Raw genomic sequence first — 62,380 nt, forward strand, 5'->3', positions numbered from 1 at the left:
TTTGAGTTATCTATAAGCTGCAAAATACACTTTCTAGCTAGATATAAGTTTATATATTTTTAATATTTTTGCAGAAAGTAGAATTAAAAAGAATGAAGAAACAATCTGATCTTTGAAATATGTTCAAAAGAATGAAATCTCATGATAGTTCAAGTTCTTCGGCTCCAAATGATAATACGTCTCCTTCAAATGCTAGTGCGTCTCTGGCTCCTCCCAATGTTACCGTGACTCCTGTAAATGTTAGTGTGTCTCCGACTCCTTCAAATGTTACCGTGACTCCTTCAAATGCTAGTGTATCTCCGACTCGAAGTGTCCCGTTAGAGGAAAAAGAATTGATTTGCGATGTTGAAAAACTTAATCATGATCCTGCAAAAAGAGATAGTATAATGAAATATCCTCCAAATGAGCGAGATGCAGTTAGGAGAACATATATTCTTAAAAAGCCTTGTCAACCAAGATCTCACAACTTTCCTAGAAAAAAAATTGGAGGACGTCGATTTATGCATTATTGGTTCGATACATGGGATTGGCTTGAATATAGCATAACAGAAGATGCTGCATTTTGTTTTGTTTGCTACTTCTTTAAGAATGAAGTTGGACTTACTGCGGGGGGAGATGCATTTGTGAACAAAGGATTTAAGTCGTGGAATAAGCCGGACAGATTTACGAAGTATATTGGTGGAGTAAAAAGTGCTCACAATCTTGCTTATGAGAAATATGTGAACTTAAGAGATGGCAAAAAAAAGTCTATTCTTGTTTCTCTTGATAATGCCACTGAGGTGACCATAAAAGAATATGACATTTGCTTGAAGGCTTCAATTTCATGTTTGTGTTATCTACTGCGGCAAGGTTTGGGCTTTCTTAGACATAGAGAAAATAGTGAATCCCTTAACAGAGGAAATTTTCTTGAACTTTTGAAATGGTTAAGGACACATAATGAAGTTGTTTCAAAAGTGACTTTGGAAAATGCTCCTAGAAATTGTCAATTGATATCTCCAACTATTCAAAAGGATATTATCAATTGTTGTGCTAAAGAAACAACTAAGCGAATTGTGGAAGAACTTGGTGTTGACTATTTTGCTATATTAGCTGACGAATCAAGTGATGTGTCCCAAAAGGAACAATTATCTCTTTGCCTACGCTATGTTCAAAGAAAAACGGGACAGGTAGTGGAAAGATTCATTGGTCTTTCTCATGTTGGTGATACCACAGCTTTATCTCTTAGAAGTGCAATCATATCATTGCTTATTGAACATTCATTGAGTCCATCTAAGATTCGAGGACAAGGATATGATGGGGCTAGTAACATGAAGGGTGGAATACATGGATTGAAGACTTTGATTATGGAAGATACTCCAAGTGCTTACTACGTCCACTGCTTCGCCCACCAACTTCAACTGACTCTTGTAGCCATTGCAAAAAAGAACGGTGAATGTGCTTGGCTTTTTGATACGATTGCAAATTTATTAGATGTTGTAGGAGTTTCTTGCAAGAGATGAGAATTGATTCGTGAGATTCAAGCACAAAAACTTGCTCAAGCCTTGGAAATTGAAGAACTTGAAACAAGGTCTGGGTTAAATCAAGAACTTGGTTTGAAGAGGCCCGGGGACACTCGTTGGAGTTCTCACTACAAGACTCTTTTAAATGGCATGGACCTATTTTCTACAATTGTTAAGGTTCTTATGATTATTGGAAAGAATGGCTCTAAATCGAATGATAAGTGCAAAGCTCAAGGCATATTGTACTCAATGGAGTCATTTGACTTTGTTTTTATGGCACAACTAATGACTACTATATTTGGGTACACTAACAATTTGTGTCTTGCTTTGCAAAGAAGGGATCAAGATATAATTAATGTTATGAGGCTTGTCTCTTTAACCAAAAGTCAACTACAAAAAATGAGGGAGGATGGATGGGAGATTCACTTGAACAAGGTAATCTCATTTTGCAATAATCATGGCATTGTTGTTCCAGATTTGGAAGCTTGTTATGTCCCTCGTGGAAGATCAAAGCGTTTTGTTCAACAAGTTTCCTATCGTCATCATTTTCGCGTTGATGTGTTTATAGAGGTAATTGATTTATTACTTCAATAATTTGACAATCGATTTGATGAAGTCAATATGGAGTTGATCAGATGCGTGGCTTGCTTCAGTCCTAGAGATGGATTCTCTTCTTTTAACAAAGAAAGTGTACTCAAACTTGCAACATTTTATCCTTCTGATTTTTCAAGCATTGATTTGAGGTCTCTTGATTGTCAACTTGATATATTTATGGAGGATATGAGAAGAGATAATGACTTTCAGAATTTGCAAGATCTTGGTTCTCTTTCAATGAAGCTTGTTGAAACAAAGAGGGATGTGGCTTACCCCTTTGTCTTTTTGCTTATCAAGTTGATTTTGATTCTTTCGGTTGCTACTGCAACTGTAGAGAGAGTATTTTCTGGAATGGCATTTGTGAAGAATAAGTTGCGAAATAGAATTGGTGATAAACCTTTGAATGATTGTTTGGTGACTTTCATTGAGAAAGAAATGTTTCTAAAAGTCTCTGATGATGATATAGCCCATCGCTTTGAGGAAATGAAGACTCGTAGAAAAATAAATTAGATGTTATGTTTAGTTTTTGGTTTATTTTGTTTTAAAATACATGAGTTCAAAATTGAATAATATTTCAAATATTATTTTACCGTTATTTTCTATTTTTTTAAGTGTTATGTAATTATTTATCATACGACTCGTACCCCCAATTGACAAATCCTGGATCCGCCACTGCGGTAAGTGTATGCGTTTTTTCCTCAAAAAAAGAAGGCAAGATAACTTTAGGCCATGTTTGGTTGACGGGAAAGTAAAGTTGGCAAGGAAAATGATTCATTGGAAAATGAATCCGGGGAATATGATTCCTAATGACTTTATTTTCCTGTGTTTGGAAAATATCAAGATTTTAAATTGTATATTTGATTTAAACACCAAACTAAAATTATACTCTTACTTATTTTTATTTATAAAAAAGAATAATAATATAAATTTTTTAATATATTATTAATTACAAAAAATAATAATTATATTATTATATTTATTAGTTTAAATATAGATTATCCATCATAATATATAATAATATAATTGCAATTATAGTTACATGGAGTATTATAATCATAAATGATTATAATAATAAATATGATTATTATATTAATAATTATACATATTTACGGATATTATAATTGAATAAATTTTATAATTTGAAATTTCACTATGAATTTATTGATTAATTAGTAATTTATAAAATTATAATTATACTTTATTATTATATAATTTATATTATATAATTATATTTCAATTATTTAATAAATTATTAATTATTATTATGATAATAAAAAATATATATAAATATTACAATAATATAGTTATACTTATGATAATTTTTAATTATAGTTATTTATTATAGCATAATTAAGTATGGTTTATAATTTTAAAATATTTTTTATACATTATAATTAATAATAATAATAATAATAATACTTATATTGCATTAAATATGTAAGAATCCTAAGACTTGGAAAAAGAATACCTAAAAAAGGTTAGGATTCAAAATCCTGGAAAGTTGTACTAACTTTCCTTGTCTCGGGATTCTGATTACTTTCCCAATTTGATTAAAAACCGAAACAAACACATGATTTTAAAATTTAAGGAATTAGATTATTTTCCCAGATAAAATCTTGGCAACCAAACATGGCCTTAGAGATACATGTTCTACTTAGCGATTATGTAAATTTTCTAAATCCAATGACTATTTTACCACCTAATTAGATACGATTATAATTATTTAAGTATTGATCGAGCTCCATAACGAAATAATTATATAATCATCATGTCTTATCTATATACTACGTATTTATCTATTCAAAAACTAGTAGTACTAGTAGTTTTTAGTAGCACAGACTAAGAAAATCAATTTTTTTCTTAATATTAGAATCCTGTATAATGAGAATTTTTGCTGGTTAATTTTTTTGGGGAATAATTATTATTCTTTATATTTTATAGTTACTTCTTACCAATTTTTAAAGTGGCATGCTACAAATGATATTCGCTTCTCAGATCAGATGTACATTTCAAACATTAATGTTCTTTCCCCACATTTACAAAGAAAATCAATATGTAACCAGTGTATCCAACAGAAATCTACTTTATAATAAATGTAGTATTCATTATAATATAAAATTTCTGGTTTAGACAATCACTCCAATTTAATCCATATGTCTCTAAAATTAATATCTTCACATAGAATTTCGAACCAATAGCTACTAATACTAGTACTCATTCTCATCTATAATGCATTAATAACTGCTTGTGCTCATGTGGCTATAAATATACTTTTATTTTGCATTTTTTCAGATTATCTTGAATTTATTTTGGTGGTCCCTAATTCTTTTTCAACATTAATATGAATCATCATCTAAAATATATATACTCTTAAATTAGTTTCGTATAAAATTACGAAATTCTAAAGGGTGGCATTCCAATTTATAATAAGAAAATTATTGAACTAGTTTGTTCCCATAATAGGGTCAGTTGGCAATACTTAAAGTGATAAACAAAATTAGATATTTATATCATTTAAGCTCTCCATTTCATTAATCTTCCTATCTTTTATCCAGTCTCTCCACTCAACTGTATATATTATACTGTAATCATATTTTACAATTTCACAACAAAAGTTCAATGACAGTCAGAATTAGTGATGATAGATGCCTAGCATATTCATGTTTTCATAAAATTGACCCCAATTTCTTTTATTGATTTTGAACGTGGCAACCATGCACGTTTCTGAAATGATTCCAACACATTGTAATTGCATAATTGTAAATTTATATTGGAAATAAAGAATGCTATATAAATCATATTATTTGCTCTAGGCACACGTGTAACTCATTTAATCTCTACATTATCTCATAATTGATATTTATATCAAAAAAATATAACTTAAAAATGATTATGTCGATTAATTATTAGTATCAAATTGTTAAAGTTTCAATTTTTTTGTTAATCATAAGTATTAAGTATGTAGTACTAATTATATTTAAATTTTTAGCATAATAAATTGAGGATTAGAATAGAGAAATTATTAGTGGGAACACAAAAGATTAAATAACTTGAGTCATGTTGGGTCGTGATACCGCCGATCTCACACACGCACGAACGAGGAAATAAAGCACGCAAACGATATAACGTGGTTCGGTGATAATCCACCTACGTCCACGGAGAAGATGACCGGAATCTTATTGATGGAACTCTCAATACAAGAACTTCACACTCACAATCTATCACTCTAAGCAAACGCTAGCTAGTGCAAGAATTCTCTTCTAATTGTGTGTGTAATCTGTGTTCTGCGTCTCTCACTACTGAGCTCTATCGAGCTATTTATACAAGATGCAATCAAGAAATAAAATCCAACTAACTCTATTTCCCAAAGTTAGTTATAACCGCTGCTCGGCTAAAACCGAACTGCCATTCTTGGTTAGCAACCGAACTGCATTTCTCGGCTATCAACCGAACTGCCTTTCTCGGTTATCAACCGAACTGCCTTTCTCGGCTAGCTCAAAGCCGAGCTTTATTTCTTGATCTCTTCTCGGAGCTGCCGAGGCTCCACCACTCGATCACAACCGGACTCAAAACCGAGCTTCATTTCCGAGCTCAGAAGCCGAGCTCCAGTAGTTTGCATGGACACACTTTCACAAATCTCCACCTTGTCCTTGCAAAACTCCATCAATATCTGGATTCCCTTCTCAATCCTTGTTACAAGCTTCAACACTCCACAATCTCAACCAACTTCAAACAATGTTTGAATTTCGAAGTTGGCAGAGATTTTGTCAACATGTCTGATGCATTTTCTTCGGTAGGAACTTTCACCACATTGATCTTTCCACTTTGAATCTCATCTCTGATGAAGTGTCTCCTCACATCTATATGCTTCGACCTCTCATGGAACATTTGATGTTTTGCTAAACATATAGCCGAGTTGCTGTCACAGTTAATCTTCACTGCTCCCAGCTTCATTCCTAAATCTTCCAAGATTCCTTGCAACCATTTTCCTTCCTTTGCAGCCTCAGTCAGAGAAATATACTCAGCTTCGGTTGTGGACAGTGCAACCACAGACTGCAAATTTGATTTCCAGCTGATTGCTGTGCCATATAGTGTGAAGATGTAACCACTCTGAGACTTTCTGTTGTCTAAGTTAGCCGCATAATCCGAGTCACAGAATCCTTCTAGGACTTCCCTCTCCTCAGACCAAACTCCACCACCAAACTTCAAGCCAACCATGACAGACCCTTTCAGATATTTCAGAATCCACTTTAGTGCTGCCCAGTGATCCCTACCTGGATCAGCCATATATCTGCTTGCAACGCTTATGGCATGAGCCACATCCGGCCTTGTACATATCATCAAGTACATCACACTTCCCACTATATTTGCATAGGGTATCCTGCTCATCTCTTCTCTATCTTCAGCTGTCTTTGGCATCTGTTCTTTACTGAGTTTGAAGCAGCTAGCCAATGGAGTGGATACTGACTTTTCACTCCTTACCTGGTATTTTTCTACCACCTTTCTGATATAATCAGCCTGAACCAATTTCAGTTCTTTCTTCTTTCTGTTCCTGACAATATCCATACCCAAGATTCTCTTGGCTTCCCCAAGATCTTTCATATCAAATCTCTGCTTCAACTCCTCCTTGACAGACAGCAGCTCACTCTTGCTTGATCCTGCCAGCAGAATATCATCCACATACAGCAGTAGATAGGCCAGTATTAGATTTCCACTTCTCTTGACATACACGCAGCTATCAAAACTGGATCTCTCAAATGCCATCAATTCCATCTGCTCATGAAACTTCTTGTTCCACTGCCGGCTGCTTTGCTTGAGCCCATATAGGCTTTTCTTTAACAAGCAAACTTTCTTTTCTTCTCCCGGCTTCTCAAAACCCTTAGGCTGCATCATATAGATCGTTTCCTCTAGATCTCCATGCAAAAATGCTGTCTTCACATCAAGTTGATGCAGCTCCCAGTTGAAATGAGCAGTCATGGCCAATAAGATCCGAATGGAAGTGTGCTTCACCACTGGAGAGAACACCTCTGTGTAGTCAATACCCTCTACTTGTGTGAATCCTCTAGCAACCAGCCTTGCCTTAAACCGTATGCTTTCAACTTCCCCCACCTCTACTTTCTTCTTAAACAGCCATTTGCAACTGATCAGCTTCTGAGTCCCTGGATCAGTCACCAAAATCCAAGTCCCATTTTTCAGCAAGGACTCTATTTCTTCTTCCATGGCCTTGATCCATTTCTGACTTTCCTTGCAACTCATGGCTTCTTCATAGGTTGAGGGTTCTGAAAACATGAGTACTTCTGCTACACATAGAGCAAAGAAGCTCATGTCATAATCTGAGAATCTGCTAGGTAGGCCTGCATTTCTTCTTGGATTTCTTCTGGCCCCTTGAGCTGCAGCAGCTTGCTGCACTGGTGACTCCTGCTCACCTGTGTTCTGAGTATGTTGAGAGCTAGTTGCTCCACCTTCTTCTTGATTTCCTGTGATCACAACATCCTCATCAGTGTCTGTTCCAGCAGATTCTCCACCAAACTCAAGGTTTTGCATTTCAGAGCTACTGCCACCACCAGAGGGCTTCCCATCATCTTTAAATGGCATCTCCTCTTCATTGAATGTCACATCTCTGCTCACAATGATATTTCTGCCTTCTCTATCCAAATTCCACAATCTGTATCCTTTTACCCCATCTTGGTATCCCAACAACACACATTTCTTTGCCCTTGGCTCCAATTTACTCTGCTTAATGTGTGCATAAGCAGCACACCCAAACACCTTCAAGGCTGAGTAATCACCTAGGCTTCCATACCATCTTTGATCTGGGGTCTCATTGGATATAGCAGATGATGGACACTTATTGATCAGATTAGCTGCAGTAGAGACAGCCTCTGCCCAGAATCTCTTTGGCATTCCAGAGTAGAATAGCATGCACCTCACCCTTTCTAGCAATGTCCTATTCATTCTTTCTGCCAGCCCGTTCTGTTGAGGATTTCTTGGCACGGTCCTATGCCTTCTTATCCCTTTCACCTTACAGAAACTATCAAACTCCGCAGACAGAAACTCCATGCCATTATCAGTCCTTAGATATTTAAGCACTGAGCCCTTTTCATTCTCATATCTAGCATGCCATTCTCTAAATTTTTCAAAAGCTTGGGACTTCTCTCTTAGAATGTAAATCCACACTTTTCTTGAGTAATCATCTATGATGGAGATGAAATACTTACCTCCACCTATGGATTCAGTTTGGGATGGCCCCCACAAGTCACTGTGGGCATACACAAATGGGGCTGATGAAGTGTGTTTCCCACCAGAAAATGGCAGCTTCTTTGCCTTTCCTAGAATGCAAGATTCACATTTCTTTAGGCTGTCTGATGCACTTAACTTCATCACTCCTTGTTTAGCCAGCTCTCTTATGCCTTTCTCACCCACATGTCCAAGCCTGGCATGCCATAGATGCAGGTCTTCTGTCTGGGCAAGATTCACAGCATCAACCACGGTTTCACCCAGCAAATAGTATAGGCTGTTCTTTCTCTGGGCCTCCATCACAATTCTGGTGCCTTTTGTTACTGTGAGGATCCCATCACCAGAGTTGAATCTGCACCCTTTTGACTCTAGCATTCCAAGAGATATTAAATTTCTCTTGATTTGAGGAATGAATCTGACTTCTGTGAGAGTCTTCATACTCCCATCCTTCATCCTCAATCTGATGTTCCCAATGCCCTTGACATTGCACACTTGATCATTTCCTAGCATCACTGATCCTTCCCAAGCTGATAATTCTTGGAACCAAGATTTGTGTGAGCAAATGTGGAAGGAGCACCCTGAATCCATGATCCAGCATTCTTCAATCTTGGCCCCTGAGTGGATATTCAAAGCTTCATTATCTTCAACATCCTGAGCCAGATCAGCAGTCTCTATGTTCCCAGCCTTTTCTTGCTCTTGTTTCCTCTTCCAAGCAAAACAATGCTTCTTTAAATGGCCCGGTTTCTTACAGTAGTGACAGCTTCTCTTCTCCTTCCATACTCCACCTTCTTCCTTCTTCTGGAACTTCTTCTTGGAACCCCTTTTATTCTGATTATTTTTCACATGCAGACTCTCAGCTACTGGATCAGTTTGTTTGTTATTAGCCTTCTGCGATTCCTTCATCTTCAATGCAGAATGAATCTCTTCATAGGTGACCTTGGTTTCTCTTCCAAGAAGCACTGCATCCTTGAAGTGCTCATAACTTTTAGGCAGGGAATTGAGCAACATCAATGCCTTATCCTCATCTTTAATGACCTCATCGATATTCTCAAGATCATCTATGCATTTCCCAAACTCCTCGAGCTGTTCAGAAATGCTCTTCCCATCTGAAAACTTGAAAGCAAGAAGCCTTTGCTTCAAATGTAACCGGTTCGCCAGAGACTTGGTCATGTACAATGACTCAAGTTTCCCCCATACTCCTGCAGCCGTCTCCTCCTTGGAAACTTCCCTTAGCACCCTGTCCGTGAGGTTCAAGATCAGGGTGCTATAAGCCTTATACTGCATATCTTGAAGCCTTTGCTTCTCCTTTTCATCAGCATCAGGTTTGCCTTCTTTAGCGTCACCTTCATTCTTCAAGATATCCCATAGGCCTTGCTGCATCAAGATGGCCTTCATCTTCAGCCTCCACAGCCCAAAATCGTTTCTCCCGGTGAACTTTTCCACCTCGAACTTGGCTGTAGACATTTCTCAAAACGAGCGGTGGGCAATCGCCAAGATCAGCTTATACAACGGAACCTCTAGACACGAACTCACCCAGAAACCAATCAATCGGCAAATCGTGGAAGTCTTCCCACAGACGGCGCCACTTGTTGGGTCGTGATACCGCCGATCTCACACACGCACGAACGAGGAAATAAAGCACGCAAACGATATAACGTGGTTCGGTGATAATCCACCTACGTCCACGGAGAAGATGACCGGAATCTTATTGATGGAACTCTCAATACAAGAACTTCACACTCACAATCTATCACTCTAAGCAAACGCTAGCTAGTGCAAGAATTCTCTTCTAATTGTGTGTGTAATCTGTGTTCTGCGTCTCTCACTACTGAGCTCTATCGAGCTATTTATACAAGATGCAATCAAGAAATAAAATCCAACTAACTCTATTTCCCAAAGTTAGTTATAACCGCTGCTCGGCTAAAACCGAACTGCCATTCTTGGTTAGCAACCGAACTGCATTTCTCGGCTATCAACCGAACTGCCTTTCTCGGTTATCAACCGAACTGCCTTTCTCGGCTAGCTCAAAGCCGAGCTTTATTTCTTGATCTCTTCTCGGAGCTGCCGAGGCTCCACCACTCGATCACAACCGGACTCAAAACCGAGCTTCATTTCCGAGCTCAGAAGCCGAGCTCCAGTAGTTTGCATGGACACACTTTCACAAGTCATTTTTATCAAGATATATCTAGATGATGTTAGTAAAATTTGAATGTATTAACTCTGTCTCTCCGATAACAAGATCACTGCTTCATTGATTTGCAGAAATCTACAGTTTATAGATATCAAATACAGAAAGTTGGTACTGTCACTTTTACTCCTTGCCTTATCGGAGTAAAAACTCCAATATCTTGTAATAATGATCTATGATTGATTTGTTTTGTTTTGATTTGTTTCTTTAAATTACATTCAACTTAGTGATACACTTTTCACACATCAATAACCCTAATTTTTAAAATTAAACTCAATGGAGCTCAACTTAATTTTATATGTATATTCTTACTTATTAAAAATTTTAATAAATTCGAAATAAGTCCCACAAAATTTATGAAAAAATGCAAAAATATATTCAAGGTCGTTTGTTTCTCCATTTAGCTTGAGCATATACATTTTAGAAAGAAAAAATGCCATTATCTGAATTTAGAAATAGCCCTAAAATGTGTACTTGTTCAAAGTAGAAAGTGTTAAGCTATATATTATTATTGTTATTATTATTATTATACCCAAAATGTAGCACATAAATAATTGTAGGTGTAGGGAGACATGGAACGCATGTAATAAATGGGACCATAAGGAATTTGATTTGTCTAAATCTGTTAGTTACTGGGGCCATAGTATCATAAACATATTAATAACCACCACCTAACAATATTTACTGATTTTTAACAACATAAATACTCTTATGATTTAATATCGAAATTTATTACTTACGCTCGAATTTAAATAAATATTAATATGGAGTAATTGATAATTCAACGACAGTAACATGACCCAAAATGGGCAGGTAAAAATATAAGCACTATTAACGACATGTCAGATGCTTTTATACATAAAGGAAAATTACACATTTGAGTTGGGTCTATTAAATAAAAAAAATTCGACCGGCGATATTCGTAATTGATTCCCAGTCTCCGCAACTACATTCCGGAGTTCGGTTTCTTGAACCTCAAAACGTTTGTGTATTTTAACCACAAATAACAAAAATAGTACTCTCTCTGTCCGCGATTTAAAGTACTAAATACCATTTTGGAATGTTTGTGATTTAAACCCACCATTCAACTAACCATTATATTCATATTCTATTATAAAACAAAATACACATACAAAATTAACATAAACAATCCCAAAATACATACATACACACAAAGGGTAGTGATAAAATGCAAACTCATTTATTGTACAAACTCTAAACTTTTCAACACATTGTCAACACAATATCAACACAGTGTAAAATATCAAGATTTTGATGTCAACACAATATCAATACAATGTCAACACGGTGTCAAGAGTTGACACTGTGTTGATATTTTCTGTTGCTGTTATTTTGTAATCTATTGACATTTTTTAACGGTTCAAATCATAGTTTGGAGTTTGTACAATATTTAGAGTTTGTATTTGATTACATTTCTACACAAAAATATAATACTTTGTGATTTATTTGATTTTGTAGTATGTAGTAGTATGATTTTGTAGTATGTAGTAGTATAAAATTAGGCACTTGATATGTGATTTAATAAAAATGTATGAAAATGCTTTTCAGAGGTCGAGGGACATTTTAATCCCAATAGGTCGAATAAATTGCAAAAGTAACTCAAATATAAATACATCAAACTTCAAAGACTTCCAATGATATTTTCCAGAACCGTAAATGAACGAACCTTAAAATTCGGGAACTATCTACTTAATCCATTCATATATAAAACTAGGACTCATATTCAATTAATTTTTTCCAACCACTTTTTACTATATTTTAAATTTTTTAAAACTTGTGCTAAGTCAGTAGGTGCCAATTAATGGGAGAAAGATTGAGTAATATAGACTAAAGCTCAATTACGATAAAAAAAAACACTATAATGATAATATTTTTACTTATTAAAATTCCTATATTAAACTTAAAATACAATTTTTGCGCACCCTATGATAGAAGCAGAATATAGGTATTTATAGATATTAATGTATTAAAATAAAACAAAAAACAAAAAACAAAAAAATGGTTTTAACCACATCTTGTATAGCAGTTGCATTTTAGTGTCTTATGGTGGATGGCCTTAGAGACATAAAAGTTATTTAAACACTTCCATTTATATTGGAATCCCAATTACATTCAAGTATCGAAATTGTGTTAATTAGAATATAAAGTTATTGCAATGGATATTGATTGAAAAACTTTAGCAAAGTCGATTATATTTAGTTTAACCGAATTTCTAAAATTCCATTTGAATTTGGATTAGTTATAAAAGTCCAAATTGAGTTCCTATTTTAGTCCTAATATCTCCAGTTTGGGCATATATCTAGTAAATCTTTTTTCTTTTCCTTTTAAGGGATAAATAAATTAAAATATCAATATCGAACATTAGAAAGAGACTCGTAATATGACTTTTACAAAAAAACAATCCATAAAATAAAATAAAAATGGAAAGTATTTGATCAAAATATTTGCTTCAAATCAAGTACTCTAATATAAGCAACAAATAAAAGATAGGACCATTTGAAATTTAAGTTGTCCATCATCTGTTAATTACATGGACCCACACTCTCTTAAACAAATAACTACTACCTAACCAAATTTACTAGTCATGACTCTTGTACCACAAAATAACTCTTACAACTTAAATATGAAGAAAAAAGTAAGTAATTGGTAGTGTACCAACAAAACTCTTGCAGGCTAATGTCGTTTATATAGATATAACTCACCAACAATATCACTGACAAAATACAAAAATATTAAGTTATCACCCTTAGATGGAAAGTATCTAAACCATATCAATTAATTAGAACCAACATTTGAATTTCTAATTAATACTCTGTGACCGCATATGAAACATAGACTTAATAATTAAGCATGCAATGAGGCATGTTTAGTTTTATGGAGTATTAATTATAGACTTATTTTAAAATGATTTTTGAGATCTAATCGTGTTTCATATTGCCATGTCAAATGTCATTTTTATTATTTAAACAACTGCCAAATTAAGCGAATAAGATTGAGATGTGAATTACTCCATCCATTTCCCAAAAATAGAAATATTTAAAATGACATTGGTTTAATGCAAAAATAGTATAGTAAGAAAGATAGAAGAAAAATGAGTTCGTGAAAAATGAGTCTCACCTTATTAGAGAGAAAGAAATCTTCTAAAAAGAAAGTTACTATTTTTAGGAGACAAACCAAAAAAGCAAAGAATTTCTATTTTTAGGGAATAGGAGAAGTTTTAAAACTATCAACAATATAACATGAGTATGTCAACAAAATTTAAAGTGATATTGTACATATATTATATTGATATATTATTATTTATTTGTTGATATTCAATTTATTATCAAAATATATAAAAAATCAATTTAACATTAACAAATTTTATCATATGCAATTAAGATATCACTAAAATTCTTATAAAATTATCTTTAATAGTATGATGTTTTGTAAAAAATATAATTGGAATCAAAATAGTTATATATTTATATAGGGTCCTATTATACAGCATGCTATATCTTTTTTATAAACTACAAACTAAAATTTGGATAATTAGTAGATTTCAAGATTTAATATTAATGACATGACAAATAACGTCAAAAAAATGCACAATGTCAACACTATATGAAAATAGAGGATTCAACTAATCTATTCAGATGTAGTTCGAAAATGCATACTCCCTCCGTCCACATAAAAGTCTCATTTATGGATGACATGAGTTTTAATGATAAATTAGTAAAGTAACAGGATGCGGAAAAAAAGTAAGTAAAATATGAGAGAGAGGAGAAAAAGTAAGAGATAGGATGGGGATAAAGTGATAGAAAAAGTTTCCATTTTTGAAATGGAACTATTTTTTATGAAAACCCCAAAATGATAAAATGAGACTATTTTTCGTGGACATAGGGAGTATGTAATTTGTCAAATATATTAATTAGTGTAGGGTAAAACGACAATAGAAAATAAAAGAAATTTAAATCCATATGCGTGTAGTTAATCGAAATGTAGGTACTGCAGTTATACCAACTAGATTATATAAACGCAATACGCACATGTTATATACATTCATAAATTAAATTGTTCTGCAATTAACAATCATAGATCCAGAAATAACGATAAATACAATTATTCGTATTCATTATTTAAATACAATTACAGACATATTAATTGGGTTTCAACAAATATCAATATATAGGTTGTTACTTGTGTATAAATAGATGGTGCAATTTCTTTGATATAATTCCCGGATAAGAGAAATCTAATTGCGTCAGCAGCCGTGCAATTGTACATTCGAATCTTGATTTTTTTTCTTATTTTTTAAATTAAGATGTATATTCCCATGTTTTTTTTATTTTCTTTATCTTTTATCTGATTTCAATGTTCAGTTAACTAACAAAACTAAATTCTTAATTAGAAGATGTAAAATGAATAAATATTATTTTAAATAAAATTATCTTTTTAATATCATCAGCCTCAGCCTGCATCTGCATTTATTAATAAATGAAAACATTTAATCATTTCAATCCCATACATAAACTTAATTAACTGGCCATTGTTGAAAAAAGTTACGTGCATGAATACAAAATAAAAAGAATGAGAAAATTTGCATCAAAACATAGATTATCTCCAACTATTTACATCAAATTCAAACTTATTTTTGAATATATATTAAAAAAATGTAATTTTATTCCAACCGTTTACTCAATTTCAAAGTTACAAAAAGTTTTCAGTAGACCTATATTTACTATTTTTCCATAGAAAAGTAAAAAACTAGATTTACTTCTATAATATACTTGTAGAAGTTTTTTACACAAAATATAAGAGTTAGTGTATTATCTTAGACCAGATCCGCAACGCAAACAAAATTTTTTAACTATTTAAAATCAGAAAATCTAATTCGAATGACACGATCATCTTTTCCATTAATATAAAAAATCCTAACCTCAAAATTCTAGTAAGATCTCCAACCATTTACACCAAACGCAAACCTATTTTTGAGTATATGATAGTTTTATTCCAACCATTTACACCAAATTTAAAATTTACACCATTTTTAAGTTTTTGTCTCACAAAACTTTTGCAGTAATACCATATTTGGTGTTGTTTCACAAAAAACACCAAAAATGAGTTTGAGTTTGGTGTATGGTTGGAGAAGATTTTTACACCAAAACTCATTTTTGGTGTATGGTTGGAGATGGTCTTATTTATGTTTACCCCATTTACTTTTATAAATCATCAATTTTATTAATCTTCATATATTTAACTAAATGACAAAAATATAAAAAATTAAAATTACCATTTTTGAGGAATATATGATGCATCGTGATAAAAAAAACTATACTCCCTTCATCCCACAATAATATGCACTATTTTCTTTTTAGTCCGTCCCATAAAAATATACAATTTCTAATTTTGGAATGTCTTTTCTCTCAAATGAAGAGAGATCCATTTTCCACTAACAATAATTTAATTACTTTTTCTCTCTATATTTCTTTTACTTTACTAATTTTATATTAAAATCAGTCCGAACTCAAATTGCATATCTTTTGGTACAAATAAAGTATGATACTTGCATGTTAAGCGAAATAGTTAGTCATTTGACGAAAGTATAATAAACATACTCGATCAAATTAAATAAATGAAAAAACTACACATTACAAATAAGTAAAGAGGATCATATTTTACATGCATTGCAAATCCACTAAAAAGCAATAAAACTGTATGTTACTCCCTCTCTCTCTGTTCCATAGTAGTAGAGTCATTTTACTATTTTAGTACGTTTTATAGTATTTGAGTCATTTCCTTTTTTAGTAAAAGTCAACACATTTCTTCTCACTTACTTTACTCTCTCTTACTTTATTCTCCCTTTATCACTTTACCTTTTTTCTTTTCAATTTATTCTTCCTTTACTTAACTCACTTAATACAATTTTTCTTAATCAACGTGTCGGAAAGAAATGTCTCTATTACTATGAAACGAAGGGAGTACTATTTTGTTACTGTACTAAATACCATTGCCAAACATGGAAATAGTTTCTGGGGAAACTATTTGGTTTTGCTTTTATACACATATATCGAGGGTCATGTTAAATTGTTAACTACTATTAAAGCTAGTCCATTCAATTTGAAAACAAACGGCTAAGATTAATTTTCACGCGATGTTAACAAGCTGTTGTAACAATGTCAATTAAGGTTTATTGAAATCAACTCTTATGTAAATAATGTCAACTAGGGATATTAATGGAAACTGAATTTTGTTGTTATAACTAACGTTTAGGGGGTATTTGGTAAGGATAGATAAGATAAAATAATTAAGTTATCAACTTTAAATGAGTGTTTGTTAGCATAGATAAAATATAAGTGTGGCATGTGTTAAATAGTCGGCCCGATCAAAGCAAACACAAAATAGCTATCTCATTAAAATAAATAATCAGGGAAAAAAGTATGATCGTGTATCTCTCTCTCTTCAAATTTATGCTATTGACTTTAATAACCCTCCCTCAAACTCCTCTCCCGCTCGTGCTATTATTCCCTCCCCCCCACCCCACCCCACCTACTCCCCATCCCAACCCCCTCCCCCTGTTTCTCTCTCCTACTACTCCTCTCCCACCCCACCGCACCCCACCCCACCCCACCCCACCCCACCCCACCCCACCCCACCACACTACACCCCACCACACCACACCACACCACACCACACCACACCATCCCCTCCTTCTCCCCTGGTCTCTCTCCTGCTACTCCTCTTTCTCTCTTTACTACTATTATTTATTTTAATACTAATTAATAAAGTTTGCTATTCTTAAATTATTCCTTAGGCTAAAATCATTAATTATCTTATCAGTAAATTTAATTAATAAAAAATAATTATAAGAAGGGTGTACATGTCTTTTTACACATATAATCAAATCATGTCATTTAATATCTTAAGCTACCAAACACAAGGTATAATTGTGTAATCTTATAAAATTAAGATAAATCATCTTACTTTGAGTTATCACATATTAAGAAATATAGCCTACCAAACACCCCCTTGGAAAATATTTCAAAACTTCAAACTAATATAACTATCTCGATTTAAACTATTTCTCACACAACATATATCAAATTAAATTTAATTTTATAAGGATTCTAACAAGATCCTAATTGTATGTTTTGATGATAAAATTTGACAAATTTATTTGAATTTTCAATATTTTCGACAGTCAGATTCGTGTCAGCAACAGTACATATATGCATGTCCAATGCCAACAAATTTTGTTGGCACATTCAAGGCATTGAGTTGGCATTATTACTATACTGTGTTGACATCGCGAGAATCATGAAAACTGTCATGTATAAAATATAATGAAAATGTCATTTTTGAATTAATTAATATAAAATGAATTTGCATGAGGCAGCACTAGATCTTTTAGATCTAATGGCTCGGAATTGATAGTAATTATCAATTAGCAAATAGTTAGCAATTGATTACAATCCTATATACTCTATCCATCTCTGAAAGTTTGTCACACTTCTTTTCTGTACTCGTTTTGTAAAAATAATAATAAATGACACGAGATTTTAGGAGATGTTGTTTTGATTGTTGAGTGGAGAGAGAAAATAATATATTTATATTAATGTGAGAGATAACTTTTTCTAAAAAAAGAAATGTGACATCTTTTGTGGGACAAACTCAAAAGGAAAGTGTGACATCTATTATGGGATGGAGGGAGTATTATTTTTACAAAACGAATGTAGAAAAAAAATGTGGCAAACTTTCAGGGACGGAGGGAGTATCTATTGGTGCATATAAAACACATTTGCAGCTCACATTGGCCTTTTAATCCTCAACAATCTGATACCTAATTCTTAAAAATGTTTTTCAATTATGTTCTGGAGTTTGCTTTTTTATCACACAAGGCCAAAACTGACCTAATGCTAAATTATTATTCCAAATTCAAACAACAAAAGTAAATCAAAATTAGTATAAAATACAAATTTAGACGTATATCTTCTCTAGATCTCACATCTTCATCACCTCGACTAATACGGAAAATGTCATGTGAGAGCTTTGAAGGCGATCTAAAATACTAGCATGAAAATTACAATTGATGAATCGGCGAATTTTTGATGGTGATGAATGCTCGTAAAAATAAAGGAAGATCAACACACAGAGATTTACGTGGTTCGATTTACTGAGGTAAATCTACGTCCACGGGAAGAAAAGAGGGCAGAGTTGTATTGCTTGATCTGTTTTCTACAGCTAACAATACAGACTTGCTATTTGCTATTTTCTCTCTAGAGAGCTTAACAGAAGTTAACAGAAGAAGTATCTATCTGACCTAGGTTCTATTTATACATTGAACCTAGATCGTGGCATGCAGCATTTATTAGGTAGTGGATGTCGTGGAGGTCGTGGCGACCTTGCATGGGTCCACTATCCTGCATGAGTTAATGACTGCTTGACACCACTAAATAGATCGTCGGTGTAGTGGAGGTGGAAATCTTGCATGAGTCCACTATTTCCTAGTTCGGTCGAATACTGAGACCGGACTGCTGAATTATTGCCGAGCAGCTTTTGCCGATCTGAGAGTAGAGCTTGATGCCGACCAGAGCAGAGTTTGATTGGTTGGCTTTTACCGAGCTGTAGGCTGGGGCCGAACTCTGTGGTTGTGCCGAACTGAACTCTTGAGTCATGCCGGACTGATACTCTTTAGCCATGCCGAACTGATACTCTTTCTTGGGCTTTACTGCTGTTGGGCTTGTTTAGTACGTACTCCATCACTACCCCCCCCGAAGAGTGAAGTGAATCACTTCGGCATTCTGGATAAAGGTACGGGGTAAGTTGATGTTTGTCTTTGGTCTGATGAAGTGAACTCTTCTTTGACCGGACTTGGTTTGTGTCCTAATTTGGCGAGTTTTATCGCTCGGATCGAACTTTCCGTTGTCCTAATTTGGGGATCGGACTTTCCCTTGTCCTAATTCGGCGAGTTTTATCGCGTGGATCGGACTTTCCCTAGTCGTAATTCAGGCAAGTTTTATCGCGAGAATCAGACTTTTGTTGCAGTTCGTTTCAGACGAAGTGCTTGATTCTTAAGCTGAATTGTGGTCTTGTATCTTCTGTAGAAGCTTTGAGTCACAATCGTTGGCTTGTTGCAGCTCGTTTCAGACGAACTGCTTGTTTAAGCTGAATTGTGGTTTTGTATCTTCTGTAGAAGCTTTGACTCGCAATCGTTGGCTTGTTGCAGCTCGTTTCAGACGAACTGCTTGTTTAAGCTGAATTGTGGTCTTGTATCTTCTGTAGAAGCTTTGACTCACAATCGTTGGCTTGTTGCAGCTCGTTTCAGACGAACTGCTTGTTTAAGCTGAATTGTGGTCTTGTATCTTCTGTAGAAGCTTTGACTCACAATCGTGTGCTTGTATATGTTCTAAGAAGGGGATCAGCCTTCGAAGAACAAGCTACCTCAGTAACATTTGTAAGAGACGACACGCACAGAGACAGACAAAACACACAGACAAAACGCACAGAGACAAATAAAGACTAAGCAAACCAAATAAAGCACATTGAGCAAACAGGACTCAAGACTAACTGACCGGACTGTCTCTTACAAATGGAACTTTTTGAGGTTGGAAATGTGCCATGTTCGGGGCACCTGTTCTCCTGACATGTGAGCCAATTTGTAAGACCCTTTGCCGAGGACTTCTGACACCCGATACGGACCTTCCCATGTGGGTTCGAGCTTGCCCAGCTTTTCTGCTCGGCTTACTTCGTTGTTTCTCAGGACGAGATCTCCCACTTGAAATTGCAGCTTCTTCACCCTTTGGTTGTAATACCGGGCTACTTGTTCCTTGTACTTGGCTGCTTTTATGCATGCCAATTCTCTTCTTTCTTCGGCAAGATCCAGCTCGGCTCTCAGTCCGTCGTCATTCATTTCTGAGGAGAAATTTAGAGTTCGGGGACTGGGTACGCCGATCTCCACCGGAATCACGGCTTCAGTGCCGTATACCAGACTGTACGGAGTTTCACCGTTGGAGGTTGTGGGTGTAGTTCGGTAGGACCATAGGACTTGAGGGAGATTTTCTACCCATTGTCCTTTGGCTTGTTCTAACCGAGCTTTTAACCCTTTCACCAGGATACGATTTGTTACCTCCGTTTGTCCGTTTGCTTGTGGATGAGAGACCGAAGTGAACCGCTGTTGAATATTCAGCTCTTGGCACCAATTCTTGAACGTCTTGTCGGTGAACTGAGTCCCGTTATCCGAGATGAGGATGTGGGGTATGCCAAATCGGCACACTATGTTCTTCCAGACGAAATCCAATGCCTTCGAGCTCGTTATCGTAGCTAATGGTTCAGCTTCCACCCACTTCGTAAAGTAGTCCACGGCAACGATTAGGAATTTCATTTGCCGAGGAGCTTGAGGAAGTGGTCCCACTATGTCTATGCCCCATTGCATGAAAGGCCAAGGGCTTTGCATAGTGGATAGATCGGTCTGCGGCATCCTTGGGATATTTGCATGGATTTGGCACTTCGGGCATGTCTTGACGAGCTGCACTGCTTCTTGTACCAAGGTTGGCCAATAATATCCCCATCTTAGAACTTTTTTAGCTAAAGCTCTAGCTCCGATGTGGCTGCCGCACGATCCTTCATGAACTTCTCTGAGGATGTAGTCCGTCTCTTCTGGTCCTACGCACCGCAATAACGGCTGGAGGTAAGACTTTCTAAAGAGGACTCCTTCATGAAGTTCATACCGAAGTGCTCGGTACGTGATTTTCCGAGCTTCTCTCTTATCCTCGGGCAATTGTCCCTGATCCAGATACTGCAAGATCGGCGTCATCCAGTTCGGCGAGCTGGATATTGAATGTACCTCGGCTTCATCAATGCTTCGATGCATTAATTCTTCCGCCTTTGAGCTCGGATCTGAGGCCAACTTACTTAAGGTATCTGCTCGGCTATTTTCCGCTCTGGGAACGCGGATTATCCGAAAATAGGAGAAACTTCGGCTGATGCTTTGCGCTTTGTCCAAATACTTCTTCATTCTCTCGTCACGAGCTTCATTTGTACCCAACATGTGATTTACTATGACTTGTGAATCACAATGGACTTTGAGAGATTTGACGAGCAGACTTTGCGCTAACTGGAGTCCGGCAAGGAGGGCTTCGTACTCGGCTTCATTATTAGTAGTGGGGAATAGGAACCGAAGTGAGTAGGTTACCTCGTGTCCATCGGGAGCGACGAGTAAAATACCAGCTCCACTTCCCCTCTTGTTTGAAGCTCCATCTACGAATCCGCTCCAGCAGTCTGGCGGCTCTACTTCAGATTCCAAGGGCTGTGCTAGTTCGGCATGGGCAGAATTTTTTTGTTCGGCAATAACAGGGATTGCTTGATCGAACTTGGCCTCTGTAAGAAAATCTGCCAAGGCTTGTCCCTTGATGGCTTTCCGAGGTAGGTACTCGATTGAGTGTTCTCCCAGCTCTATGGCCCATTTGGCGATTCTGCCTGATGCTTCTGGCTTGGTCAAAACTTGCCGAAGAGGCAGATCGGTTAAGACACATACCTTGTGAGTATAGAAGTATGGCCGCAGTCTCCTTGCTGCATTTACTAACGCCAGAGCAATTTTTTCCAGAGGTTGATACCTTGTTTCTGGACCTCTTAATGCTCGGCTTGTAAAGTAGATGGGAAACTGCTTTAGGCCTTCTTCTCGTACAAGCACCGCGCTGATGGTTTGATCTGATGCCGCTAAGTATAAGAATATTACTTCGGCTTCGGTTGGAACAGAGAGAATAGGAAGCTCGGCTAGATAACTTTTGAGCTCGTCAAAGGCCTTTTTCTGCTCGGCTCCCCACTCGAACTTTGGTGCCTTTTTCAACACCTTGAAGAACGGCAGTTGCTTTTCGGCTGCTTGGGAAAGGAATCGATTCAGTGCGGCTAGACATCCGGTTAGCCTTTGCACGTCATGTATGGACTTCGGCATTGCCATGTTCTGAACGACTTGAACTTTTGAGGGGTTTGCCTTGAGTCCGTCCTTCGAAACCCAACAACCCAGAAACTTTCCCGAATCTACCAAAAAGGTACACTTTTGGGGATTAAGTTTGAGGTTGGCTTTCTTGAGCACGTTGAGAGTGGACTTGAGGTTGTGCTCGTACTCCGAAGTGCTTTTGCTTTTGACGACTATATCGTCAACATACACTTCGACCTCCTTTCCAATCAGGTGCCGAAAAAGCTTGTCTACCATCCTTTGATAAGTGGCTCCGGCATTCTTTAAACCGAATGGCATCTTTTTATAAGCGAAAATGCCGAAATCGGTAATGAAAGCTGTTTTCGGAGCGTCACTCTCATCCATCAACACTTGGTGATATCCTTTGTATAAATCAAGAAAACAGAAAATTTCGAAGCCGATCAAAGCTTCTACTTTTTTATCTATATTCGGAAGGGGATAGCAATCTTTTGGACAGTGCTTGTTTAGATCGGTAAAATCTATGCACATCCGCCATCCTCCTCCTTTTTTCTTGATCATCACAGGATTGGCCACCCAAGAAGGATATTTCACCTCGAATAGTACATCCGCTTTTAGTAATTGGCGGACTTCGTCATGGATGACTTGGCTTCTTTCTGCCGCAAAGAGTCTTTGCTTCTGTTTTACTGGCCGGATTGAAGGATCAATATTTAACCGATGAGTGATTACCTCGGGGGGCACTCCGGTCATGTCCAACGGAGACCATGCAAAGACATCTTTGTACTCCTTGAGGAGCTGAATGGTCTTTTCCCGGAGTAGAGGCGTTCCTGCGAAGCCGACCTTGACCGTTCTGGATGGATCATCTTCGTATAACTGAACGGTCATTGAGTTCGGCTCTGAAGTGACTTCGGTCATCTCGCTTGCCTCTGACTCCGGTTGCTGTGATTGCTATGCTTGATGGTGCCGAACTGATTGCTCGGCACTTTTAAGCGCAATCTGCAGACATTCTTTTGCTCTCTTTTGATCACCTCGGATGACCGCTATCCCACCTTTAGTGGGGATCTTGATGGTGAGGTGATAAGTAGAGCAAACGGCCCGAACTGTGTTGAGCCAGTCTCTCCCCAGGATGATGTTGTACGGGGACCGAGCTTTCACCACAAAGAACTCGATCATCGTATTGGAGCTTGTAGGCGCTTTTCCCACCGTGATCGGAAGGCTGATAATACCTTCTGGGCGGGTGTCCTCCTGGGCGAAACTTTTCAGAGGAAGTGGAGCCGGATTGAGCCGAGCTGGATCCACTTCCATTTTATCGAAACATTCTTTAAAAAGAATGCTGACTGACGCTCCTGTATCCACAAATACTCTGTGGATCAGTTTGTTTGCCACTCCGGCTTGAATGACAATAGCGTCTTGGTGAGGAGAGATGGCTGGGACGGGATCGGCGTCTGAAAATGTAATCATTTCGTCTTTCTTCAGCCTTTTATGTGTTGGCTCCTCTTGATTGGAACCTCTGCGTTCTGCTTTTAGGGACGACTTGGTCTTCCCGGCAGGGAGAGCATCAATAGTCAGGATTACTCCATCATATTGCGGCTCGTCGTCGTCTTCGGGATCCTCATGCCTTTTCGGATCCTGAGGATTGCAGTTCGCACCTCTCTGCTTTTTGTTCTTTTTCGGCTGCTTGCTTTGGTATTTTTTTAACGTTCCTGTTTTCACAAGAACATCAATACCTGCAGCCAAATCTCGGCACTCCTCGGTATCGTGACCGTGGGTGTGATGGAAGGAGCAATATTGATCCTGAGGTCGCCGCGCGGCTGATTTCGTCATCCGCTTTGGTCTTTCGAACATATCGGAATGTAGTTCGAAAATTTCCGCTCTTGACTTGTTCAGTGGTACGAACTGAGCGGGCGGCTTCTCGGGATTGAGACGGGGTCCCAATCTGTCTTGCACCGGAGCCCTTTGAATTCTTTCAAATGGAGTCCGGCGAGGATGCCCGCGATCGCTATGATCGGGCTTCCTTCTGTCTTCTCGGGACGATGAGCTGTCTAACGACCGTTTGAGACGGTCTGCCTCATCGGCCCGGGAGTACTGGTCCGCAATGTCCCACATTTCCTGAGCTGTCTGCGGACCGCACTCAACGAGCTTCCTGTAGAGAGCTCCGGGCAGGATTCCATTTTGGAATGCCGAGATGACAAGCAGATCGTTGAGATCGTCTACTTGCAGGCATTCCTTGTGGAATCTTGTCATGAAGTCGCTGATTTTTTCGTCGTGACCTTGACGAATGGAAAGCAGCTGAGCCGAAGTGATCCGGGCTTCCGCTTTCTGAAAGAACCTCCTGTGGAAAGCATCCATTAGATCTCGGTAGGATCTAATGCTGCCTTGAGGAAGGCTGTCGAACCATCTTCTGGCGTTCCCGACGAGCAGCTCGGGGAACAGCTTGCACATGTGGACCTCATTGAGACCCTGGTTCGCCATATTATATTGATAGCGTCCCAAGAAGTCATGAGGATCCTCTAGCCCGTCATAAGTCATTGACGGTGTCCGGTAGTTCCGCGGCAAAGGAGTTCGGGTGATGTCGTCCGAGAACGGAGTCTTTAATGCTCCGTACATGGCGAATCCGACATCTCTTCGGTACGGAGGAGATGGAGTTCTCCTGTGGTTCCGGTACCGAGGAGGAACAGGAACATGTCGGGGTTGAGGATTCTTTCTCCTGGAAGACACGTCACTACTGCGGTAGTGACTTTCATGTCTGGATGAGGAGGGAGAATCCGTCGTTGTCTTCTCCGGCTGTTGGCTCTTCTGCAGGAAGGTTAAGAACTCCTCCTGCTTCTCGGCCAAGAACAGCTTGACAGCTTCGTTTAAATCGGGCTGCTGGGAAGACTCAGCGCGATGACTCCTGGAGTGGCTTGTTCCTCCTTCGTGAGAACCGGAGGTAGATGTCTCCCGAGGCCGTTTTTCAGACCTGCGAGCTGGACTAGCTTCCTCACGGTTATCACGAACGGTATTATGGGTGTTATGTGATCTGGTATGCATTTTTTTTTTTGGGGTGGAAAAAGGATCAAAAATTCGCTTTATCACAAATTTGGTTCTCTGTTTCCCACAGACGGCGCCAGTGATGAATCGGCGAATTTTTGATGGTGATGAATGCTCGTAAAAATAAAGGAAGATCAACACACAGAGATTTACGTGGTTCGATTTACTGAGGTAAATCTACGTCCACGGGAAGAAAAGAGGGCAGAGTTGTATTGCTTGATCTGTTTTCTACAGCTAACAATACAGACTTGCTATTTGCTATTTTCTCTCTAGAGAGCTTAACAGAAGTTAACAGAAGAAGTATCTATCTGACCTAGGTTCTATTTATACATTGAACCTAGATCGTGGCATGCAGCATTTATTAGGTAGTGGATGTCGTGGAGGTCGTGGCGACCTTGCATGGGTCCACTATCCTGCATGAGTTAATGACTGCTTGACACCACTAAATAGATCGTCGGTGTAGTGGAGGTGGAAATCTTGCATGAGTCCACTATTTCCTAGTTCGGTCGAATACTGAGACCGGACTGCTGAATTATTGCCGAGCAGCTTTTGCCGATCTGAGAGTAGAGCTTGATGCCGACCAGAGCAGAGTTTGATTGGTTGGCTTTTACCGAGCTGTAGGCTGGGGCCGAACTCTGTGGTTGTGCCGAACTGAACTCTTGAGTCATGCCGGACTGATACTCTTTAGCCATGCCGAACTGATACTCTTTCTTGGGCTTTACTGCTGTTGGGCTTGTTTAGTACGTACTCCATCAACAATTATATACAAAGATCCCTTTCGCATATTGGAAGCAAACCGAAAAAGGAAAAAATAATATAACAACATTGTTTTCCTTTTATATCCCAAGCAAACTCTTGTAACAAGAAATATTAACCATACCATCATCGCATTCATATAGTACTATATACATCGTGTCCAGCCGAACGAAATTAAAACCACAATTAGTCCCAAAATATCGTACACACACATGTAAATTGTAAACACACACAAAAACACACATGTATAGAAAGAGTTAGGCCATGATTAATACTCTCTCCGTTCCTTGTTAATAGATGTGTTTTTTTATGACACGGAGTTTACGAATAGTGTATTAAGTGGATAGTGAATAATGTAAGAGAGAAAAAGTAAGAGAGATGAAGAGAGAATAAAGTAAGAGAAATGATTACTTTTTGATAAAAATAGAAATGAATCAATTAACCTGAAACTTTCCAAAATAAAAAAATGACTTTATTAACATGGAACGAATGGAGTATGATGGAATGAAATGAGCATGGAATGGAATGGAGGTTGAAATGGAATGAAATGTTAATTTCTTTGGATTCCTTTGTATTTTCATTCATTTCCTTATTTATTCCATCCTACTAAACAAATGAATATAATGAAAGTAGGAATCACGTTCCATTATTCCATTCTACCATTCCATTCTATTCCATCATACCAAACATGACCTTACTATTAAAAAAGCGAACTACTTTTTAATTCATAATTAAGACTAAATATTAACCACAGTAAATACAACCGAGTGTAATTATGTAGACTGAATAAACCGTATTACGGTAATGATGTGATCCTCGCGAGATATGACGTGATTTATGCAATTTGCGTTATGCCGATGTATATTCAATATTATATGTTGATGTACGTATTCAATGTTGTGGTGAAAAATATTTTTGAATTTATAATGGACATATTTCTTTTCCGATAACAATTGACACCTCAAAACTTTGAATTACATATTAAATTACTTTTTCACAAATTAAAAATATCAATAATATTTTTTAATATATTAAAATTAAATTATATAAACTTATAAAACAACACCAAACATATGATGCTCGTATAAGGTGCTTACATAAAATATGTAGCATGGAGTATATTTTTTTTCTCTCTCTAATTAAATGTAATTTATGAGTATTTTAAGGAAATCCTTATTATGAGTATATGTAAAGAAATTGCCATGAGATGCAATGCTAGGATATAAAAATATTAATTCAATATTAAGTTGAAGTGTATTTCAGTATGATGGTAACTACCTTTAATTATCGCGGGATTATACACTTGCGTTGTGTGAAGTTAAGTCATTGTTAAATTTAATGTAATGTTGGAGTATATGACGAGGTTGGAATAATTTTGGACGACTTTTTACTCCTAATGAATTGTGTTTTTATGATAGACTTTGATTTAACATAGGCATTGTAGTATAAACTCATAAAAAACTCACACTTTTTCGTAGTATGTTCTTATAAACTCATAATAAAGGAAATAAGTTAAATAAATATTTGTTGCATTTAGGTTTACATTACATCACATAAGAGTGAAGTTTATTTGTTAATATAATTTAAATACAATATTGACGATAAACCTTGTATACGTAGGTATAAATGAAAATATAATATGGGTTGGGAAGTAAACAAAAAAAGTAGCAATAAACACGTTGATACCAAATTCTATAAACACAGCATTAAATTGTATGATAGTTGTATAAATTGAAGGAAGTGGAAAACTCACATCACATTCATCCATCTAGGCTTCCATCAACATTCAACCCCACCTCTCTCCCTCTCTTCTCTTTAACCAAACATGGGAAGGTCCCCATGCTGTGATAAGGTAGGCTTGAAGAAAGGCCCGTGGACTCCCGAAGAAGATCAGAAGCTTCTAGCGTATATCCAAGACCACGGCCATGGCAGCTGGCGCGCCCTCCCTCCAAAAGCCGGTATTATACCTATTTCATGCATGCATTTGCAGTTGCAGACAACTTTTTTGTTTTGTTTTGTTTTGTTTTGTTTCGTGAATTTGAAATTGTTTGTTAATATATAGGGCTTCAGAGGTGCGGGAAAAGCTGCAGATTGCGTTGGACCAACTACTTGCGACCCGATATTAAGAGAGGGAAGTTCAGTTTACAAGAAGAGCAGACGATCATTCAGCTTCACGCCCTTCTTGGAAATAGGTGATTAGTTATTTAAACATAATTTTCATCTTGAATTAGTGTTCATAATAGTATTTGGCAAACAATTAAAAGAAGAAAGATATAAAAAGAAATTTAATTGGGGGAAGCTACGTACAACAGATTAATCCCCTGCCAGTTTGTAGGGCCTATATAGTTTATATGTGAGGAGCAACATAAATGTGTGTCCATGTGTGAGAAGTTATTGCAAATGTACAGACACTCAACATATATTAAACAAAATCAAAAATGTTTTTATTCTCTTGCATAATAATATTGATATGAGTCTCCTTCCTTAATCTTAATTACTACTTATATTATAGGTGGTCAGCCATAGCCAGCCACCTGCCTAAGAGGACTGATAACGAGATCAAGAACTACTGGAACACTCATCTAAAGAAACGCCTTGTCAAAATGGGGATCGACCCGACCACTCATAAACCCAAGAACCACGCCCTCGGCTGCAGCCAGCCCAAGGAGATAGCCAACTTGAGCCACATGACACAATGGGAGAGCGCCCGCCTCGAAGCTGAGGCACGTATCGTCCGTGAGTCCAAGTCCAACTCCTTCACCTCCCAAATGATGAGCGGTCCGCCCCCTTCACGCCCGCCTTGCCTCGATATACTGAAAGTCTGGCAAGGCACGTGGATGAAGCGAAAAGAAGCCTTCTTCGTCTCCAACGCCAACCTTGAGTCCCCAACGTCGATACTCAACTTCTCAGACAACAACACAATCCCAAACGTCGTCGGATTGATCAACGACACCAACAACTACGCCGGACCTAGCAAGGGCATTTTGGGAAATTCAATGCCGCTGCATGATCCTACCAATTACACCAACCTACCCGATTCGTTGAGCTTCTTGGATGGCTTCGGAGATCTCCATGGCTCCGGACAAGGCGACAGCGTCGCGTTCGAGGACAACAAGGTTAACTATTGGAGCAATATTCTGAACGTCGTCAATTCGCCTATGGGTTCACCTGTTTTCTAAAACGTCGTCGTTAGCCGTTTCATTTCATTAATATAGTTTCGTGAGTGTGTCGTCTTCATTAATTATATGTTTGTTAAATTCAGATTTAGATAACTGATCGATGCATGTTGTGTTGGTTACGATGATTCTACGTTATGTTTAGCTTCTTGATTTATGTGGATCATCAAATTAATGTAGTAATTTTTAAAATATCCGAAAAAGCTCGAGTTTATTGATTATATGCAGCTAGCAGACCCATTGCCATTTTAAATGCCTACATATCCTTATTAATATTTGTGGTCCATTTATCAAGATTGATCAAAAAATATATCAGAATCTTTATATCTGTAGTTAAGACTTCAGAAAAAGGGGTCAAAAAGTAACGGCCTTCATTCCAAATTTGTTTGAATTAGTTATATAACGTGAAATGAGTTACTTTAATTATATATTACTTGTCAAACATGCCAAGATTGAAGCAATTACCAAAGAAGAAGACCCAAATTAAGGGAGGAAGATATGGAATTGATTACATTCCAAAATTAATTTGTATTCCTCCCTACATATAGGGAAGAACCGATTGTATCAATGATTAACAAAGAAATACAATTCTCTTCTCCCAAAAGCTTCTAATATGCATCGCCTTTTCAAGTCTCTCGATTACCATCGTTAAGATGGTATCAGAGCAGGTTCGGGACTCAGAACAGATTCATCACCGTCCCGGGCATACCTTTCCCGACCTTTCCTTGAACCCCTACAAAACCTACCAAGATGTCAGAATTTGACAAAACCAAAACCGAATCCATAGAAAACTTCCAACTATCCAATATGACTTCAAACACAGATCTTGCTGCACAGTTTGCAGAATTTGTGAATTGGCAAAACAACCAACAATCGAAGCCATCAAACCAAAACCAACCAAGCCGAATCTCCCCTAAACCAGAGTTGTTTGGGGAATTCCACCTACAATCCAGGGTAAAGGGAGACAATTGCTCCTTCCGGTCAAATCTGATGGAGCGGGCTATCGGAGGAAAGGGCTTAGCATCTCACATCGATGGAGCTCTAGCCCCTTCCCCAACCGACAGCCCAGATAACCTCGCTCACCAAAAGATGAAGATGGCGAGGCAGACCCGGAGTGGAGCCCGAAACGACGGAGGCCGAGGAGGTTGGAGAGCCACAGCGGCCGCCGCACATCACCACGCCACCAACACCGATCCTCCGGCGGGCGGCAGCAGTGGCGGCGGCAACACCGGTAGCGGCGGCGAAGGGGCACCCGGTGAAGCTAGGGTTCCCATGGCAGAATTGAGGGAGGCGGCTAAGGAACCGACCCCAAATTCTAAATATTGCCAACAATCCCAAAAATACCAAATCCTAAATATACCCCAAATATCCCAAATACTCTTAATTAAACCCCACCCAAAAGGTATCTATCCAATTACACCCCAAAATTCCCGAAAATCCCAAAGCCATCCCCTGAATTCACAAAAATCCCAGTTTCACCCCCACCAAAAGAAAAACACAAAAAACACCCCCCAAACTTATGAAAAAATCCAAACTGACCCCCCATTTGCAAAAACTTTGCAATTGCAACCCAACCTTCTGAACAATTCAACTATCAGCCAACCATATCCTGTCGGAACTCCTTTGATGCCTTAGCCTGTTCCTCTACATCTGTTTCGGGCCCAAAAGACCCTCAATGGATTTTTTATTGTGGGGCAACAGACACGATATCGTTTGAAGCCTCAGATTTTGTTTCCATAGACAAATCAGAAAAATCCTATGTCCAAACTGCCAGTGGGGATCTAGCACAAGTTATGGGGGCATGCACAATCAATATCTCGCCGACTCTATGCCTCTCGAATTGTCTTTTTTGTTTCGTCTTTATCACATAAACTGTTATCAATAAGTCACGTGACTAGAGAACTGAACTGCAAATTACTGATGCAACCTCGCTTCTGCATGTTACAGGATATCAAGACGGGGACGATAGTTGGGCGTGGCACAGAGCGAGACGGACATTACTATGTGGACGAGATAGCCTAACAGAGTGCTGCAATGATGCTGACTCCCGGACCAACAGACAGGCAGGCTTGGCTTTGGCATCGTCGGTTAGGGCACCCATCTTCGGGATACTTTCGTCTTCTTTTTCCTAAATTAGCTAGATCCTTGAACTCCTTTCATTGTGATACTTGTGTGTTAGCTAAAAACCATAGACACTCCTTCAAATTGAACAACACGAGAGTAAAATCCTCGTTTGCTTTAGTACATTCGGATGTTTGGGGTCCCGCTCCTATCCCGGGGGGACAAGGTTTTCATTATTTTGTGCTTTTTATTGATGACTACTCCAGCATTACTTGAATCTATTTCTTGAAAATAAACATGACGTGTTTGATAGGTTCGTAGATTTCTATAATCTTATTCAAACTCAGTTTCAACACACCATCCAGATCCTTAGATCAGACAATGGGGGGGAATTTGTCAACAATAAAATGCAAGAGTTTTTGAGGAGTAAGGGATTAGTCCATCAAACCTCGTGTGCATACAATCCAGAACAAAACTGGGTAGCCGAAAGGAAAAACAGGTACATACTCGAAATTACCCGAGCTCGCTTAATTGAATATAAAGTACCGATGTCTTTTTGGCCAGAAGCTATAGCAACCGCTATGTACCTCCTAAATCGTCTACCTACTGGCATTCTCAACTTCAAAACTCCCTTAGATATTTTTTCCCAACACTTCGACATCCCACCATCTCTATCCCTAGAACCTAAAGTTTTTGGATGCTCGGTCTTTGTCCACATTCCTAAACACGAGCGGTCCAAATTTGATCCCTGAGCTCTCAAATGTGTTTTCCTAGGCTATGGAAAAAATCAAAAAGGTTACAGATGCTATGACCCTAAGACTCGTAGGATACACACCACAATGAATTATGATTTTGTGGAAGGGGAATACTTCTATGCCCAATCTAGTAGTCAGAAGGAGACACAAACTTCAGCCAATAGCCCGAATAATAACCTCCTAGATTGGCTACAAGATACTCTAAACAACCAACTAGGGGGAGAGCCACCAGGGGAAATACAAACAGGGGGAGAGCCACCAGGGGAACTACAAACAAGGGGAGATTCACAGCCAAGTCCTGTCACAGACGTTGGTCCACATGAGGAAGTTAGCAACACCGCCGGGTTGTCACCTCCGGTAATACAAAACGTCGAACAAAGTGTCACTGACCAGCCGTCAACCCCGCCTTCGATTCCTGAGGTAAACAGTTCAGATTTTGATAATATACCTCCGGACATAACTAACATTCATAGGGGTAATGGAGAGGAGTGTGGAACAAACGGACAAAATGTCGATTCAACAGACCCATACGAGTTACCTCCAAGATGAACAAGAGGAGTGCCTCCTCGAAGGTACTCACCAGACTGGAAAGAGAGAAAGGCCAAATATGCAGTCTCCAACATTGCGCAAAGTCATCTATCGGAAATGGCCTGAGCCTTCGAAACTGCTCTATATGAAGAAGAAGACATTCCGCAAATATTTGAGGAGACAAGTAAACATAAGCACTGGAGGGAAGCCATGAAGAAGGAGATAGACGCCCTAGTAAAGAATGGTACATGGGAGAAATGTACATTGCTAGCAGGAAAGAAGCCAGTTGGATGTCGGTGGATATTCACCATAAAAAGAAGGGAAGATGGTTCAATCGAGAGATATAAGGCGAGACTTGTGGCAAAGGGATACACCCAAGTATATGGAGTGGACTATGAGGAAACATTCTCCCCGGTGGCAAAGATGGAGACTGTACGAACCTTACTATTTGTAGCAGCGTGCAAAGATTGGAATCTACATCAGTTCAATGTGACTAATGCAATCCTCAATGGAGAACTAGAAGAAAACAAGGAGGTATACATGGAAGTCCCACAAGGTTTTTCAGGGGAATTCGGAAAAGGAGAAGTTTGCCGATTACCGAAAACCCTGTATGGTTTGAAACAGTCTCCACGAGTCTGGTTTGGTAGGTTTTACCAAGCCATGTTCAAGCATGGATTCCAACAAAGCCATTCCGATCACACACTCTTCACAAAGAGGAGGAACAACAAGGTAACATGTCTAATTATCTACGTTGATGACATGATTATCACAGGAGATGATATAGAGGAAATCCAGAAGTTGAAGGAAAATCTGTTTCAAGAGTTCGAAATGAAAGATCTAGGAGCACTGAAATATTTCTTGGGAATAAAAGTGTTGAGATCCAAACACGGGATATTCTTAAGATAGAAAAAGTACGTCCTAGACCTATTGGCCGAAACAGGACTCCTCGAATGCAAGCCCGCAGACACTCCAATGATCCCCAATCATGGTTTAAAGATAGTGGAAGGAGAAGAACTCGCAGACAGAGAACGGTACCAACGGCTTGTCGGAAAACTCATTTATCTCTCACACACCAGACCCGACATTGCATACGCTGTGGGTATTGTGAGTCAATTCATGCATCAACCTCAAGTTACTCACATGGAAGCCGCATTGAGAATAATGCATTATTTGAAATGTACGATAGGATATGGAGTATTTCTAGCAAAAAGAGAAGACCTAGAGATTGATGGGTACACTGATGCTGACTGGGCGAGCATCCAGGTGGACAGAAAATCTACGGGCGGTTACTTCACTTTCATCGGGGGAAACTTGGTCACTTGGAGAAGTAAGAAACAAAAGGTGGTAGCTCTATCTAGCGCCGAGGCTGAGTTCAGAGGAATGAAAAGTGGACTCATGGAAATCCTATGGCTAAGAAGATTGCTCACAGAAATCGGCTTCCCACCTACTTGAAAAAGTCAGTTATTCTGCGACAACAAGGCCGCCATTAGCATCTCAGAAAATCCAGTGCAACACGACCGAACGAAGCATGTGGAAGTAGATCGGCACTTCATCAAAGAAAAACTGGAAGGAGGAATTGTGGAGTTCCCGTTTGTCCGTTCGGAAGAACAACTTGCAGACATTCTGACAAAAGCAGTTTCCCCAAAGATCTTCAAAGAAATATTGAGCAAGTTAAACATCGGAGATACCATTGCTCAACTTGAAGGGGAGTGTCAAACATGCCAAGATTGAAGCAATTACCAAAGAAGAAGACCGAAATTAAGGGAGGAAGATATGGAATTGATATGTAAAACAAAGTCTTAGAATAGATTGATTTCACACTGATTACATTCTAAAATTAATTTGTATTCCTCCCTACATATAGGGAAGAACCGATTGTATCAATGATTAACAAAGAAATACAATTCTCTTCTCCCAAAAGCTTCTAATATGCATCGCCTTTTCAAGTATCTCGATTACCATCGTTAAGAAATGTGTTTTATACTTGAGTTTAATACATGATTGGTAAAGTAAAAAAAGATATAGAAAGAAAAAGTGATTGAAGCATTGTAAATTGATTTTTTTCCATAAAACAGAAAGTTTCTGTTTTAAAAAAACTAATGTCATCACCCGTGCGATGCACGGGCCAAATAATTTTCAAATGCTACTATTGTACATTCTCAATAAATAAATAATAATAATAAGTTATAATATTATGTGGACTTTACAAATCAGAAATGTACTCTCTCCGTCCCAACTAAGATGGACACACTTCCTTTTTTAATATGTTCCAACAAAGATTGACACATTTCTATTTTAGTGTGTAACTAAGGTTTAAATATCATTATTCATTTAATTGAAAAAAATATAATTTAAATCACAAAGAAAGATGTAACAAAACTAAAGTAACACTAAAATATTAATTAAAGTATAAATATTATACTAAGTAATTAGAAAATCTGAAAGTGCAATAATCAACACAAAACTTAGGTAATTAACCGAGATTTAGAAATATTGTTAATCCATCGGTCATTTAAAACCAATTGTGTAATTAAACTTTCTACTAGTTAATAATAAACCTTAAAAGACTTATTAAACGTAATTATTAAAGGAAAATAATTTTTAGAGCATGGATGTGGGCCCAGACCCACATTTATTATTTTTTACTCACTGCTCTTTCGCAAGAGCACAACACCCACATCCATGCTCTTTCACAAGAGCATGCTCAAGGGTCCCACCATTCTATTATTCAATCTAAATAAAAACGTTTCCACAATATTAAAATGTATTAAAAATACCCGAAATACTAATACAAATTACTAAAAAATTAAAAATTACATAATTAAAATCCTAAAAAATAAAAATTAAATAATTAAAATCCTATAAAAAATTACATAATTAAAATCCTATAAATTAAAAATTAAATAATTAAATCCTAAAAAATACTTCTGTAGAAATTTAAAGAAAACTAGCCCGATGGTGGTATCCCCAATTGAGCTCGGAGAGCTCGTATCATTGCGTGATGTGAATCAAGTTACTCGGGAGTCATCCGAGATGTATCGGCCATAGTGATTTGACCCAAAAGGACCCACAACAAGTTGGTGGGGGTGGAGGCGGCACAGAGGGAGCGGGAGGTCGCGGTGCGAGGGCGCGAATTCGGACCAAGTTATATTGAAGATAACCGAACCGATTGGATCAGTTAGCAAATGTCATTGCCACTTGATCGATGCAAACTCGCTCTCACTCGTTTCCTACCAACGTAATTTGTAAACTCCCAATTTTGCACTACTTTAACAGTAAAGCGGCAAGTTCGGGGTCGATCCCACAGAGAAGTTGGTGTATCAAGTGTGAGAATAGTGAACAGGGGTTGGCTGCTGCCATGCTTTAACTTGGGAGTTTTTAACTACTGATTTTACTCTAGGCAGAATTAAACTTGCTAACTTGATCAAGGTAACTTTAACTACTGGGTCAAGTGCATCGTAACGAAACTGAAACTAAAGCAGTAAATGCAAGGATGAAAACGAAAACAACTTTGATTAAACTAGAACAGTACAACGTGAAATATAAACTAAGCTAGCACTTCGGAAAATAAGAAAGTAAATAAACCGAGAAGATCCTCGGCGAGAAACTTAAGAATACGCCGACAGATAACAAGTATTCTGCAACGCTTCTTCAATTGCCCTCTCTAACTAAGCAACACTTTATCTAAGCTAAGCTAAGCTATCTACAAAACTGGACTAAGCTAGAGAACTGAACTAAGCTAAACTAAGACGGAAAGTAAAGGATCCCCTTCTTCCTTGTGGTGGCACATCCTCCATTTATAGGCGTAGCACGACCTCCAGCTGGATAACGATCTTGGCAGGGAATATTTGTTCACGCTGAGAGTGAGCGACTCATTGATAGCTACGTGCTTTCCTTGTAGAATGACGACGTTTTTCTGTAACAGATTTATGACTCAGCTCGTCCTTGCGTCTCATATGTAAGCACGCGCCCCCTTCTAGAATGTCATCCTTGATAACAGAACGGTGCGCCACATCCAGCTCATTTCCTCACGTGTTCTTCTTCTAGAAGCCAGCGGTCCCCTCCTTACTGCTTGATCTCCCCCTTTGATCGACTCCTCCGATATCCGGCCTTTTTCGCCTTTTGTACTCACTTGATCAGTTTGGCCTTGCTGCCTTGGTCAAGCGGTATTTCTGCACAATTAACACTTGGTTTGCGCGATAAACCAATCAAGTAGCATACGTTTTACCCATAAACCGATGCATGAAATAGGCCTTATCAAACTGCTCACACTTAAAACATACTTGTCCTCAAGTATATATAAAAAATGAAAAGATAAGGCAAATTTCAGGCATGGTTTGCTCATTTCAAGAAAGTAAAAAGAAGACGAAAAGAAAAACAAGACTTAAAACAAAAACACATATTCACATGTATGCATTAGATCGAATAAATTTCCAACAATCATACCCGAGGTCGAGGTCAATTCATTTGTCAGTAGCTTATGGTTCTTCTCTTTCGCGTTTGCTTGATCAAGGTGTCAGTTTGTCAAGATTGCTCAATTTAAACCACTGTTGAATTCACTCAGTCACTCATTTCTCACTAGAGATGTTAGGACTGTTCTCTCGGTATTGCCACAAATTTAATACCTCGAATCGGACTGCACAAGATAGTTCCTTAAGGTCTTTATTTTGGGTGTAATGGGGCTAAAGGGTAGTAGTGTATTGAGGTAGGGTCCTAGGGGTTCTAAGTTTAAAAAAATTAAAATTTTAATCTGTAAAAAGAAAATCACATGAGTCAAAAGACTAAAGATTTGACTAAACTCGCTGGATTGGAGTGGGATATTTATTTTCCTACTGGATACTAGGTCAAAATTCGACCTTTAGCCTTTTAAATTTTTAGCTTATTTCCTAACTCTCAATTTCCTGGGTCAGGTTACAACTTTTTTCTGCCCGCTTTTTCTCGAACTTTTCTCAACATTTTTTTTGTTTTGAACTTGATCAACCTGATTGCTTAACTTGATCAACCCGGCTACCCTTTTATTTTGACTCTTCTATTGCTATCCCCTTTTGTTTCCTTTGAAAAACCTCAATTCTTTGACCTCTTTCCTCACATGATATAAAACGTAAGTTTTGGTTTTAAGGCTTCAAGAAATAGGTAGGAGTGTATGGGCTCAGTTTGGCTAACTAGGGGGTGCCCTTCTTGACGAGGCGGGTTCGTGGAGCGAAAGAAGAAAAGGCTCAAAGGGTTAAGTCCTAATGCCTCTAGTCCTTACTACTTGTGCAATTTTCATCTAAATATTAAAATGTAGCCTCTCGTAAAAATTTTCTTTGTAAAAATAGTAAAAAGTGTTCTACTTTTGGCTTATAACTCACATATAGAGAGGCTTCATAGTTGGTTAAGAATTGAGCGTTTCCATCATACTTGCGTCGTTCAAACTGATCAAGTTTTTGCAATCAAGTTTTTACATGTAAGCACACTGAATCCTTTTTCTTACTTTTCCACAAAGTAATCAAGTCTTCCACTTATCAAATTTCATGTATACTGCCTATTTTTGTTTGTTTTTACTAGGTAAAATTTTTTACATGCATGACTTATCTGTAACTAACCCTCGCCCCTCCCCACTGCATATGAACTTGTCCTCGAGGGACTGGATGCAGTGGAAAAAGGGTTAGGTACAGACAACGGCACAACAACAAACAAGGAAAACATCTCACACTTAGACCAGACACTGGGCTAAGTGTGAGACAGTGCCAACAATCAAACATGCCAATCGAAACAGAAAAGCAACAAAAACCAAAACAGATATAGACAGGAAAAAACAAATAAAGCAACAACAGGCATGCATACTTCTCACATAGACATGCACAAACCGAACCGGCCTGGCGGTTAACCGCCAGTTCGGGCCCGCCGGTTCATGAACCGGAACCGGAACCGGAACCGGCGGTTTGAACCGTCCGGAGGGTTGCCGGTTAACACGGGCCGGTTCAGGGTCGGCGAATTGTGAACCGTGAACCGGCGGTTCGGCCGAATTTTTTAAAAAAAATTATTTATAAAAATTGATTTTTATATTTAAAATCAATTTTTACAAACAAATGAATATATTCTATATACAAATCATATTTCTCAATAATTCATTATTTTTATCAATCAAGAATATATTTGAATAATAATTTTGTTTATATATATCATACAAAACATGAAGAAAAATAGAAGATAAAATAAAGTTTTGTATCCCACATTGGAAAAAGATGAATGAATGCTCTAAACTTGTAATTATAAAAGAAAATACTTCAACATATTTTGTCCTACATCAAAAGTGAAACATAAAACATTCAAGGAAGTCTCTATAAAAGAGAAACATCCAAGAATGATTTTGTCCCACATCGAAAGTGGAACATAAAACATTCAAGGATGTCTCTATAAAAAAAAACAACCAAGAATGATTTTGTCCCACATCGAAAGTGGAACATAAAACATTCAAGGATGTTTCTATAAAAGAGAAACAACCAAGAATGATTTTGTCCCACATCGAAAATGGAACATAAAACATTCAAGGATGTCTCTATAAAAGAGAAACAACCAAGAATGAGTTTGTCCCACATCGAAAGTGGAACATAAAACATTCAAGGATGTCTCTATAAAAGTGAAACAACCAAGAATGATTTTGTCCCACATAGAAAGTGGAACATAAAGCATTCAAGGATGTCTCTATAAAAGATAAACAACCAAGAATGAGTTTGTCCCACATCGAAAGTGGAACATAAAACATTCAAGGATGTCTCTATAAAAGTGAAACAACCAAGAATGATTTTGTCCCACATTGAAAGTGGAACATAAAACATTCAAGGATGTCTCTATAAAAGAGAAACAACCAAGAATGAGTTTGTCCCACATCGAAAGTGGAACATAAAACATTCAAGGATGTCTCTATAAAAGAGAAACAACCAAGAATGAGTTTGTCCCACATCGAAAGTGGAACATAAAACATTCAAGGATGTCTCTATAAAAGAGAAACAACCAAGAATGGTTTCTCAAATTCGCAAGCCCATCAAATATATATGGGCTATTACGAATTTCTTGTATTCATTTGTAAAAATTGATTTTAAATATAAAAATCAATTTTTATAAATAAAAAATATATTTTTTTAAATTTCGGTTGAACCGCCAGTTCATGAACCGGAACCGGCGGTTCAGGCAAAAAACCGGCGGTTTTGAACCGCCTGGTGAACCGGCGGTTTTTTGAACCGGAACCGCCGGGAGGTAGGCGGGCCGGTTCAGGTTCAAGCATTTCCTGAACCGTGAACCGCCGATTCATGAACCGGAACCGGCGGTTCGTGACCCTTGTGCATGCCTATTCTCACACTTAGACCCAACAAAGGTATAAGTGTGAAAAATCAAAAGAAATATCAGTTTTACAGACCAAAAGGAAAATTGAATTGTTTGAAATGAAATGAGCTGAGATTTTGGGGGTTGTACTTAGGGCTTCTTGTGGGGTTGACTTGGAGATGCAAAAGTATGCCTGGAGGATGACGGGCATCGGGTCGGAGGAGAGCTTGGAGAGGGAGGTGGTGGTCGCCTAGCAAGGGTCTGTTCTTGGGTAGTTCCCAACAACTTGGCCAACAAGACCAGTTGAGAATTCGAATTCCCCACCAGCTGCGTCAGTGTTTGCTCCACTCGGAGCTTCCATGTGTTGTTAGCACTCACAGCCTCCTCTCGCTCCATCCTCGGAGTGGGCGCCTGGTGTGTGTCCTCTTCTTCTTCATTGGCAAGGGCTGCTGAGGTCTCCTCCAGCGTTACCCTCCTTCTGGGTTGGCTTATTGGTTGCTCCCGCCGGCCAGCTGCATAGAATTGGAGGCCCCCTCCTTGCGTCTTCTCCAGTACCTGGGTTCTTCTAACAAAGAAATCAAGGTTAAACAGTTCAGGACTGGGGCAAAGGGTGGGGCGTCCGGCACACTCCATAATCCAGTTTCTCCGCAAATATGCTCCAAGGAGGTGGCAGACGTTAAGGTGGCGGCCAACGCGGGTAGCGATTTGATTGATGGAATATTCCAACCAGAATCCCAGATGCACCTTCCTCTGCTCTCTCATACTCCACATAAAGTAGAGTCCAGAGATGGTAATGATTGACAACATATTGCATTGTCCGAGGAGATTACAGGCTAGGTAGATCTGGGCTAGGCGGAGGGCAGGATCAGCAATGCGGTGCCCTCTAGATTCAGAAGCTGTAAAGGTAGGGGCATGCTCATTGCATATGGCCTTTCAGATGGCCTGCTGATCGAACTCGGATTTCTTTTGAGGGAGAGCGATGTCGCACCCAACCCAGACCCCGTCAGCCACCTGTCGTTCCGTGTAAAGGCCCATCCGGATGGAGAATTCATTTAGGCTCATCAGCTGTTCCTGGTCAAAGACCCTAAAGGAGACACTTCTGTCATTCAGGTTTGAGCTTCCGGTGAATCGGAAGGATATGAAAAACTCCTTGGTCAGGTCCTCCAGCACAAGGGTCTCATCGACCTCCAGCAGCCACTCAAATCCGATACCGGCAATGTAGGCGGAAAACCTCTCTTTCATCTCAACCTTCTACAGGGATGGCAGGTGCAGTATCTTCCCCGCCTTCAACTTTTTCTGGGAGGTCACCCTTTGGTGAACCTCCTCCTGCAGTTTGGGATCGTCGAATTTCAACATTTGTTGGAGAAGAGCTGAGGTCAACACCACATGCTGAGGAGAGTAGGTGGTGGAAGGAGATGTTGCAGGCCTTCCTTGTCGCCTCCTGGATGCTCGGGTCCAGCGCAACTCCGGTTCCTCCAAATCACTGTCCTCATTTTGTGATAGTGGGAAGGCGGGTGCAAAATCATTGGTAATTACATCCCCCGTGAAGGCGGGGCATTTTTTCTTTGGAGGAGGAAGGACACTTCCCTTCCCCTTCCTCTTTCTCTCTCTCTTCTGACGGCTGTCTTCTTCAGCCGTTCTCTCCTCATCGGCTTCTAGGTTCTCTGGCTCCTCCGACTCCTCTTCATCAACCAACTGTCGTATGGTGCGGGGCCTCTGTACCACCGCTTCCTCCTCTCCTCGGGTTTTCAGGGTTTCAGCTTCCCCCAGGAGCCGGTCTGTTGTCATACGGCGCGTCTGGCGGCGTGGCAGGTCCTCCTCCTTCTCAGCCTCCCCGTAGTCGAAAAATAGGTGGAACTCCTCCACTTCTTCCTCGTTGATTTCGCCGCCCTCAGTCAAATGCGGCTTATGGACCGAAGTACAGACGCCACCGCGTCCTGGCGATGGAACAGCAAACGGCTGCCCATAATCCCCCCAACCTTCTTTGTCAGAGGTATCTTCGCTGGTTTGCATTGGCTGGATGGGGGACGAGGGTGAAGGTGATATAGGAGAGATAGGAAGGGAGGTTGTAGGCGAAGGTGATGTAGGAGAGCTAGGAAGGGTGAATGTCGGTGAAGGTTGGACGGTAGATGTGTATTTGGGAAGAGATGGAGGCGAAGGTTGGATGGTAGATGGTGAAGGTGACATAGGAGAGCTAGGAATGATCTTTGTTTTAGAGGACGAAACAGGATCTTTAGACCCGGAAATCCTAAGTCTAGCTTTGAGTTCGGCGTATGCTGCTGCATCGTCCAACTCGCTGGGTATACTCCGGAGGATTTTATCGAGGCGCCGTAGGGTTTCTTCGTCCACCGCGGGACGTGGAGTGGCGGTGCTAGTTTGTGGTGGGGCGGTGGTTGGAGTAGAAGGGTTAGAATTTTCTTGACGATCCTGGGATGAAGTTTCCCGGTCGCCACCGTCGGCGCCGGCACTGGAGGATGATGAAGGAGTGGGAATTTGCTCGATCAACATCTTTGCTGATAATGGTGATGAGTGTTGGTGGGGAGGACGATCTAGGCGAGAGTTTGGAAATTGGAGCGGTAAGGGGAGAGTAAAAGTTATGCACTGTAGTCGCTTCTGGTTGAAGTGAAATACGGCTCTGAGACCTGCCTATCATACTGATGTCACGACTGTTGGGATCTCTGACGGTTGAGATCCCTGCAACTGTTCACGCACTCTGCGACTCTTTACGTACAGGCGTGCCTTTTCAGAATGCCAACTGGCTTAGCTTCTCTGATACGCTTCCTCCTTCTCTCCAGGACGTCCCTTCATTGCGACAATTGGCGTCGCCTGACACCTCTCCAATGACTGCATGCGTCCTATCATCATCTCCTTTGATCACTTAAGTCACTGTAGCCATTGGTTAACTCACATTGCACTGATCAAGTGGACAGTTAAATCCAGATGAAAACTCACATAATTCCACTTGATCAGTTTCTTTCCTCTACCTCCGACTTTTGATTTCTAAGAAAAAAAAACTAACACAAGAAAAACTATTTACACTAACTACAAGGACTTGACCGGGTTCCCCTGGGACGTCACTTGATCAGTTTAATAGGTTTAGAATTTGCTGTTTGATCAAGCAGACTACCCATGAGTACCCGATCATTCCTTTTACATGCTCACTGGCTAAGATTGGGCAGGATCAGTGGAATTTCTTCCACTATGCCTGCTTTGGTCTTGTCTCTGTAGGGCTCAACCTGATGACTCTTTTCCACGAAGGAGAACGAATTGAGGGGGTCTCCTTGGCGTGTGATTGCCTCCTGTGTGTGTATTGCCATGATGGTATGAGTGTCTGCCCATTTTGAACTTCGTTTCCTGGATATCAGTTTGAGTTGACAGTGGCGAAGTAGCTCTTTCTGCCCCACTATGAGCTCCTCCTTTCTCAAAGAGGGGTCGAGTCGGCATCGTCGATCAAGGTCGGGTGTCACTCATTTTTCTACCATGGTGGAATGCATTCTCAGATTCGGGTTCATTTCCATCAGGTCTGCTTTTTTCCACTTGACCATCTCTTGACCCGGCCTCATTTCTTCTATCAGTTGTCCTCTCAGTCCTTGCAGATTTGGTTTGACTGGCTTGTGATACATCTGGTTCGACAAATTCTTGGGGGTAGCTGACGATCCAGGTAAGGGTAATAGTTGCTCCTTAGGCAAGGGACTCTCCTTTAGCCTTTTTCTCAATGGGGCGGCTTGGTCAGGTGGTTTCTCGACCCTTCCCGGTTGAGTAATTTCCTCTGACTCGGCTGGTCGTGACGGCTTGCAAAAATCCATAATTGCCCTTTCAATGGCTTGATCATTTCCCCAGTAATTGTTGCTTCGAACCAGTCAGCTGCTTCCCTCTTAAGCTTTTCATCATTAATGGAATCAGATGACGGTTTAATGAGGAGTTCTTTTTCTAGACACTTTTGCTCCTGAGGTCTAACAGTATCCACCGACTGTATGCTCTCACTGTCCTGTGGCTTTCTCGCAGCCTTATCAATGGCAAATGTAAGCTGTTCTCCATTAAAACCCAGATGCATCGTCCCACGGCGAACGTCAATGACTGTGTTAGCTGTAGATAGAAATGGCCTTCCCAAAAGTATGCCAACAGACTCATCCGCTCCTGGTTCTGTCATCTTCATGACGAAGAAGTCGGCGGGGTACATGAATTTGTTCACCTTGACGATTTCATCTTCCAGAACTCCCTCAGGGTGGATGCAAGACCCATTTGCCAGCTGTATCACCATATCGGTTTCGACAAGCTTTGCTTTCCCCAGCTTTTCATACATAGAATACGGCATAACATTAATGGAAGCCCCTAAGTCGCACATTGCTTGCTCCGTTAGAACGCCTCTGATGGAAATTAGGAGCGTAAATACCCCTGGGTCAGTCTTCTTTGGTGGGAGATCACTAGGTTGGATCACACTGGTCACATTTTCTGCTTCAACCATCCTCCCCTTCTCAGCAACCCATTCACGGGTGCCAGACTCTTCTTCTTTTGTGACTTGATCAAGGGCGCTGGATTCAAAGCTTCCGTTATGACTGGGTCTGGGTGCTGGAAAACTCGCAGATGAGCTTTGATAAACCCCTTCTGATTTCAGAGCGACCACATTGACATTCTCTCGCCCAATAGGTGGATGCACTGTAGCCGGAATCTTCCCTTCGTTTCCCCTCAGTTCGCCTAGTGACATGGCAACCTGAGATAACTGCTTTGTAAGCATGTCGAGTGCAACCCTCTGTATATTCTTGGCTTGGCTAAATACGGTTTTCGAGAAATCCCCTTGATCTGCGAGGTTGAGGTCGTTCTTGTTGTCTACTGTGAGTCCGCCATAAAAGATCGAGTAGATCTCTCGCTCCCCCAGCTTGTGGTTAGGGCATGCTTGAAGCAGCCCTTGGAATCTGTCCCAGTACTGGCCGAGGGACTCATCGTACTCCTGTCTGGCTTCTGTAATCTCCCTTTTCAGGGCACTCGTCTTCGATACTGGAAAGAAACGATCGAGAAATATCATGCGGAACTCAGCGCATGTCCTGATGGATCCTTCTGGCAGCCTTGACAGCCAGACACCCGCTTCGCCCTTCAAAACGAAGGGAATAGCTTTGAGCCTGTAATCTTCGGATGTGGATCCAGCCGGCACGGGCTGAATATCACAGTATCGGCAAAACTCCTCCAGAAAAGTGTACGGACACTCCTTCGAAAGACCATAGAAGTAGGACAAAACGGCCAACACTCCTCACTTAATCACGATGGTCCGCATCCCAGGAGTAGCGGCAATGGCATGTGTGGGCTCCCTGTCGTCATGAGCGTGTAGAGAACCGATTCCCGAGTTGTTATAGGCGAGGGCCATCTCTGCTTCTGTTCATTCTGGTGGTGGTGGTTGTGTGTTCTGTTTAGCAGCTGCTGCTGCTTCTAATGCTGCTCTGTAATGAGTGGTGACAACGCCGGCTTCCTGGACTCTCCAATGAGCGTTAGCGCCTCTGTATATAAGAGGGTGATTACAGTGGCCATCGCGGTGATACCTTCTCATCAACAATAGGAAAAACAAATGAGAAAAGAGAAAAATAAAATTATATACACCTACGCACTACGCAAAAACATAAAATAACACCATGCTTCCCCGACAACGGCGCCATTTTGGAAGGCCTCGAGAGGGATGCGAATTCGGACCAAGTTATATTGAAGATAACCGAACCGATTGGATCAGTTAGCGAATGTCGTTGCCACTTGATCGATGCAAACTCGCTCTCACTCATTTCCTACCAACGTAAATTGTAAACTCCCAATTTTGCACTACTTTAACAGTAAAGCGGCAAGTTCGGGGTCGATCCCACGGAGAAGTTGGTGTATCAAGTGTGTGAATAGTGAACAGGGGTTGGCTGCTGCCATGCTTTAACTTGAGAGTTTTTAACTACTGATTTTACTCTAGGCATGATTAAACTTGCTAACTTGATCCAGGTAACTTTAACTACTGGGTCAAGTGCATCGTAACAAAACTGAAACTAAAGCAGTAAATGCGAGGATGAAAACGAAAACAACTTTGATTAAACTAGAACAGTACAACGTGAAATTTTAACTAAGCTAGCACTTCGGAAAATAAGAAAGCAAATAAACCGAGAAGATCCTCGGCGGGAAACTTAAGAATACGCCGACAGATAACAAGTATTCTACAGCGCTTCTTCAATTGCCCTCTCTAACTAAGCAACACTTTATCTAAGCTAAGCTAAGCTGTCTAGAAAACTGGACTAAGCTAGAGAACTGAACTAAGCTAAACTAAGACGGAAAGTAAAGGATCCCCTTCTTCCTTGTGGTGGCACATCCTCCATTTATAGGCACAGCACGACCTCCAGCTGGATAACTATCTTGGCAGGGAATATTCACTCACACTGAGAGCGAGCGACTCATTGATTGCTACGTGCTTTTCTTCTAGAATGACGACGCTTTTCTGCAACAGATTTATGACTCAGCTCGTCCTTGCGTCTCATATATAGGCACGTGTCCCCTTCTAGAGCGTCGTTCTTGATAACAGAACGGTGCGCCACATGCAGCTCATTTCCTCACGTGTTCTTCTTCTAGAAGCCAACGGTTCCCTCCTAACTGCTTGATCTCCCCCTTTGATCAACTCCCCCGATATCCAGCCTTTTTCGCCTTTTGTACTTACTTGATCAGTTTGGCCTTGCTGCCTTGGTCAAGCGGCATTTCTGCACAATTAACACTTGTTTTTGGGCGATAAACCAATCAAGTAGCATACGTTTTACCCATAAACCGATGCATGAAATAAGCCTTATCATCGGGGCTACCCAAGTGAGCTCCGACAAGCTGGGTAGCCACCTCATCCGTGCCGGCGTCGGATAGGGATACCGACCTCGACCGTTTGCTGGAGGAGCTGGAGGAGGATGCGACGCCTCCCTTATACTTCGGATGAGTACACACCTCCTGCCAAGCGTCGAGATACTTGAATGGTTTGTACTGAATTGAATGGTAGGTCGACATGGCGGCCGTGATGATGTCAACCTCACTCGTGCCGCTCCCTGCCGACCGCTGTTCCTGTAGGTAATACCCCTGGAACTTTTGGATTTCATCGTTGGCTCTTCCGATGGCATTGCGCACCATACTCTCATTGCGCTCGATTGTGTCATCCGGTCGGGTGGCATTGTACTGGTGAGAGACGTTGGTGTCACCTCCGGTACTGCCACAAGTACGAACACAGACACTACGAGGATGGGGAGGAGCATGAAGCCACCCTCCGGTGGCATTGGGGCGCTCCCTCTCGTGCCAGTTTCGTGAGCCCACTTGTATTGTCCCTCGGCATCTTGCTCGTCCACCGGGTAAGGCCGGTAGCCACCAGGAATATCTGAACTTGGGTTTGAGGAGGGGGCGAGAAATCCATATCCGGATTAGGGAATGTTGATGAGCCGAACCATTCGTGGTTCCATCCGCGGGAGTCGGAGGGGTGATCGTCGAAGCCGGACATTTTATGGAAGAGTGACAATTTAGATGAGAATTGATGAGAGAATTTAGAGAGAATTGATGAGAGATTTTGTAGTGTGTGTAAATATGTTTGTGTGGAAATTGGGGTACTTATTGATGAAAATGTGAATTTTGGGATAAAAATAATGAAAAATAAATTAAAAGTAGAGAAAAAACAGATATATTTTATTGAGAAGTGGGAAAATAATTTTTTTAATATGAAATTGTTTTTTCTATAAATTTTGATTTTTTTAAAAAAAGGAAAATGCCAACGGCTTTAGCGTTGGCCAATCAGAGCGCGACACGTCAGCCTGATCAGCGGCACGGTGGTGCTCGATGCATCGAGTAGGGCCGTGCCGCTGGCAAGAGTAGGTGCTTGCCGCGCCAGCGGCCCGCCTTATCGGCTAGCACTGAAGAGTTGTTAAAGACTCAGAGTTCACATGCTAATCAAATAAAGCACATAGGGTTCACGCACTTGACCAAGTGAGACAGTTGATGGATCAAGTTGACTACTATCTGGTCGTTGGTATGCGAACGGAGACACTTTGGACCTTCAAGACCTTAACGCACAATACTATAGATTAGTAAAGGGAAGTCAGGGTCGAATCCCTCAGGGACAGAGGCGAGTTGAGTTGTGTTTGGGACATTGGGAGGTTGGCTGCGGCCACACTTTCCAGTGGGTTAACTTTAAACTAAGAAACATGAACTGATCACTTACTAAACTGAACTAATCAATCTAAACTAGACAGACTCAAAACTAAGGAATAGCAGACTTGATCAACTATACTAAGAACGGAAAGGTACAAGTAACTAGGGACCATTGACACAAATTGGCGCACTACTAAAAAGCTGTAAAACAATGAAAATGTGACAGGAACTGCTATTCTAACGAATTACGACTTTCTTCTTCGCTAAGCAACTAAGTAAAAATACCTACAACAGATATAAACAGAGCAACAAATATAAAAACAGAAATCAGACAAATCAAACACATATCCATGTAAATTTGACGTAAAGAAAACAGATCTAAAGAATCTACCCTATTCGCATGCAAGTTGACACACTAAAAACTTAGATCTAACCACGAAAAATCATAAACAAGGCTGAACTAAAACTAACGAAAACAATTTAATCAGAGAACATCAGATCAAAACAACTTGCATTAAAAACTTCATTTCAAACGATCTTTAATAAACACAACTAAAATAGAATCTCAAACTAGGATTGAAAGGTCGATCAACAACGACAAGTAATTAGAAAAGCAACTGAGCGAAAAACATTAAAAGCAACTAAGCTACGGAAAAAGATGAACTAAAAACAAAGTACAAATTGTTTGACCCCTCGGGGTGTAAGGAAAACACAAACTACGAAGACTTCTTGGCAGATGAAAGTAGAGGTGGAACGACGACTCCGACTGCTGCTAACTTGCTTAATCCATGTCACGAATGTGAAATTGAGGTGACTGAAGATTATGATGGCCGAACTCCATTTTGTGTGCACTCTCTCTACTATTTATAGGATGACATTGGGCCTAAATCCCTAGGGTAAACTCATCCTGTCTTGACATTAATGCCCTTGAGATGACATCTTTTCTTCTCTCTCATATGACTCATCATTTCTCATGGCGAATTCCACTTGATCAAATATTTACATCTCCATGTTTGAAACTAGCTCAACTTCTGGCGATATTCCCCACAAGCTTTAGGTTATTCCAAATATTTTGTAGTCTCAAATTCCCCCCTCCCCTTTTGTTCAGTCTGATCAGCCTATCAGTTCGTCAAGATAGCCCCTACTCTAGCCAACTGTTGGATTCACTCGGTTACTCATTTCTCACCAGAGATGTTAGGACCATTCACTCATTCATTTTTCCATACCACTGATGCTTGAGTTCCATATGCACAGACTAGTTCCTTAAGGTCTTTCTTAGGGTTGTAATGGGGCCAGGGGTTATGATGTAAATAGGTAAGGGTCCTATGGGTCCTAAGTTCATAAAAATCTTGAAGAAAAAAATGAAGGACATGTGAACTTGGGAGCAAAATTAGAGCAACCTTCCTATTACATCTTCAAAACTCCTCAAATACAGAAAATATCACTTGGCCATTTTGGCCTTATTCATCTAACCTTTTTCACAGGGTCAGGTTACATTATTTTCCTGCCATTCCTAAACTATATATATATATATATATATATATAGGGATGTATTCATTTCCTTTTTGTATCTTTTGTTCTTTGTTCTTTTTAATCTCAGCCCCACGATTTTGTCATCCGACGGTTAGATTGGTGCCACGTGTCATTTAATAATGCAGATTTTCAGTTGAATAATGCACACCGACTAATAATGCAGATTTTCAGTTGAATAATGCACACCGACTAATAATGCACCATTATAGTGTAATAATGCAGATCATCTGGACCGTTGATGAATGAGATCTAACCGCCCATATTAAGAAGAATAAAGGATCTAAGGGATGAATAGGAGAATAACGCTCCCATATATATATATATTTATTTTATTTTTTTTTCAGGGTCAAGTTACACTTTCTCCTGCCCTTTATTCAACTATTTCCCCATTTTTCTGGGTCAGGTTATAAGTGTCTGCCCTTTTCTTTTTCTCTCTTTTTTTCTTTTCTTTTTTCTACCAGCTTGTCTGTAACTCTTTCTTTTCTATCCCTTCTACCCTCAATTGGTTAGCTGCTCCATTCTATCCCCTAACTCACATGGCATGGAGGCTCATGGTTTCAACAGAAGATGAATTCAAAATGTAGGTTCAAATTGGGGTAACTAGGGGGTGCCCTTACAATGAGGCGGGTTCATCTGGTTCGAAAGAAAAAAGCCCAACTGGTCATTACCTCTTGCCTTTAGTCCTCTGATACAAACGGGAAGTCCAAGGCCCGAGCTGACCCGACCACGACTCCCCTTAAGCTGCCCGGAAGGCCCGTCACAAGATCAATGAGACAAAAGCTTCGGGAAGGCGTTTCAAACTTCATTAGGAGGGGAATGGAGGAGGCAGATGGAATGCCCGGTCGGGCGAATCCACACCTCCAAAACGCCCGACCGGGCGTTTGTGCGCTGAGCATCGTCCACAGTCCAGAAAGTTCGCCCGACCGGGCGATTTCACCATCCCAGAACGCCCGACCGGGCGTTTGAAGAAGCAGCGCCGAATCCAGAAAGTTCGCCCGACCGGGCGATTTCACTTTCCCAAAACGCCCGGCCGGGCGATTCAACTTTTACAGCCGTTTTTTCCTTGTTTTTTAGCCCTTTTCTTGGGTTTCCAACCCTAACTATAAATATCCTCTTTGTAAGACTTTAAGAGCAGACTTTGATGAATGTTATTATGAAGACTCCTTGGAGAGCATCTCCCATGTGAGATTTCTATCCAAATTCCTACATTGTAGGTTGCTTGTTTTATGTTCATTTGGCTAAATCAAGTATAGGTATGCATTTATGGTTGTGTAGTCACGAATGTGGAGCCAATGGAGTATTTGCTTTGGGTGAAAGTAGCCTAGGGTTGCCCACATCTTTTTGTGGGAGGTCATAGGTCCTCAAAGAGGATTCCTCCTTCTTTACACTTTCTTCTCACCTTCTTTCTCTCCATCCAAAACCATTTTGAGTTTAGTTTTTGGAGGCTAGGCTCTTTATCTTTACTTTATCTTTGAAAACACAAAAAAAATTGAAATCAAACACCGCTTTCGGTATTTCTTGGGCACATGGAAGGTTTCCCCTCACAAGGAACCTTATCATCCTCACTAGCCTATGTAATTTCCCTCTCAGCATAAAGTGACAGCCTCTCTAATTTTTTTCATTTCAGTAGAAAGTGTTCTACTCTGGCTTATAACTCACTTTTAGAGGGCTTCACAGTTGGCTAAAAATCTGGACTCTTCCATCGTTCTTATTTCCTCTAGACTGACTTCGACTTACTTTTAGAAAGAGGGGTCTCACAGTTCAACATGCATTTTTCTTCTTCATTCACTTTCCCTAAGAGTTTTATGCCTTCTGTTACTGCCAGCTCATTCATATTTTCCTAACACAGTTTGGACAAACACAAAGACTAATTCGACATGCTTCGCTCAAATGACTTATTATCCTACCAACTGACCTATCAACTGATCCAATTATGATTCGACATGCTTTGCTTAGTTGACTCAGAAGATTTTACAGGTACAAAAGGAAAACATAGATATGCCAAGTCGTGCTTATGTCCAAATACTCCACACTACTCCCCCCCCTTTCACTATATCCTAGCTTTCCCTCAAGTTAGCATGATAAAGTGGAAAAGAGTAGTAAGTGCTGCAACATCAAACACTCAGAAAACAAGAAATCATAAAATCAGAAAAAAACTTCTCACACTTAGACCGAGCGTCGGGCTTAATGGAAGAAGATGACACACCAACCATAGAAACATATAGACAAGGTAAAAACTTCTCACACTTACACTGGGCACCAAGCTAAGTGTGATGAAGATAAACAGACATATATATATACAGAAACTAAAAACAAAAACTAAAATTACTTGGTCATGTGGGGGGCGGGGTTGATCATCTCCTTGGCTGATCCTTTCTGGAGTCAGCTGCTCTGGGGTGGGGCTCATCTCGTCCAGCTGGTCGTCTGCTGCTTGCTCCTTGGGCTGCATGTTGGGGAACCCTTTGCCTCTGCGGGACTATTTCTCTGGCCATCAGGGACACCATTTCTTGCACCGCGTAGACTGACGTCATAACATCCTCATTGTGTTTCATCTGTATCTCCGTCTGGGATGTTAGCAACTGCGTCTGGGCCTCGGAGCTCAGAGCTATTCTTTCAGTATTCAGGGCTATCCTCTCAATTAGTCCTTCCATTCTTGCTCTCCAATCATCCAGATGTCCCACAAGCTCTACAAGGCTAGCATGTCCAGGAGACACCGCAGGCGTAGCAGATGTGGTAGCCTCGGATTGTGTTTGCAGGGCGGAAGTGGCAGCTTCGGTTCGTGCTCTGGTCTCTTTCTCCTTCTCAGTCACAACCACCTCCACCTGCTCCTTCTTAGTTTTCCTCTTGACAGCCCCCACCGGCTGTGAACCTGGCTTAGTCACCTCATAGAAACGAGTTCTGCCACCTTCTGTACCAAGATGCCTACATTCTTGAGAAATTGTGTACCAAAAAGCTCTATTTTAGGACAGTAGGCAATCCTGGGTATCCTTTCTACCACATTCATATCCATGCAGTTCTTGAAGATGGCTCCTAGCAAATGACAGCCATTCAGATTGCGGGGAGCACGGCTGGAGATCGACTGACAAGTCCTAGCGATCCAGTATCCCAAATGTACCTTCCTCTTCTTCATCATACACCACATAAAGTATAATTCAGCTTCTGTGACGGAGGCGACAGTGTTGGCTTGGCCCGACAGATTTGCGCCTACAAAGACTTGGGCTAAACGGAGGATGGGATACTTGATGCAATCAGCTCTAGATGTTGTTGGTTGATAAGCCTCAGTGCCCCTTGGAACAATCTCTTCCCACACGGCTTGCTCGTTGAAATCCGGGATTTCCTTTGGAGCACCGATGTGTCTCTCAAATCATTCAACTTCTTGGTCTGTAGTGTACAGGCCAAGTCTTACCGACCATTCCCTGATACTCATCCTCATTTTTCTTGTAAAAAACCTGAAGCTGATAGATTCGGCTCCTACACCAGTCGTGTATGTGAAGTGAAGAACTCCTGGGCTAATTCTGTTGGCATTCTTGGCATGTTCAGAACCAAAATCCAATCGAATCCTATCCCTGTAATATACTCCATGAATTCTTCTACTCCTTCTAGCACTTCCAGGGCAGGTTGGTGCAGCCGTCTTCCAGACCTTGCTTTCTTGCCCGACCCTATTCTTGCTGCACATTCGTCCGTTGTCTGGGGATTGTCGAATGTGATCATTCGTCCTAGCAACTCGTTGTCTAGATGGACCTGTATCCTCTCAAATTGTATCTTAGCCATCTCTGTCCTTTGCTCGGACTTACTCCTCACCCCATCATTTCTTCGCTTGGAGTGGCGCTCCATCCTCAGTGCCTCATCTTCTTCCTCATCTCTTTCCTCAACCCTTGTCTCCCTTCTTGAATCATTAAGGTTGTCAAGGCCTGCCTTGGCTTCTTTGTTATTGGGACAGCGATAGCTTTCCCTTTCCTCTTTTACTCCTTCATTTCCTTTTCTCTTTCTCTATCTTCCTCCTCAGCAGGTGGGTCCGGTTGCCCAGAGCTAGGTTGTGCGTCTATAGGCGTTAAGAACACATCCTCTTCTTCCTCAGGTTCTTCATCAACTATGAGCCTCCTTCTGCGGCGTGGAGGTCCTACAACACTCCGTGCTGGACTGTCCACATCCTCCCCTGTGTTAGGTTTGGTATACTGAAAAGCATGTTTCGAGCAAGTTCGCGCGAATAGAATCTTGCTTGTATACGAAAACTCTACAATCCACTTTTAACCCGATTCAGTATTATTCGAACAGTTACGCACGAATAGAATAAGTATATTATTACATTGTATTTGCTTGTGCATTTATAAGATGTTTTATAAACATTTAAATTCATAAGAAACAAACAAAGCCTAAGTCTTTTGCTTAGTAGACTAGTTGTGGGCGTCGTCCACTTTAAGGTAACTACAGTCGGTTCTATGCAATGCTTTGCAAAAGAGAAAGAAGAATTTCACAACCTAGATAGGCTTTGGCTACCTATCGCGAAAGGTTGCAATGTCAGTCCGATTATTTCTAAGCCTTATTGAAATAAGATGACTTTGGTGTGGTATAGAACTGAATGGATCTAACAGCAAAACGTGTCTTTATGATATCTACTGAAAGACTATGTAATGCCCCAAAATCCACCTTAGACGGAAAAGTGAATTTCTGGTGCTGTAAATCGCCGAAATTAGGGTTTTCGGTGAATAATTTGAAATAAATAACAAAATAAATTTTGATAATTCAATAAATCATGGAATAATGAAATATAAGTCTTAAATAAGTGTTAGAAAAGATATGTGAGCAAAGAATTAAGTTTTAGAGAGTTCTGGTACGTTCTTGAGAAAAGTCGTCGATTAAGGCTATTCGATGACTAAATTGGGAAATTCTTAGGATTTGTGTAGTATCCTGGATTGTAGGGCTTATCAAAATGCCTAGATATGTGAAGCGAATTAGTACTTAAGTCAGACACTTTGGTAGAAAATTTAGACGAGAAGTCGTTCAACCGATTATCGACTTGCCCGCGTAAAATCGTAAAACAAAATTTCAGGCTAATAATTTTATAAATTATGGGAAATGACCTAAATTGTATTTAAATAATATGAGCAGTTGGTTTGGGAATTTTGAGGGTAATTGGAATTTTTATCGCCGATTATTTCGGTTTTTCACAAAATCGATCGGCGAAACATTTGAGGTTTCGGACGAGAATAATTTTACATTAAACTAGTATTAAAATGCTACGAGATGGTAAAAAGAAACATTGTAAATGAATTTATTTGATGGGGAAATAAAATGTTACAAGATAAAGTATTTTAACTTAATTAATATTAAATAAAAGTTAGGCATATTTTAAATAAGGAACCTTCTAGTGTCACGACCGCACTTCCTAAGGATAGAAAGCACGGTGGATCGCGACTAGTGGGGGAATTAAGAAGCAGGGAAGAAGGGGTAGCAATCAAAGAAGTACGACATATAGATCATAAGACGAAATTCCATTATCAAATCAAAGTTTCAAATCACGAAGTAACATAGTGTGAATGACATAGTTCAACAACTTAAAGAAAAAGTAAAAATTCTTAAGACTTAGAGTAGCAGAAGCAATTGAGAGTTTGACTACTACTATGTATGAGGACACAGTAGTAACCGGAACATTTATTGAATAAAAAAATCTTGGCTCATTGCTCAACATCCTCCGCCTCCCATCCTCGCTCAACCTGCACATAGGGAAAACATATGCAGGGGCTGAGTACTTGATGCACCCAGTGAACTCATGCCCGAAATACATTTATCGATTAAGTTATGTCAAGCCATCATTGAGTGAAACTCGGGTTTTACTTTAAAAGACCGAGAAACACTAAAATCATTCCTTAAAATAGTGTCCGCGCGGACAATCGTCATCCCCCATCATGTACCATATCTGAACCATCATGTGAAACGAGAATGTGGCCACAAACTCGATCACTGGACTACTAACGATCCCCATCAGTGCACTAGCCTAAGTAGGGCTTAGACCCTAGTTAGACCCGAATTCGTTAACCATCAAAGTCTAGTAGAACATTATTCTAGTAGACAATCAGATAGGCAATTCAAAACATAAAATACGGCATGACATAATATTTAAAACCACCCTTGTTTCACCATCAACATATCATTTCAAATAAAAGAGTTTAAGTAATAAAGCCCACCTCAAAAGCTTAGAGTTTTCCTTAAGTAGCTTCTCGTTCCGACTTTAGCGGCCGTGCGAACCACCTTTTCGGAAAATACATAAAGTTCACATCAAATCTCGGTAACGAAGATATTTAGAATGCATGCACTCTAATTAAAATCTTTTAATTCGTTTCCTCGGTTTTTTTTTCGTGCATTTTCGATTATTCGGCGGCCGCCCAATGCGTCGCGTGCGACGCCGGTCGGCCGCTTACGCTCGTTCTTTCGTCTGTTGGCTCCTCGTATTTTTCCACGACGTCGAAAAAAAAATCAAAAAATAATTAAGCGCAAAATTAATTTTTTCGCAATTATTTCTTTCTCTTCGAAATTAAATTATTTCGGACTTGGGATAAAATTATTCCGGGAATTAAATAAATAATTCCTTACAATTAAATTATTGGCCCAAGACTTAATTTTTTTTTCCCAGCTCCTACTTCCAATTTAATTTAAAAGCCCCAAATAACATAGAGATGCCCAACTTAAATAATTCATCCCCTTAAATTAATTTGGCCCAAAAACACAAGAGGCCCAATCCACTTTTCCTTAACCCATTCTTCGCTCTCTCTCTTCTTCTCTTTTTTCTGTTCTTAACCCCGTCGACAAAATAGTTGTGAATCCGCCAACTCCCGTCACTTTCGTCGCCGGTGAGAGACGCTGGTCGTGCTCATTCCCGCGCCACCCATGGTTCGTCCCTCCGTCGCACGCTGTCGAAGGTCGCCGCCGCCGCTGCTGCAGTCACCGGGAGCGCTGCTGCTGCTGTTGGAGTCGTCGGGGCGTGGCTGTCCGCCGCTGCCGGCAGCTTCCCCCTCCCCGAAACCACTCCGAACAACCCCGATTCAACCCGCAGGATACGTTTTTATCACAAAGTTAAGTTCTTTCGCATGTTCGATCAAGTACGGCAATGTTCGATTAGTTCTTTGTTGTTAAATTGCTTGAATTGCTTATGAGAGTGGATGTAAGAAATCAATGTATAAAACTTAGCTACTAAAATTTCATGCTTTGTGATGGAAAATGGATTATACCTCAAGAATTTGAACTTGGTTGTGGTTGAAACAAAATTGAGGCAACTTCTTCTTCTCCCCTTTCTCTTCTTGGCTCTCTCGACTATCTCCTTCTCTCTTTTTTTTTTGTGAAGTGTAAAGTGAGAAGAAAGTGAAAGGGTGGATGTTTAAATGGGGTATCTTTTGGTGGTAGGAATGAATGAGGGAGGTGAAAGGTGGAGAGTCTTGGGGGGGGGGGTGATCGGCCGAGAGGGAGGGAGAGGAAAGGTAGAAAAGGGTGTTGGGCTTGATCCCACATTCTTGGAAATGTATTGGGCTCAACATATTTTATTTAAATTAGTTTGGGTTTATTTAGTTGAAACCCCAAAGTGAAAAGGTTATCAATTGGTTAGATTCTTAAATAGTTAGGGCACAAGCCATTTTTTTATATACTCATTGGACTCTAGTTTAATTTGAGAAGCCCAAATGTATACATACTTTGCATTCTCGCATTTCTTTCGATAATTAAAATTCACGGAAGCTTTATTAAATTTCGTTATCTTGTTCTTCACTAGGATTAAAAATCGCCCCACGTCAAAATCATATTTGGTGTTGTTCCAAATATAATTTCTTCGACCGTTCCTCGATTTCCGCGCATCATCTTCCATAAGCATATTCATCTCCCACATTTCATTCATTATGCTAAATATAGCAATATCGTCGCCATTACTTTAACGAGACATTCACACGTCTCCTAAAGTTCCATAATTACATAAAAAAAGTCCCAAAGTCACGTCGTCACATAAATACCATACTACATTCCAAAGCACATCAACGAGAAACATAGCATGCATAAATATTTTATATTAATTATTTCCTGACATGCTTTAATTTAGTACTTAAAAGTACGGGTATTACATCTAGACAATTGGAATCATTTCTAGCACCTCCAACCTCATTTCTTCTTCAAAATTTCTTGCTCCTCCATAGCCATAGACATCTCAAGCTTTTAATGCAAATTCGAGCCCTGTTTTTCAGCATATCAGACGTACAATCGCGTAAACCCCGATAAATCAAGGTAACTCTATACTTCTATATTATTTTTATAGCTTGAATTTTGATGAATTAATGAGTATGAATTCTGAAAATTTCGTTCAAAATGGGTTGAGGAGTTTGCACCGTTTAATTTTCAAAATATTGACGTTTGTGCTATCGTAAGGCGACATAGGTTAGGTTTTGATAGTTTAATTCAAGGATAAAATACTATGGTATGTTGTTGATGAAGGGATCAAAACCTAAGTTATATAATGTTGAATTTTGATGGTTAATGGATTGAAAGGGACATGGATATTGGTTATACGATACGTAGAAACGCATTTAGAATCGGAAAACGAAAGAAAATCGGACTTTAGGCATCAAAATGGAAAGGGTTCGAAATCTGGACCTTCAATATCTATGGGATGTGTATTTTTATTGGTTAATTTGATAGTGTATTTAGAATCTACGTCGAAAACTGGAGCCAACGTCATTTTTCGAGAATTTTCCGACGTCGTTTCGACAGTTTTCACTTTTTGGGGGATTGTTCCCAAAAATCCCTAAGTTGAAAGTCTATATAATTAGAGGTTAACTAAGGTAATTGGGGATTCCTAATCTTTATTAGTGAGGTGAGTAAGGAATGTACGTAAAGTCGTTAGAAGTGAATCAGATGTCGGTACCCTACAACCGAACGTATCGGAAAAAGAGCATTAATAGATAATATGGTTATTGATTTAATTTTGATAATTTGATTATGGAAATATAATTTAGAATAAATATAAAGGTTAATGTGAATTTATGAGAATTTTAGAAATTCGGTAGAGGGCCGAGAGCCGATAAAATTGAAAATACGGGCGCAACGGTTAAGGAATGAGATAATAAGACATATGTTTGTAATTATGTGAATAAATGACTAATAGTTTGATATTTATATAATGTGTAACGGCGAATAGATCTATAGTAAGAAGATCACTAAGGAATGGACTTAGAAGGTAGCAAAGCGACGAAAGGTGATAAAGGCTTATGTTCATAAGCCTACGAGGTAGAGTATCCTCTCTATGGTTTTTAATTCCTTTGGTTGAGATGGTGTGTGCTATAATGTGATTATATGTGAGATGTTACTCAAATAATGTGCTTAAATATGCTTATGATTTAATATGTGGATTATTATGATACTTATTCATTTTGATATGAATGATCTGCGGAAAAATGGTATGAATATGAATAAAAGACATTGGATATGATATGCAATGAAATGTAATAAATTATGAAGATCTGAATAATGTGAAATATGTGTGAATAGATTATGAAAAGATATTTGAATGTATATGAAAAAGAAGTTATCTGATAAGTAGAGCCTGAATAAAATGAAACAAGAAAATATTATATAAAGGTTATAAAAGCATATACTAAAAGTTTAGAATGTATGTGAATTCGATAAGAACGATTATCTGAAGTGATATTTGGAAATGGAATAAATGTGAAAAAAGAGATTTGAAAGAAGAATATGAAATAAAACGTCTCGTTTGCTTGGTCATATGTGTTGGGTACAATTGGCATGCCATAGGACAGCAGCGCTACATTATCTGTGATCACTCGTCTTCTGGATAACCGAAGCGAGGATCGTCTGTTATCTGATGGGCGCCTATCTGATCTGTCTGATCTGCACCCTCATGGGTGGTCTATTATGTCTGCACCCTAATGGGTGGTCTGAATTATCTGTCTGCACCCTCATGGGTGGTCTGATTATCTGATATGCACCCTATGGGTGGTCTGTGCGGAATCCTCTCGAGGACAAAATCCGCGTCTGCATCTGATTCTATTTCTGATCTGGTCCGTGTACCCTGCCTGAAACCAAACAGATATTGGGGCTATACGATAAGATAATATAAAATAATATCCGATGACTTCTGAATTAGAATCTGTAATCTGTTATGTATAAAATAATATCTGATGACTTCTGAATAAGAATCTGTAATCTGTTACGTATAAAATAATATTTGATGACTGGTGAATAAAGTTCTGTCATATGTGATATATAATAAGATAAGATGAAATAATATCTGATGGCTTCTGAATAAAGAATCTGTGATCTGTGATATATAATAAGATAAGATAAAATAATATCTGACGACTTCTGAATAAAGGATCTGTAATTTGTGATCTGTGATATATAATAAGATAAGATAAAATAATATCTGACGACTTCTGAATAAATGATCTGTAATTTGTAATCTGTGATATATAATAAGATAAGATAAAATAATATCTGACGACTTCTGAATAAATGATCTGTAATTTGTGATCTGTGCTATATAATAAGATAAGATAAAATAATATCTGATGACTTGTGAATAATAATCTGTGATGGATAAAATAATATCTGATGACTTGGGAATAAGGATCTGTGATATGTGATATGTGATTTGTGATTGTTGATCGGACCTCACGCGGAAGAAATGATATATTATGTTGATCGGTCCCCGCTCGGGGTAAAAGGAGAAAAATGTGATACGAAATAATATATGATCATATGTGAAATATCTGAAGAGACATAAGTAAGAATATATGAAAAAGTTGTATGACGAAAATACAGATAAGTTTGACATAGTGAGATTGTAAGTAATTTTTTTGACATTTGTGAAATTAAAATGAAAACCAGCAAAAGATTAAAAAGGAAATAATGTAGTTACTATTGTCTTAGCTGAGAGGGTTAGATTCTGTAGTTTGGATATTGCTACTGGGCTTTCGAGCTCACCCCCCTTCTTTTTCCCCTTGTAGGTTAGAGTTGATATTATGTCAGTGGTGTTGAACAGCTTTGCATCTTTGGCGAGTCACTGGTGGTCAACTTGGTTTAGTAGTCGTGGCATATTGTGTAATAGTTTAATCTTTAATCTTCCGCTGGATAAATGTTAAGTTTTTAAATGTAATAGATTTTAATTGTGCTTTTAAGCTAAAAAGAAAAGGAAAATTTCAGCACGGGTTTTTGATACTGAAACGTGACATCACTTATTCGGTGGGTTTACCTACTAGGTAAGGGGTGTTACAGACTAGGTCTTGATAAACTATTATTTATTAATCTACAAATGTTAGCATTGAGCATACGGTATTGATTATGCACTACTTTGACTTATCAAATGGCGCGGGTTTTTCGCAACCCAATAATCCTGATATATTGGGTAGTGGTGATTAATATCTAGCGGTGCTAGGATTGCTATTATGTTGAATCGTATGCGGGGTGAGTCTCGTTTGATAATGTCCTCAAGAGAAGTTTGAACAAGGTTTTATTATTCGGAAACTGGCCAGTTGGAATTTAATTATTACATGAATAATAAATAAGTGTTTCTTGTTAAGTCCACTCTTGGAATTAATAAGATGTTAATTAATTGAGTCCATAGCATGCTGTGACGCCAATCAGGCGATCAGCAATCAGCGCAGGCAGAGCGACGTCGACGCGGCAGCGTCGAAGGCGTCAGGCTGGGCAAGCTCGCGAGATGAGTGGGAGCCCAGCGGCGGATGCGGTTCAGTGGAAGTACCACGACGCAAGATTAGGGTTTCCCTATGCGTGACGTCGTATTGTCTCGTCTCGTGACTTTGCTTTCCAAATTTTGATTAGGATAAAGATGATATATAAGAAAATCCTTATTTAATTGGATTTAGATAAATTAATTTATCGACCCTTGTTCTCTTCGTCTTCCCCAGAATGTGTGCTGTTGGTGAATGTTCAAATTCAATCGTTTCAACAATTCCAATTCCTTTTTCACCTGCACCACCAAATGTCTTCGATTTTGATGCGTCGAGTTGCTTTCTAAAAGTGAGTAGTCTCAGCTTCGAATGTGCAATTTTTGTCTTTTGGAGCTGCTTGATTGTAATTCAGTTTGGAAGAAAAATGGTGGCATGTGTGGATTTAAGTTTTTACTTCTTCGGACTGTGTTTTTTTTTTGGTTTCAAGAGATAAATTATGCAGGTTTTAGTTATTGTTGTGAAATAGGAAAGGAAGAATTAGTTTTGATTAAGCAATTTGGTTGGATTTGAATTGTCGGTGTGTAAATGGAGTCTGCAGAAATTGATAATATGCACTCCATCAATGGAGGAAACATAAGGAATTTTATTGATAGTAAAATGAGGAATACAAAGATCAAACTCATACATCACACGAGCTCTCTATTTATATCACACATGACATGAGCTCCAAAATATATAAGTAACTAACTTCTAGCTAATTCATCACCACGTGAAGAAGATGCCGACTAGACTTGGACGTGTGAGGTGACGAGGCTCCAACTCAGCTCCTTCTAGATGCTTCCTACATTCACCATTCATGCACTACGTTCTTTCTTCAACAGAGTCTTCATTGATGACGACGCCGTCGAAGAAATAATGAGACTTCACCGGTCATTGCCTGGGATCAATGAAGTCGTTGCTGCAAAAACTCTGATC

General features: G+C 39.4%; 3 protein-coding genes across 3 annotated transcripts; 2 read left to right on the top strand and 1 right to left on the bottom strand.

Moving 5' to 3' along the window:
- The first annotated feature begins 131 nt into the window (after positions 1 to 131).
- LOC121766956 (zinc finger MYM-type protein 1-like) lies at positions 132 to 1,499 on the top strand. The gene has a single exon (XM_042163183.1). It carries the CDS (start codon positions 132 to 134, stop codon positions 1,497 to 1,499), a length of 1,368 nt encoding a protein of 455 aa, XP_042019117.1.
- A 26,485-nt stretch (positions 1,500 to 27,984) lies between these two features.
- LOC121767109 (transcription factor MYB106-like) lies at positions 27,985 to 29,606 on the top strand. Its single transcript, XM_042163303.1, has 3 exons — positions 27,985 to 28,194; positions 28,299 to 28,428; positions 28,749 to 29,606. The coding sequence occupies exons 1-3, from the start codon at positions 28,062 to 28,064 to the stop codon at positions 29,413 to 29,415; spliced, it is 930 nt and encodes a 309-aa protein (XP_042019237.1). The 5' UTR covers positions 27,985 to 28,061; the 3' UTR covers positions 29,416 to 29,606.
- An 11,706-nt stretch (positions 29,607 to 41,312) lies between these two features.
- Positions 41,313 to 42,569, bottom strand: LOC121766957 (dextranase-like). Its single transcript, XM_042163184.1, has one exon. The coding sequence runs from the start codon at positions 42,567 to 42,569 to the stop codon at positions 41,313 to 41,315; it is 1,257 nt and encodes a 418-aa protein (XP_042019118.1).
- Between the last annotated feature and the right edge of the window lie 19,811 nt (positions 42,570 to 62,380).

Source organism: Salvia splendens, chromosome 15 (genome assembly GCF_004379255.2).
Source record: "Salvia splendens isolate huo1 chromosome 15, SspV2, whole genome shotgun sequence".
Lineage (NCBI taxonomy): Eukaryota > Viridiplantae > Streptophyta > Magnoliopsida > Lamiales > Lamiaceae > Salvia > Salvia splendens.

Coding starts and splice junctions, on each gene's coding strand:
- LOC121766956 (XM_042163183.1), top strand. CDS start 132: ATGAAATCTCATGATAGTTCAAGTTCTTCGGCTCCAAATGATAATACG.
- LOC121767109 (XM_042163303.1), top strand. CDS start 28,062: ATGGGAAGGTCCCCATGCTGTGATAAGGTAGGCTTGAAGAAAGGCCCG. Junction 28,195..28,298: donor CGCCCTCCCTCCAAAAGCCG/GTATTATACCTA, acceptor GTTAATATATAG/GGCTTCAGAGGTGCGGGAAA. Junction 28,429..28,748: donor CACGCCCTTCTTGGAAATAG/GTGATTAGTTAT, acceptor CTTATATTATAG/GTGGTCAGCCATAGCCAGCC.
- LOC121766957 (XM_042163184.1), bottom strand. CDS start 42,569: ATGTTGATCGAGCAAATTCCCACTCCTTCATCATCCTCCAGTGCCGGC.